Genomic DNA, 70,857 nt, shown 5'->3' on the forward strand with positions numbered 1-70,857 from the left:
CTACAGCTGTACAAAACTCCACAGTGTATCAGTGTTGAGACAATGAAGTTGAATGTACAGTATTTTGCATGTTAGTTCCAGAAGATGGCACTATTCACTATATGAAAGTGAGTGTGTGTGTGTGTGTGTGTGTGTGTGTGTGTGTGGCGGACACTCCATTGACCTACATTTTAATTAAACAGGACCTCTTCCGAGTTACAACCAGCTTTTTTGTATCACTACGATGTTGTAGTTTATGTGAATAAACAATATATTAACTTCTTTCCATTTCTTTCTTTCACTGGCAAAAATCTGCCAAATGACGTAAAACGCTTCATCTGGTGATTCTTTTGAGCAGGAGGGAATACCATAACCTTTTTTCTCTGTTTTCTGTGGTCATGTGGCACCAATTAAAAAAAAAATATTTGTATCTGTCTACAGCCCAGTTTTAAGCAGGGAAATAGACATTTTTTTGTCCCAATAATGTGATTAAAGATATATTGCAGCAACTTTCTCTCTTAAAGTTGGGAAGCACGAGTCTAAGATCTAAAAATGATGGCTCCTACAATTCCCATGATGCAACTCAATAGTTTTGTTCATTCCTTGTAAACAAACTAACTATTAAAGTGTGTTCACAGGTCTGGTGGAGTACAGCAGCATTTTGTAAAAAGTATTATAAAGCCTTTTGTGGCTCCAGTGGAAGCTGCATGTAATCTGATAAATGGCCTCCAGTGATGTCACTCAGTGGCTAAATGGCATCGTGGGTAATGTAGGAAATTTTTTGAAAATAAAGAAGAATGTGTGCTGTATCCATGTTGAACACTTGTGTTTTAAACAGTCCAAGATGAGTCCAACAGTGTTACAGGATTGTAATTAAAATCCTGGTGCAACTCATCCACTGAGAGACATCTGATCACATGCAGCTTTCTCTGGAGCCACAAAAGGCTTTACACTACTTTATTCCACACACGCATCAGAACTCCCCAAGACCTGTAAACACCCTTTAATGTGAAAAATAAAACTGAAAGCTGGCGGCAGGAATCTGTAACGTGATTGTCGTTGTGTGCAGTGCAAACAATCACTCCATGGTGCTCCTAGTGGTCAAAACCCCTGCAGCGTACCTTTAATGTCTGATGTTGTACTCAAACTTGTTGCTAGTTTGTGATCTATATATTTACATTAACAATGCACAGCATAGGGATGAGAAAACAATGTGACGACGTGACAGGTACTGATGAAGCAACAGAGAAGTGTTGCTCTAATCTGCAAACAGAGCTTCATATTGAGTTTCTGCTGGTTCACTCCGTCTGCTCAGCACCAGACAGCAGACAGACACAGGCAGCGTCCAGCTGGTGGACATCGAGGAGCATTTAGCAGCTAAAGAGTCAGATATCATATGTCACAGAGACCGAAGTTAATGCTGATGTTGCTCCGTAACTGCTGGATGTGTACAGAGCAAGTTTTTGCTGACACAGTTTTAATCAACACTTCATAAGGTGATAACATGCCAGTGTCAGGCTTGTTTCAGGGGCCCTCAGGTAGCCAAGAATCAGTTACTGCAAAGGTAAAAAAGGCTGTTTGTGGTAAAGTGCATAACATAGCACACCAGAGCAGCTAAAGCTACATCATCAGAATCTAAACTATCGCAATATTCATTTTCTAACCAGCCTCCCCCATCTTCTGATCATTTCTTCTATGCATAAGATTGTTTTTTCTTCTACTGCAGATGTGGTTGCATAACTGAAGGAAGTCAGAGATGCAGAAAATTCTAATTTCCATCATTATCTTTGCAGCACGGACTAAATTGGTGTCCGTGCTGTGTCTGATAGCACATTTACACATTCTGTGTTCGAGCCCTGACATCCTCATTATTACCTTCTCAGACTTTACACAGCTCTTAAGAGCCACAGAGGACATTATATAACTGTCTTCATGGGCTGAGTTTGTACTTTTTATGATGATTGAACTGATCTTCATGTGTAGAAGCGCCATTATGTCCTAATAACTGCGTGTTCTGCTCCAGCTTTTACATTTTGACCTATACAAACCACACATTGTCATTATTTGAAGACTCAGAAAGACACAAGGAGAGAAGTTTAGAGATTTGCAAGTGATTTTTAAAATAATCAAAATAAAGCACAAATAAGAGCTGGAGCCCGGCTTCTCCTGCACACAACCGCCAGATCAGACTCACAACACGCACTCTTGCACTTGCACTTGCACTTTGCACGCACGAGTCACATTGTTCACATTAAGTGCACATGTTAGAACAGCATCAACACACAAAGTTGAAGTGAGGAGGAAACGTCTCCTCGGATGATCACAGGGTTGGTTCACGGGGCGCGATGAAACATGACTCCTCCACAGTAAGAGGTGTTTTTAACGGAGGACAATCATTCGATACAAAAGCGGTGGCGTGAGCCCCAGAGACGTCAGCAGTCCCCGCCTTGAATTATAAGAATCAATTGTTGGAATTTTTTTTATTTTTTTTTATGATCCAAAATGAGAATAGATGGTTGGAGGCGCTCCGTGACTGTCGGGCACACACAGGACGCGCAGCTGTCGGAGGCACAACACATCTGGATAAGAGATCAATGAGTGAATCTGTGATTTATTAGCTAAACTGATCTTCTTTTTTTTTTTTTTTCACTGGAAACGGTCCAAGAGGGTTTTTTTTTTTTTTTTAAGAATGCGTCGCACCTCAGGCTGGATTGGCTGGGCGCTTTGTTTGTGCGCATCTTTGACCGTGAGCGCGCAGGATTACCCGGAGGACGACGAGATGATCCTGGATCTGATCCGAGGGGACGGGACTCGACCTGAGACCAGAGCCGAGCCCGCAGCAGACTTCCTCAGGTGCAACAAGGTAATAAAGAGGGGTGTCAGCGGCGGTGTGGAGGAAGTACAGTACTCTGATACTCTCGTAGAAATAGCAACACTATAGAGTACAAATACTCATTTTTTCTAAATTCAGAGTAAAAAAAAGTAACAGAAATAAAAGTACTCACAATACAGAATAACCCAGTTCAGATTTCTGCACATTACACAGTATTATAATCACATGCCACTTTATTTTAAATACTTTATTCACTGCTGTGTATGTTTATATATCAAAAATCACCATTTGTGTTGTTGATAACATTCTGTATGAGCTGTGGTTGAAAAGTAACCAGTAACTAATCCCATCAAATAAAAAGTAATGGAGTGATGAGGACATTTCCGTCCGAGTGGAAGTGTAACGTCGCACCAAATGGAATAACCAAGTCTCATTAAATACTTAGTTACTTCCCACCTCTGTCAGAGTGCCAACAGCCTGTTACCTGTCTGTGCTGTCTGAAGTCTTCATCATATGATTTTTGTACAATTGTAGATTTCACTATGTTATTATTATTATTATTATTATTATTATTATTATAATTTTGTTTTACCTTAAAATAAACCATCAAGTCTGTAGCTTAATTATAATTTTTTGTCTGAGTGCTTTGCAGCCTTTTACAAGATTTTTTGTCCATCATTCCACAGAGTAATCTTTGCTGGTTGGTTGATCTGGCTAGAAGATAATTATATTGACAGAGGACACAAATTAACCTTCATTTAAATGCGCGCTCACAGCCTGGACGCCCCAAATCCCTTTTTTTCTTTTTTCTTTTTCTAATCTATGCTGTATTATCATCAGATCAACAGAAAACACACACTTATCCATTACACATCTATTGAGTCACATTGTTAATAAACGTCTCGTGCGCTCTGCTCCAGGCGGCGTGGCGCGTGCCCGGTCAGTACCTGGTCATGCTGCGTCCGGGAGCGCGCGAGTCTCACGTGCAGAGGAGCGTCAGGAGGCTGAGAGCCCGAGCGGCCAGGAGAGGTCACCTGCTGGACGTCCTGCAGACATACACCGGAGCTCTGCACGGCTTCCTGGTCAAGATGAGCAGCGACGTCCTCGACCTGGTAACAGCTTCACCTGCTCCTGCTGAGCTTATCAGTGAAACCTGTGGGGGTGAATCAAATGCTAATATCAACACTTATTTGTGCCTTCACGCAGTGTGATACACAGTTGGCTTACAAATATTCTCTGTGGGAGTTTTCTTGTTTTCTTGTTTTATGCTGATTAACTGCGATGTCAAGGTTTTTTTTTGTTGTTGTTTTTTTACACTGATCAGCAACAAGGAATCTTTGGCATCAATGCAAAACAAACAAATAAACAAAAAAATATTCAACATTAAGTAAAGTAAGTTAGTAAGCAAGTAACATTTAACATTTAAATTAAATGACTTTATATTTTAAATACATGGTCTTTGTACAGCGACATGTTTTACAGTGAAACAAGAAAAACATTTTAATAGACCCGCTAAATAAAATAGACAACGTTGATAACATTCATATTATGAAACCTTAATTATGAGCAGCTATGAGGTCATCACGATGATCTCTTGGACATGTTTGGACATCCAGATAATGGAGGATGTGTCAGTCAGTGCCGCTGTGGTGGATAAAACAGGTGAGGGTGCCTCATAGGGTGCCCTTCCAGCGGACCAAACGTGATGAAGTGTCCTCTCTTCAGTATAAATGTATCACTGCATACAGCTGGTGACCTTTCCTTTTGCCCTTCCCTTTGAATCGATCTGATCAAAACAAAATCTACTTAGTCGCCGTTGTAAAAAGGACCCGAAAGCCATGCTTGAGAGAAAGTAAAGATATCATGGTCAAATTCTTAAAAGAGAAATACTGAAGAAAAGTACAAGTACTACTAAATGTAGTTAGTTAAATTCCATAACTGTGTACATTTGCATTCACCTTGATGATAATATACGTTTATATTGTGAGTGTGGATGGTACACATAACTGGTAGCATGTAGATGGAGAATAATAGGGGGCCGAGGATAGACCCCTGGGGTTCTCCTCAAAAAAGAAACTCACGTTAAAGGGGCAATTCTGTATATAAGATTTTTAAAAACATTCAACATCAACTAAAACTAACGACAGAATGTGAATTTAATAAAGATTTTAACATGATGATGTCTATGTGTTGATGATGTTAGCATGCTATTCAGCTAGTGCCACCCCTTCCTGGTCCAGTGGTGTAAACATTAACGCTCTCCTGGTCCCAGGATCACAGTTCGACAGCTTACTGCTCTGCTAACTCAGTTAACTAGCCGAGGGCAGCCACAGTTTTTCAAGTGATATGCTGCCCTCTGTTGTACGTGGCCAATTCTTAAGTATTGTACCTTTAAGGAGGAGGCATCACCTCAGAGAAAAAAACTGCATGATGGCCAAAATTAACCCTTCGTCCACTTTGATCACAATCCTAAATTCATCCAAGAAAAAAAATAATAAAACATGGAACAGTAAAAGGGGTTACAAAAGTAGATGGACAGTTTCACCCTCATCAACTTTCTGTGCAGGATTTATTTTATGCTTTTGAAGCTGATTGTGATCCTTTCAGGCGGTGAAGCTCCCTCACGTCCACTACGTAGAGGAGGACTCGTCCATCTTCGCTCAGAGCGCCCCCTGGAACCTGCAGAGGTTACTGCAGCCTCATGGTGGCATCTCTGAAAACGGAACATACAGTCCACCCAGTGAGTCCGTCCCTGTCACACAAACACCACAGACACACACACACCTGAAGTAATTTATATCTGATCCACACACCCTCTGTTCGGCGCAGATGATGGAGGGAAGGCGAAGGTGTATCTGATGGATGGCAGCGTTCAGCGTTCTCACAGAGAGGTTGAAGGACGAGTTCTCATCACAGACTTCAACAACGTCCCTGAGGAGGACGGAGTCAGAGTTCATAGACAGGTAACGCACATTAATCCAAAAACTCGCACATATTTGTCATTGTGGCTCAATTGCAAAGTGTTCACACGTCTCTCCTCTACAGGCCAGTCAGTGCGACAGTCACGGCACACACATGGCCGGGGTTGTGAGCGGGTCGGACTCTGGTGTAGCTCGAGGCGCTGGTGTCAACCTGGTCCGTGTGCTCAACTGTCAGGGGAAAGGCACCGTGTCAGGAGCTCTGGCAGGTAGGACCCACTGTTTCCCATTGGTTGTGTGGTATGTATGTATGCAACATACATACATGTAATACACAATACACAATTCCAGGAGCTTTGCATTTTGTTTTTACAGCATGTTAGATCACACTTTTACGATATAAGATATAATACATAATACATAAGAATAATGATTTAAAATGTCTAAAAACTATACCTTTGATATGGTTTTTCGTTGAGTGAGGAAGGGAACCTGTAAATGTTAAACTGTAAAACATTACCTCATCCACCAACATTTGTGCCTGCGTCACATCGAATAGATTTTCAGAGTTGGAGTGTTTATTCGCCCCAAACAACCAGATCACTTCAACGTACATTAGTCATAAGCTATCAGGCAATGACACTCAGAAGATGTGTATCACTGTCTGTGATTCAGGTCAATCACTAAACTCAGCACTCTCTCCGGTCAAAAGTCAGAAATTACAGAACACCTGACAGTGAAAGTTCAGCTCTGCCGATCACCGCTGCAGCCAGGTTGATAAATGGGAGGGAAGATAAATCCACTTTTTAATCCTAAAAGTAATCTCTGAGCTCTCCTCCCGTCGGTAAACAGCTTCCAGATCAGAGCAGGATCTGATGTGACTCCGGGTGTTTATTCCTCCAGAAGTTCCGGCTCTGCACCCGAGAGCTGGCCGGCTTTGATTAATCCTTAGAATGAGCCCATTCATGAAATTAAACCCCTCTCCTCTTCTGTCCTGTAAGGTATGGAGTACATCCGAGCAACGTTACTGGCCCGTCCAGTAGAGGCCGTGGTTGTTCTGCTGCCATTTGTCGGTGGTTTCAGTCGCTCATTAAACGCCGCCTGTCGGGACATGGTGGCTAATGGAGCTGTGGTCATCGCCGCTGCGGGGAACTACAGAGATGACGCCTGCCTCTACTCGCCTGCTTCAGAGTCTGAGGTTACAACACTTTGTTCCACAGAACCTAATGGATGTATTCTCACACACAACCCTGACCTTTACATCTTGTGCGTGTGCAGGTCATCACCGTGGGGGCGGTTAACTCAGCGGACCAGCTCATGTCACAGGGAGCCGGCGGCACCAACTTTGGCCGCTGTGTCGATCTGTTTGCGCCCGGTGACGACATCGTTAGTGCGAGTAGTGACTGCAGCACCTGTTTCACCTCCCGCAGTGGCACCTCGCAGGCTGCTGCACACGCTGCCGGTACGCAAACACACACACCTAAACATTAAGACGACACAGTAAAGCAATCTGTGTGTGCAGCTGCTTTAATTTCTTGGACCGTGCATGTGTAGGTATAGCGGCAGTGATCCTGTCGTCCGATCAGAGCATGGCACCGGTGCAGGTCCTGCAGACGATGCTGCGTTATTCCACCAGCAACACAATCAACTTCCTCTCTCTGTCTGACACACATCGGCTCGTTACTCCGAACCTGGTGGCGGCCATGCCACCTGGCAACCAGCAGAGTAAGTGACACACTTCTTATAAACACACAGCATCTGTAGTAGTAGTAGTTCACACTCTGTGCCTCTGTGTGGGTGTGCAGATGGGGAGCTTCTCTGTAGGTCAGTGTGGTCAGAGAGGTCAGGGGTCACGAGCACGGACAGGGCTGTCAGTCGCTGTCGTGCAGGGGAGGAAATGCTGAGCTGCAGCAGCTTCAGTCCTGACGGCGTCCACGCTGGAGAAACCATCACTGTGAGTTCAAGCTGTTGTTTCAAACCACCTCTGTCTCAGTCTACTGTCTGAAAACCCTTTAACTTGTGTTGACAGGTGCGAGACGGGCAGGTGGAGTGCGCTGCCCACAATGGTCCAGGAGGTAAAGGTGTGTATGCTGTGGCGAGGTGCTGTGTGACAAGCGGTCTGCGGTGCCAGATCCACGCCAGTCCAGAGTCTGGGCAGGATGTCGAGTGTGTCGACCCGCAGCACCACCTGACAGGTGAGTCTGCTGCAATATAAAGATTCACAGAGTGTGTAGTTTGGAATATTAGTTTGACATTTCTGCATGTAAATTCATTCACTTTCATGTCAGGCGTTGGATGAGAAGATCAATACCACTTTCTGTTCATGAAGTATGAAGTTATAGCCAGCAGCTGTTTAGGGACTGTATGATAATTATTGGGGGAGGAAGGATTTTGTGTGTGACTTTAGAAAAAGAAGACCCTCCATGCAGAGCTATGAATACTTGTTAAAAAAACCTAAAACACAACCCGTCATTTCTTAACTAACCTCCAACAGCACTGGTTCGTCTCTCTGATGTCGCCACGTTGTTGAACAAGCTGTTGTGACTTAATCAGTTGAGTTCAGAAGTCAGTTGGGCTTCTTGAGCGTATTATTGTGCTGTTAACACAAAGTTCAATTATTATTTTTTCAGTTATCAGTCGATGTTTTGTTCAGGCACCAAAAATACCAGGTTAGGTTTAGGAAAACATGTTAATTATGATGTTGCAGCATCAACACCAACACAGCGATATCACATTGTGCACGCTGGCACATTTGGACAGAACCACACTAGCACTTACTTCCAGTCCTTATGCTAATGTGAGAGTCGAGTAAGTCATCATGTAATATTTTCTAAGAAAGGGAATGACTGCTGAATCAACTCGGCGGCTGAGCTGTAAACCATCTTTTAAACGCCACACGAGGCTCTGATGTGGCTGCCTTGGGAACATCTTGGTCAATTATGCTCGTTGCCATGGCAGTCGCTGTGAAAAGAAAGTGTACTCCATAATTACCAGCATTATGTGCGGTGTAAAGAGCAGGTTTGTTAGTTTACATCATGTTTGTCGCTCATCACCTTCCTGGGGATGACTGCGTGGACGGTGCTCTCAGTGTTGAACCGCGTGTCTCATCTCCTTTCCAGGCTGCACGTCTTGGTCCTTGGCCAGGATCTTGTCTCGCTCCCGTCCACGTCACGGCGACCGGAGACGTTGCGTTGTGGAGGACGGGGTGACATCGCATGCTGTGTGCTGCCACGCTCCGTCTCTGGAGTGCCTCCTGTTGGAGAACATATCAGCGGGTGAAGATCAAGTGAGTATTTTTTTAGGAGATAGAAATGTCTTCAAACTTTCCCCTCAGACTTTTTAAACACCGCTGCCGTTCTCCTGCAGGTGGAGGTGTCCTGTCCCTCTGGCTGGACTCTGACAGACTGCAGTGCCGTCTCTCTGGGCTCTGCTGTCTTGGGGCCAGTTGCTCAGGGCAACAGCTGCCGTGTCCGCAGTGCCGCGGGAGGTGACGGGGCGGCGGGCGTCGCCGTCTGCTGTCGTGTTAGACCACCGGATCAGCCCGTCACGACTCCTCCTCACTGATCCAGTCTCACACCTTTTGGACGTCCAACACCTTGACATTAATGAAGATGTCTCCCATGTTGTCTCCTTTTGTCTTCAGTGACTGTAAGCGCTTCTGTAAAACTGCTTGTTTAAGTCGAGCTCACAAGTTGTATTAATGCCACAGACGTACATGTGTTGCATGTGTAGAACTGTCTCGTTAGCTCCTTTTAAACCCGTAGGCCGACAGTTTGTAAAATGTAACCAAATATTTTTGTATCTTTTACAAAAAAAATACAAATAAAAAAGAGCTTTCATGAACATAACGTTTGCATTTATCTGGCATGATAAACAGATGGGAACCTCATTAATTATATGTATCCGGTGACTTGGATGTGAGTATTTGACCCAATGAGGAGCTTTAGGCAACACAAAGTTCCTAACTAGAGTTGATCGAAGTAATCGGCCTGTTTCACAGCCAACATTAAAGGACAAGTTCACCCAAAAGTGAAAAAAAAGCTGTAAATGACGTCCTATCAAATCAATTTGGGATCTCGAGGCTTCTGAAGCTTTCAATTAATGGACATCCGCACCAAGAACAATAACAACTATAAATGGATCGTTTAAAATGTTTTTTTGCCCACACCACAACCATAACGACGACGACAGCGGGGAACAATATCGTTGGGATCACTTTCAGAGCGGCTTGCTGAGCGACAGAATCACAGACAACCGAGCAAAATCCATATCCAGGATTAAAGAACCTTTTCCTACGAATTAATGTTGCAGGAGAGATGATAATATTGGTTTCTAACTGCAGATGACCTCTATTACGTGAGCTAATTGATGGCAGTTAGAGGGCACTTTCTGCACGGTCTGATAACTCGGTGTTGGTTAATAATACAACAGTAAATGCTTATGTAACACAAATTAGGCTGCAAATCACACATAAACACATCAATGTACCTGAGGCATGCCGTCAAAGGATCAGTGGCGCTGATGTGGTCTTTGTAGGGTTTTGATGTCCTTTCCATTTTATGTTTGAGTCCACATCTACTTCAGTTGTTTGGTGGGAAACCTCACCCGGCTTTCCATCAGCATAATGACTGAATTTTCATTTTTTACGTGAACGTATCCTTTAACGAACCTTCTGTTCTATTCAAGCCTCCCCATAAGCCACGACAGCGAGCCAGTATGCACAATACTAGAGGCGCGCAGCGTAACCAGCTTAATCAGTTCAGCCATTGTTCATCTTATTATTTACATCTGTGATTCTCCGACTCAAATGTGAGAAAGACAGATGAAAAGACAGTCAGCACTTCGCTCAAATCCCTGCTTGATATGCTGAACTCCCCATCAGAGCGCCCGCAGCTCACAGCACGCTTATTATGAACCCGTCTGATGCAGAAGACTGTCTCCAGTTCAGGCTGTACAGCGCTGTGGTTTGTAATCAGCCTGATGAGCAGCTTGATTAATAAGCCAGTCACCCTCTTCTCACTTTGTCTGTTACTTTAGTCTGGAACATGTGGCAGCAGCTTTTAGGATTTCACACTTCAAGACAAAAAGAAGCAGAGTGAAAACAGCACAGGCACACTGACTGGACTGATTCTAGCGGATACGACTTTTGCAAGGACCATCCATCCAGCACTACCAGCTGTGGTGCATTGATGAGTGGCCACAGGAAGTCTGATATCATTACTGATAAATTGACAGAACCCTCCACGACAGATGGGTTTGTCAGTGAATGGGTCACGATAAGAGGCTGCCGGGGTTCTGTGTGAATAACTGGGGGGGAGCTAAGCTGATTAAACGCTCTCAGTCCAACAGGCAGTGGTCCAATAGCAGACAGTTTGATGTGCCATAGCAGGAGGAGCCCAGGTGTTACTAATGACATCAAAAAATTGGTTCTGTTCTATTTGAGTGACCCGCGACAGGGGGGCCAGATCCGGCTCAATACCAGGACCCTGAAACAAAGAGAGCTACATGAAAGTCAGCTATTGTGGTCGATTTCATCTGACGTCACACTCAGGGTGGGTGGACAAATTCTCATTTCACTACCGATTGATCAGCAACAACAAAAAATGATGGGACGTCGACCATATTTCAAACATAAAGATTATTTGATACCTTGTTAGTTTAGAGCGATGTGTGCCAATAGGTTAGAATAATTTACACCTTTCCTATGGTATCATGCATCACTTCCAAACAGTGACATTAGTGACATAAAGTGGTCAGTGGTAGCGTTAACTGTTCGCTGACATCTGACGAGTGATGAGTTATAACTTGAAATATGGACCAATGACCATCAGATTTTCACTCTCTGTTGTCTTTTCAACTGCTGATCACTCACGAAGTGGTGAAACAATTCTGTATGTGTATCTAACCTGGAATACAGCAGTATGACATCATCCTTTCCACCCTGGTCGTGATTGCTGTCATGTGAATAAGGTCTATTCATTTTACAGTTTACACCTGTGCGTTTCCTCCTGACATGTCTAAATATTGTCAGTGAAAAAAAGGCCAAAATCAGATGAGAACACACAAAAAATATAATAATAATAATAATAAAAACCTGCAGGAATCAAAATACAAAAAAGGTTCAAATAAAAATAATAGTGAAACAACATTTTGTTCTATGAAAACTTTTTCAGAGATCATAATGCAGAAAAAGATGCTTAATTCATGGTAATCTAATTCACATCCTAATTTGCATCCTGCCTCCATTAGGCTGCACATTTGAGAACCACATTTGCAGGACAACTGCAAAAAAATTGTCTGCAGTGTTTTATAAAGTACCAAAAAGTCACACTTGAGTTAAAGCAAGGATATTACTCACACACTGAGTTGACTGATGATCAGATCCGATATACATCACTTCTCTGATTATAAGAATCAGTGTGCTTATTTGTTCAACTGACGATAAAGTATTTCAATTCAAAATGTGCTACTCTGGCTATGATGCAGCATGTCATCTACAAAGGAACTAGTAACTACAGGTTTAACAGAGGTGTAGTGAATCAAAGGTGCAATATTTGCCTCTGAAGTGCAGTGGAAGTACAAAGTAGCAGGAAATGGAATTACTCAATTACAAGTACCTCAAAATTTTGGCATCAGCCCCAAAAATGTATGATCAGTTAAGCTCTTATTTTGGAAGGTCAGGACCTCCCTCCTGGAATAAAGTAGCAAATCATTTGACATTAAGTACACGTACATAAAAAAACAATGTTTACAAAAGGTTGTGCATTCCAGTTTATTTTATATCAAATTTTCCCCTTAATCAAACTCTGATGTACAAATTAAAACTGAGTTTTAACATGCATTACAGAATCCTGCGATGGCAGAAGTGAATTTTCAAAATGACAGTAAAAACCCGTACAGATGCCAATCCCAACCCACGCTCGTTACCCATCCCTCCCTGCATCCCAGGATTAAAACAAAAGATTGTTCTGATTTTTTTTCCTTTCTCTTTTTCTCTAGTAGTTGTGGTGATGTAGCAGTGGGGGCAAAACCTAGGAGAGGACTCTTGGCTGAATGCGACTCATGTTTCCAGGTTCATGTATCGCTTGGCACAGACTGCATGCAGCTCCATCAGACACCAGCCACAGAGAAGGGGGGCGGGGGGGCGTATGTTTGTGACAGTAAGTGCTAATGACCAAATTACACAGCAAACAACACAGGGGGCTGTTTTTCCTTTCCCCTCCGTCACACAGAAAAGACAAACTTCACCACCACTTACTGCCACACATGCAAACGTGCCGGAGGAGCACGACGTGACATTCACATCAAGTGAGAGAGAGGAAAATGGGCTGGGTGAGGGTGTGTGTGTGTGTGTGTGTGTATGAGTGTATGAGAGTGTGTGTGTGTGTGTGTGTGTGTGTGGAAGGGCTAAAACAGTGTCTTCCCTCCTCTCAGGCTTTGAAGGAGCCTCGGTGGATCGATCACGTGTCAACTCCCCGTCAGAAAAAAAAACGTTGTTGCATGATTGCTTCGTAGGTCCTCACACTGTAAACATTAACCTGTTAAAGCTGAGAGCTAATCTGCTTAAGCTAGTTGAGGCTCATGTCTTCAGAACGTCTGAGTGTTAAGTGTGACTCCCTTAAAACTATCTAGCATAAATCAGTATCTACAAAGTGTCTCCGCTTGAGTGCGGAGTGAAAAGAAGCAGCATTTTTTTTTGTTTTTATACCATGACCAAAACCCTGTCCTGTCCCCTACACCCTGTTTTATTAGGGTCAAAACTTACACCCCCACCCTCCCCCATACACACAGAATCAACAACCAACAGATACATTCCAACAATCCTTCGTCACAACACACAGAGGACATTTTTCCCTGTATTATCTGAAGTCTAATGGGGGGGGATGAAGAAGCCCTGTTGCACTCCTACAGCGAGACTATTTGACCACAGGAGACGCCGGTTTGGTGTCGCGGTCAGGAGAGGTGGAGCAAACCTTTAACGCACCCCTCAGAGATGTGAGCGTCTGAGGTGGGATGAAGTGGGGGGGGGGGGGGGGTGTTGGGGGAGGGGATCGGGAGGTTAAGGCACTTCAAGTCTCCCGATGATTGGGTTAGGGACGATGGATGTGCGCCGTTCTCGTATGAAACTAGAGCTACATTTGGGTTCAGCTCCTCTGTGTGTGTTTACAAAGTCAGACAAAAGCAAAAACAGAGAAAAAAACAAAACAAAAAAAACAAAATCAAACCTGATAAAGCAGAGGTAACAGGTAACTGCTCTTTGTGTTGATGAGCAAAGTGAATGAGTGTCACACGTTTGCATGTTCTTCACAAGTTCTATCATAGTGTATTATTCTTTGTATGTGTTTGTGTGTGTGTGTGTGTGTGTGTAACCTTGGCACCTAAAAATAAAACATGCTCCTGAGCTCCCCTTCAGTCGGCACTGCTGGCCCACCATGACTGATCGATGCGCTTCCAGATCAGCTTTTTTTTTTCTTGCATAAGGCTTTGAGTCCCTAAACATCCTCTCCATTAGTCAATCCATCCAGAGTCAAAGAAAAAGTGGCAAAGGAAATAAAAAGACAGCGATGAAAAGAATAAAAATCCAGCACGTGAGGCTGCCTGACAGCAAGAAGAAGAGGAAGAAGTAGAGGGAGATTGCTGACCATGGCACTGCTTGTTTCAGATTGGCTGAGGGCCGGGTCTTGTCCTGTTTCTAGGACAGGACCTGCCCTGTGCTGCGTCACCAGGGTGAAAAGGTTTAGTTACAGGCAGAGTGGCTTTGCTAATAGGGCTTCCATGTGTCTGCATGAGTGGCACTGAGAAATATAAGTTGTTAAAAGCAAAAGAAGACGAGGACACGCTCGCCAGGAGGCTCTAGAGGAACTGACCAGTGCTGCTGTACGTCACAATAGACTGGGCTAGACTATAAAGTGCATACTTAACCCCACCCCCTCCCAAGTGCTCGTGTGTGGAGGTGTTCCTGTACAAGTGCACCTGACGTCTGTAAGTTCCTCTAGAGCGAGCTAACGTGACCCTCTCGCAGTTTGCATGATGGCTGTGGAGAAGAGCACAGGAGACTTTAAAATATTATCTTACACTGGAAATTACATCTATGGAACAAATCTTTACAATATGAATGTAATTCATGTAGATACATTGGCAAACATGAGCAGAAAATTGTTAAAACACAACCCGAACCCATCCTCCACCTTGCTGTCATTCTGAGTGAATGAATGAATAAAAGGATAAACTGAAGTCATCCGTGATTGTGGAAGGTTTCTGCACTTCCCACTGTAATCAGCTCTGCCCTGCCCTTAATGATAATGCATCTCCATCATCGCCTTGGCTGCTCTGAAAGGAAGTAATTTATGATTTATTCATAGCTCCTTTGTTGCCGTAGCGACCAAGAGAATAAGTGTTCTGATTGGCTTGTTGTGGAGTCCTAAATGTCCGGACCAATCAGAGGCGAAAGTGCAGCCCTTTCAATTGGCTGCCCGGTGCTGTGCCGCCGCTCCTTCGGAGGGATCCTGCTGGTTGGAGGAGCTACGGGTCTACATCTTCTAGATCGCTCTTCGAATCGCCGAGCATCATGGGAGACTCCGACCCCTGGGAGAGAGACAAGGTGTACATTTAAGAAGAGATCAAAGAAACGTGGTGTCTTATGAGCGGTTATATATCAAGGAGCTATGCGGTGACAGCAGGATTTTAATTCCTTTACAACATATCGGAATCTATTTGTGTCCGACACCCCTGTGTTGTGTGGGAATCCTGTCAGCCGTAGCGGGAGTCAGAGAAGAATGAAGCAGCTTCAAATCCACCGCTAATAACAACCGTGGGAGGCAACAAACTGCCTTCGCAGCGTTTGACAGAAGCCAGTGAGATGTTCCATTTTTGTTCCATTCTTCTCTTTTTGGCTGGGTGAACCGAGCATGAGCAATGAGTCATGTAAGAAGCCCGTTGTGCAGAGCGGTTAGCGCTGCTGCCGCGGCTGATGGCTACCTGTCGGAGGCTGCGGTCGGCGTTTTCATTTGCTGGGCTTCCGTCAGAACCGTTACTGCTGCCAGACTGCTCCTTCTCGTTTAACAACGCTGTGGCGTAGGCCAAGGTGTCCTGCAGAGTTTGACACAGACAATGAAACACACGTGAGCCACTTAAGAGCAGAGAAGAAAAAATACACGTCAAGTACCGGTGACAGCAAGCGTTTGTGTTGTTGGTGCTGGAACATGTGTGTGTACCTGTGCAGAGATGGTGCGCTGGAAGGTTTTGTTGGTGGAGGTTTCATTGGAGACGTTGCTCTGGGGAGTCCAGTAATGTTCTGTCATCTGCGGGGAGAGAGAGGCGTGTGATGCACGAGCACAATAAGCACACAGGTATGACTTGTTTTCCTCTGGGTGTCCTGTTGGTCCTGGGAGGGATTTAAAACTAGAGGTACTTGTACGTAGGTGTGACCGTATATCAGCCCTTTTCTTATTATCAGCGCTGATATTCAACATTTTTCTGATGATCAGTATTGATGATTTTGCTGTCAGATTGCCAATAAAATAAAGTCATTTAAAAAATGTGCTATTTTGGCTCTGATGCAGTATCCTCTCACTGAATGGTAACACGTCACAATCAACAGCCTACAAACACGGAAAAATCTGAAACTGCAAGTATCTAGTTATTAAATGTATTAAATAAAAGGCAGCGAAGAGGAAGTATAAAGTAGCAATAAATGGAAAAACAGCACTGGAGTAAATTGTACTGTTTGAAATTTTGACACAAAGAGTTACATTTTTACTGCAAATGAATATCCAAAATATCAGTTTTCAGTCTCCTTGATTTCTAACAATTGGTATTAGCCCTGAAAAAGTCATATTGCAGGTTCTTGGGAGTATGTGAAAAGACTGTGGAGTAAGTCAACTAATTTTAAGAAAAAAGGCAGCGATGACACCTGAACACTGCCTTTTGTGACTAAGATGTCATGAAAGTATTGAGCTACATAAACTGTTGAAATTGTTAACTTGTCATGTATAAATGGTTAGCTTAAGGTCATGTGTGATTGGTTGAAAGAGCTAAAAGTCTGTAGAAATAATTAGCTAATAAGGGGCTGTGGAGGTACACTAGATAAGAAGGGTTTGGTCTCGAGATTTAAGGCACTGATGACAAAACTACAACATCTCTGGGGATGCTGTGAAACAAAGATCCTCGTTGGAATCAAACCAATCTCTCTCCCCCCTTGTATCCTGTCAGCTACCTACTGTGAATCTCTGATACAGTCAAAATAAACTTGCCTTCTTTTGTAGCCACTGTACTGCCCAGCTCCAGTGACCGGACAAGTCTTTGAAGTAATCCTTGGCTGGAGCACACCTGGTTAGAAAAATTCAAAAGATGCTTGTAATTATGTCGCCAAAAAAAATAAAATATTTTGAGGTACATATAGGAGAATTACTGCTCCTGGAATACTCTGACATCGGACTCTTAGATGTACTCACTTCTGGGCCAATGTGACCAGGAACTTCACACACTGGTAGCAGCGCCTGCTGTCCACGTTGTTGCTCTGATGCATCAAGGCTGAGAAAAGAAAGCACTCGTGTTTCTATACATTCAACAAATCCATTTTATAATAAAACACAAAAGGTGATAATGTTGCCAAGTGGCGTGGCAGTCAAGCAATGATAGATGGAAAGAGAAATTACAAAGTCATACCCAAAAGGCCTTTCTCTGACTCAAAAGCATACTTGAGTCTCTGGGCTTGCAGAGGATCTTCCATCACCTGATGTAAAAAGATTAAACTGCTGTTAGCAAGCTGATCATAATGGATCATAAGCTGAAGGTCACAGAGTTAACTGATGGCTGTCACTCACCAGGAGCTCCTGCAGCATCTGGAAAATGTTCTTCAGTTCATGAGGTGGAGCCGTCTCCAGCTGCGTCTACAAGACACAAAGTGTTCAGAACAGTTTAAAATCATTTACTGAATGACTCTGACAGCCCTGACAGCCGTCTCTCTGAGGTCATGGAGACTTTTCTTGTTCTTTTTCCTTTTTCTTTTTTTACCTTGAGCAGCTGCAGCACGCCCAGGGAGAAGGGCTCGTTACAGTACGAAGTGTAGGTCACCATCTCTATCAGGATAGACAGAGGACCTGACAACTCGCGCATGGCAAACATCACCTGGTGGAGATTCACAGGGACAAAGAGAGAACATCAGTCAGAGCGGCTCTGATAAACAGGCCATGGCTTAAAATAAATGACTGTCTGGTTTTGTATTCTTTATGATAAGATTGACTGAAATCCGTCATGCGAGTCGTGTCTTTGGATGTTACCTCTAGAAGGTAAGGCTGTCCCTCTGGAGTGAAGAGTGAAGCCAGGATGTCTGCGTGGAGGGGGAGGAGCGGGGTGGAGGACGGGACGCCGCTCACACGCAGCTTAAACACTCCTGGAGCTACACGTGAGAAATCAATGCATCATGAATTAGAGCTGGATCGTACAAAAACATCAGCGCTGCGAGCCTGTGGATTTGATTCAAGTGTCTCACCCTGCGTCCGCTGAGAGTTGAGGTCAGTGTGTAGAGTGATGAGGGCCAGGGTGCTGTGGAGGTGAAGGAACTCTCGCGCCTGAGCTGGACTCCACCGCCGGTTCTGTAGAGACACACAGAGAAACAGTTAGTACTGTTGTGGGCAGTAAAAGCTAAATGTTTGTCACTCTTGAGTCTTAAATGAACATTTGTCATTTTTAAATGCTGATAACATTCAAAACTTCTTCAAACAATGAACAATTCAAAAGGTGAAAGTGTTGTGAACCAATACATACTGTTCTGTTAAACACTGTATATTGTGCAGTTCTACCTGGTTGTTTTGCCTGTTGGGTCCTAACAGGAAGATGAGCATCCGGCGATAAGCTGAGTGTTTCAGCAACAACTGGCACGGACCGCAACCCTGTAAGAGAGAAGACAAAACACTGAGAAAACCATCTTTTTCTCATTTTGTTTCATGTTTGGGAGTTGAACACTAAACACTACTTGTTTGTTGACGGTTTATTACCCTCTGAGTGAAGTTGCTGAAGAGGCCGAAGTACTGGCCGCAGTTTTTCACATTCTCGGGAACGTCTTTGTCCAATAAGGACAGCAGGGCGTCCATCAGGTTGTCCAGTCCTGGGTCTCCAAAGTGAAGCGCGCTCTCCAGAGTCTTCTCGAGGATGGATGCGACCACCACCCTCACCTCCCTCACGCTGCACTCCAACAGACAAACTCTGAGGAGGACATACGGTCAAAATCAATATCAGTCTTTAAAATGATGAACAGAAGGAAAGTGTTTCAATTTAATGATGATGATAATGGTGTGAAAACATCCTGAAAACAGAAGAGCAGTTGAAAACACTGTTTGTGTGGGACACTAAACTTGTTCTGGTGTGTTTGGCCTCGAGACACACAGCTGAGTGCGACTGGATCTCTGTTTTGTGGGAAGGGGTGTGTGGTATGTGAAGGGGGCCGGCGTGTACTGATGTTCAACGACCAATCATTTCTGAGGAGGACACAATCACCCCATGCCTAACATTTCATAGTTGTGAAAGGCAACACCTTTCTGGAAAACACACACATACACTTTAGGAAAACCACCCTCTGGCTCCAGGAGTTCACAATCCATATTGATCTCAACATCCAGTCATTCAGTAACACGCACGCACGCACGCACGCACGCACGCACGCACGCACGCACGCACGCACGCACGCACGCACGCACAAATGTGCCAGTGCAGATGTCATTATTTGTTCAAGGGCACTGCAGTGGCTCAAATAGTGTGTTTTTATTAGGTTTCACCAGGTACTCATTAGTCTTTTAGGCCGACAAAAAAACCCCTCATGCTCCATTTGGGAGCTGGACCTTGTTGCTAGGGCCAGGACGTTAACCACTGGGAGTGCTGGTGTTTACACTGCAAGCACCAGTGCTTTGGACCGCCAGGAGGAGCTGGAAACGGAACTGGGAATACAGTAACTGTTCCCCCCTGATATACCGGTCCTACACGGAACCTCACTGTAGTATAGAAGGAAACGTGTGCTGATAACGGACGCCAGTCGAGCCAGACAGGAAGTAAGACAGCAGAATGACATGGTGCATCTGGCCAATTTTCAAAATAAAACATCCTGTGCAAACTCTGGATCAACATTACAACAATACACACTTAAAACAAACAAATTCCGAAGCCATTTAACTACACAGCCTACTCAACAGCAGCACAAAAGTCAAGGAGAAATGATGAAATAAACGCAATCTGAGCAACTCAACAACATCAGGCCGGCATGACGCTCCACTTCTGCAACACTCCCTTTGGGATATGAAGCCATGAGGAGGACTGAACAAAACAGTGCTGTACACGCCAGTTAACAGATGTGATTGGTTGAGTCAAGGGTTTAATTTGTAGAGAGAACTTTGTGATGATAAGAGTATTTGTTTTTTGAGAAGCTGGAAGTTATTTATTCCTACTTTTGAACAAATCCAATGTAATGTTTTATTCTGTTCAAATAAATTAACAAAATATTCAGTCTCCTTGCTGATTTTTCCAATAAATTCTAAATCATTAACATCTTGCTTTTTCTGTTGGCGATGTCATAAACAAGCGGCTCAATTCGTCCATTGCCCAAAAATTGTATATCTAAATAATTCGGTCAATATTAGAAATGCGTAGGTGTGTTCATCTGACAACTACAAGTCAATATGGAAAATCTTTTGTCTGGCGCAGGTTGACTGTAGAGATCTGCAAATCAATTATATACAAAGCTTGAGTATACAAAGTATAAAGAGTGTGAGTGACGCTTTAGTGGCTGCTGCAGCAGAACCAGGGTGGAATAACTTGACCCCGGTCACAGAGTTCAGTGTGCATTGATTGGAATGAGGGAGCAATGCTGCGAGCTGCCAAGTCTGTATCGCATATCACTAGGACAGCTACAAAAGTGCTGCAGTGATAAAACTCAGTCCAAGGCCCCTACAGACACACAGTATATCCATGCTTGATGTTTCAGGGCCTGCATAAAGTGATGTCATAGATAGATGTGTGTGTTAGTGAGAATGTAGTTCTCAGCGTGCTGTCTTTTGGAGAAGACTACGCTTTTTGAAAACACTTGTGGAGCAGGTGGACAGAGGTGTTGTACACATGTAACAGCCGGCAGGCGAGCCCTGACCTGGTCATCTCTCGTCCCTCCGGTCCAACCAGGTACTGCACCATCCACTGACATGCTTCACAGCTCTTCGTCAGCAACACCTCCACCGTGGCCATCCACTCCTCCGTGTCCACCCTGCAGCAGGTCACACATGAGTATAGGTAAACATGGATGCTTATAAGAGATGTTCATTATTCACAGGGTTGGATGTATGTGAGGACATACCTGAGTTTCTTTTTGGTGTGCAGGTAGGTATGTAGGAGGAAGTGAACAGCCAGCTGAAGGCTCTCTTTGGCCATTGGTTGGTAGTCGGGATGCTTCAGCTTTGTCTGTAACACACATGAATATCTTTGTCTGGAAGCCACAAAACTCATCACTGACATATGAACTGCATGTCTGTGTGATTTACCGGGGTTTTAATCACACATAATTTCCACCAGATTACACTGACAATGTTTGAGTGATGCACTTTTGTTATCAAAGTGAAGAAACAAAAAGGCATTCATGGCAGGAGAAAAAGAACCAAAGGAAACATTTCATACATAATTCAAGTAGAACAAATTCCCCAAATATTTGAGGATTATTAGCTCTTTTGAGTCTGAAAGGGTTTTATGATTTGTAGCAAAGCAGTACGAGTGAAAACTGTGATTCTGATTGCATCTACTTAAAAAGAAAGCACTGCGCAACAGGGAAGTAGATAAATAAATATTATGCAAATGTGGACAAGAATATTTGCTTCCTGAAAATTGAGAAATATAGAAGCACGTACTGCATTGACGGAGGCAAGCGAGAGGGTGAAGTTGAAGTAGTCGCTGTTGTAGACGTCTCTGTTCCTCATGAACTTGAGATTCTCATCTCTCACCATCTACACAAACACAAAACAGAGAGGCCAGATGAACCTGGTGCTTCCTCCATTACCGACAGAACGAATGTTAAGGTGGTGTAAACACAGACTTTATATCTTTGGACCTCTAGGTTACTTCCAGTCAGGCAGCTTGATGCCAACTTTACCTGATAAATGCTGGCAGGCATCTTCTCTACAAACAGGCCCTTCTTCTCTCCCTTGCGGACCAGACGGGTGAGGAGAGTGAGTCGGTCGTTGTTGGCCCTGGGAGGGCGGGGAGAGGACTGTGGCGAGACATCAGGAGAGGACGGGGCAGACCTGGGAAACAAAGACACAGGACAGATGATGATGGCTGTTCCTAAATGCTTTTCATGTATAAATAAATAACTACTTTCTCCATGAATATAATGATACATTATCAAAGACATAGAGAGAATGTGTATATAGTTGGAGGTTCACTCACAGTGTAAGGTCCTCAGCCTCTTGCCTCATGATGCTGACTCTGCTCTTTTTGGGCAGGACGGGTGAGTTCTGGTCGCTGATCTTCTGATAGAACAACATGTAGGCGTTCCAGTATCTCCTCCGCACATCGGGGTATGGGTTGGCTGCACGGACACGCACATTAAAGTTAACAACGTGTTCAGTGGTCGAGATTCACATACTTTTTAAGTTTAGCAATTGTGCGTCACTTACATTGGTCGTAAACTTTGGGGCGGTACTCTCCACCGAAGCACTCGTACTCCAGGGTTTCATCGTTCATGTCAAACTCCTCCACCACGTTGTCGTTGAACTTGTACCAACGTCCGCGGGCACTACCACTAAGAGACAGAGGATGGGAAAACACCCGATTAGATACAAAAACGGCATCCATAATAAAACATGTGCACACTGTTCCGACTCAGTTTAAGGCGCGGCTCAAGCAGAGTGAATGCTAACAAGATTTAGAAATTTTGTTTTACTAAATAGTTTAGAGTGGAACATATCATACTGGTCAACTCACTGTCTGACAGGTTTGTCACCACAACAGGATGAACCACTTGCACGCCGCCCAGCCTGACTTATCTACACATCAGATCACTGATCTCTTACTGACAGAGAAAAACTGACTTCACAGCAGCTCCAAAATTTCTCTCATTTCCTAGAGCAAGATCGACGTCCTGAAAACAAACTGTCTTTGTTGTAGTCTTCAGCGGGGATAGGAACAAGCGAGCGAGGGAGAAAATGGTGCCAGATATTAGCTCCTGTGGTCTCTTTACATTCCACTTCTTCAGTGAGCATTCCTGCCTTGCGGAGCCAGACATCTGGAGATGCTTACAAACGAAACCAGGACAGCCCACACAAAGTCTGATGCTGCATTCATGTGCCCCAAGGAGGTCATCTAAAATCTGCCAGGAAAGCTAAAGCAACAGCTTATCGTGCTCCACTAATCACTGGTTACGTGCTTCTTATGTAAAGTAGGAACCAGAGCTGGAAAATTCAATCAGAGAGCAGCACGTCGCTCTGGGAATAACATTAAAACATGAATGTATTTTCAGAGATTAGCCCTTTAAATGAGTGAGAGGAGGAGGGACTTACCGTCTATCTTTAATGAAGGAGTAATAGTGTCCAGCATGAGCCTGACCGCTGTGGACAACAACTCCTACGAGCTCATAGTTCTCAGAGATCGTGACTTTCTTCCTGGGCGACCCTCCTGAGGTTCCATCGGCTCGCCCCTCGCCGCCATCGCCGCTGCAGTCTTGGCGAGCCATTCCAGAGACGGTGTAGGGCTCCATGTTCAGCACCCAGGGGAACTGTGCAACAATAACACAGAATTCACATTCATCATATTACAAATCTGGGATTTGAGGTAATGTGAGACAGGAAAGTATATTCTTGTAAATGGAGATATTGACAACAGTGTATTGGGAACATTGAAGATGAAATAATAATAAATAAATTATAAAGCTCGGGGAGGGGGGGTAATAATCTGAGAGTGAAATCCGAAAGTTGTACATTTATGTGGATAATAATATTCGGAGAAAACTGTTGATATTCTGAGAGCAAAGTGGTAGAATTACAAGAAAAAACTGAAAGATCCTTTGAGATGATAAAGTTATACATACACATTTGAAATTAACGAGAGAAAAGCTAATAAACGGCAAGAGATGGTGTCTGCAGTGTTGGATCAATTTTCCAAGGTGAGGTGATATAAACCTCTTAACAAAAAAAATGAACAAAACTAAAAACTAAACCAAACCTTCTCAAAAATGATCCACATTTGTCAGGATTCAATAATCTTCAGATAATATCAGAACATTTTAGCTTTTTCTCTCGGAAATTACTCGCTGAAAATTATCTACTGTCTATTCATTTATACTTTTAACTGACAACGGCCCGAAAACACCTTTTCTTAGATTTTGTGATTTTGTGATTAGAAAGACTTCGTACCCGTATTTGTTCATCATATTTGATGGAGCGTCCGCTTTCCCAGTCGAAGCCGAAGCGCATGAGGTGGATACAGAGAACGCTGGGCAGGGATTTGATGCATGTCCTCTTCACTGTGGTTCTCTGTGCAGGTGAACACATGTAAACACTGTAAGTACACATGATATCAGTGTGATAGAATATAAGTAGGCGTAGTACTATACACACCTTCTCCTTGCATTTCTCACAGTAGTAGGCATTGCTGCCCTCTAGCACCTCTCCTCTCACAAACTGGTCCAATGAGATCTCTAAACTCTGACAAGATGTCACTCCCAGGTTCAGAGCCATGAATGTTTCTTCACGCTCGTACCTGTATGATGAAAGGTCAAATATCAAACATCATCTGTGACGTTTTCTGAAAATAAAAAAATAACTTGAAGTTCAAGGAAAAACATCTGGAGTTGCTTACCGGTGAGGACAGTCTTTACAAATCTTCTGGTCGGAAAAGATTCCCTGAAATGTGTTTTTGAAGATCTGTTCTCGACCCATTTTCTGGAAGAAAAGGAGTTTCATCATAAATCATATCATTACAACTAATGAGGTGTTATATTACTTAGCTGGGGCTGTTCTTTAAAAATGGTGTGTTATGGTGCATTTGAGTTTTACCTTGAGATGTTCATCGAGCTGGTCCACCAGGCTGGTGAAGAACTCATATGCATCCTGTTGTTCTCTTACATACAACTCTTTGTTCCACATCTTGAAGATCTGCAAGAGACACAAATTTGCATGTGTGAAATAGGTCATACGCTGAATTCAGCTAAAATATGAGGCAGAGCATACTGAATCATCAGCGCCCTTTCAATGAGATAAACGGTCTGTTACCTTCCAGAAGTTCTCAGGAATGTAGTACTGCAGCTTGCTCTCCATCAGGTGACCAAACAATGACTGGACCTGGTAGAAGACGCTCTCCTCCGGCTGATCGGTGTCATCCTCAATGGACAGGAAAGCCTTCAAACCAAACATAAATAATTAGTGTGTGAAACTCGGTCTGGACTCACAGAGCAGATGCCCTCTGGTGACTACCAAAGGTAAACAGCACACAGCAAACACGTGTTACCTCTGGCAGGCCGGGTTGCATGTAGAGCTGCTGAAACACAGCATTCATGTAACATGTGGCGCCACCGTTCTTCAACCCAACGAAACCTGAGACTGAGCGGCTTTCTACTGGAGGCAGATACTGAGAGAGACACAGAGAGTTAGCTTCAAGGTTAAAACATCATTATATTTAATTGTAAGAAGTGTTATTCAGCTTCTTACATCGAACTCCTTGCAGAGGGAGGGATCAGACTGGTGGTGCATGGACATGAGCTCTCTGGTGATGAGTCGGAGGTTTGACAGGGAGCTGTCTGCCAGCATCACCAGAACCTCGTAGGCTGCCAGCCTGCTGCTGGCTGTGCTGCACCTGACCGATAGAGACAACAAAAGATTAACATAGGGGTTTCAAGGCGGTTTGTTAAAAATTATTAAAAAGGATTAACATGCCGTACTTGGGGTGGAAGTCATGGCTCGGGGCTGGGGAGGGTGTGGGGTTTGAACTGTTGATGATGATGCGCGAGGCTCGAAACAGGAAGTCATCCAACAGCTGCTGGATCAGAGACGGACCTGAAGACAAGAGTTACACATCGTCAGATTACATATTATTGATCTTAACTTAACTTCGGTTTCAGTCACGTGTGCATGTTTCTTTGCTTGTGCTCACCGAGATGTTCCTTCTCACTGCCACACAGTGAGAGCAGGGTCTTGATGAGGCGGAGGTGTCCTGCCAGGAGGATGTTGTCTGCCTCACTGGTCTCCATCTCAGAGCTCCAACTGGGCTCAAAGTTGTCGAGCCAAGAGATCTCATCCTCAAGCATGGTGGCTGCGCTCACTTTTATCACTTCCATCTCTGAAGCTAAAGGAGGAGGACAGAGAATATAAGGCAGAGAGAAACAATAAGGTTTAATGGCTGAAACAAAAGTCTATAACCTCTCTTTTACACCAATTCACATCCAAGTACTGAGCAAAGTGACTGAAAATCTGCTTACTTGTTAAGTCATCCAGAAGCTGACATCTCAGGTCAAAGTACTCAGTGCATTGAGACAACAACCTGGGAGGAAAAAAGCAACATCAACAAAAGTGTCTACTTAAGCTTCAGTCATGTATATCTGCAGTGCTTCATGCTAAATTACCTCTGGTTGACCCCTCTCATGACAGATGTTGGACTCCACAGTGGCAGCTGAGCAGTAAGAACTACTTGGAGGAGGAACAAGTTGGGTTTCTGGATGTCAGGGAAGGCTGAAGTGTCCGACTGGCTCAGGGTGTAGAGCTGATCACAAGCTACACGGCGGATCTGAAAGAGGAAGGGACGGAGACCAGAATATAAACACACTCTGCCATGTTTGGGATACATTTCTCTGCTGCAGTCTATTAAACAACAAATAAAGGGTGTTGTTTACCTCTCCGCTGGGAGATCCCAGCAGAATATCAATGATAAAATCATTGACAGCGGGAAGGTTGTAAAAAGAACCTGGAGAGAGAAACAAAGAGGAGGATTTAGTTTCATGAGCTTTGTTTCCATCAAAATGTATTCTAAGTTTAACTGAAATTCAAGAAATTGGCTAAAGGAAATTAAAATGTAGGCTTGTTTCCATTCACTACTCGTATATTAGCATTTGGTTAATGGAGATGAGCAGTAGGTTGCCCTAATTCCCCAGTCGGAAAACATTAAACAATAGCTGAAGAGTAGGTCACATGACAAAAACAGCTTCAGTTGAATTTACAAAACAATAGGAAAAAATGAAAATATGACTTTCATTTGTTTCATGTATTAACATGTCAAAAGGTTACATGAGATCTGTGTGGATCGATGAGGAGACTGTTTAAATCTGATGTTTCACTACGAGCGTAAAGAGCTGATCAGTCACTCAGGCTAAAATGTCACAAGTTTATGTCAGAAGTTGTCCGTTTCCATCCCCAATTAAGCACATTGAGTCTTTTTGAAAAATGCAATAACCACCTCAAGTGAGTGTGAAAACTTTTTCCCAGAAGTTTTGGTCAGATTTGGCCGCTAATGGATCATAAAGGTCTGGCAAAAACTGCAGCTATGTAACCTACATACTGAAAAGCTTTGTCTGTTATATCATGCCACACATCCTCGTGTTTGTAAAGTCTTACATAGCTGCTGACAGCGTAGCTGCAGACAGGTCACCAGCAGCGACAGAGCCTCGCGGGCGATGATGGTATCTTTGATAGACACACTCTGCTGTCGGACACATATTCCTGCATGCAGCGCTGTTGGGGTCGTCTCGCCCTCGCTGCTGGAGCTGCAGTTACTTCCTGCAAACAAACACAAGACATTTGTCTTTCATTATTTCACTTTTGTTTCTGGCAAAGTAAATGCTTTGGCCATGAGCTGTTGAAAACAAATGGCAGGAATGAAGTTGAACAGAATAGTTACCACACCCAGTGACAGTTCTCAGCTTATATGTTAAGAACTTGTGGACAATAGGAAAGCACCTGTATGAAACGAAAGTGAATTTTCTGTGTTTCACCTGTGCTGCTGACTCTAGTGCGGACTCCCGGCGCCAAAATGGTGCAGTGGGTCTCTCTGATTGGCTGTGGGCTGCCAACCAGATCCAGACGGCCCGCTGCAGCTGCCCAGGTCAGACGCATGAAACAGGCCACAGTAGAGGTGAAGTCACCCACCTCCATGGTCTAGAAAGAAAAACAAAAGACATCACAAGATGAATCTATGTGCTGAATGAACACTATAATTGTTCTGCTCGATACAGGAAGGAAAGTGTATTTGATCTCATTACCTGAATAGCAACACGAGCAGCAGGTATGATCTCCTCGACTCTGATGGAGGAGCGCTCAGACAGAGACATCTGCCTGTAGGAGGACTTCTCTGGCGTCCCACAGAGAGACAGCTGTCGCCCGGCCCGTCCTGCGTTTCGAAAAGGACGAGATGACAGCGAGTCGCCATCCCTGATGACATCATCATCCAGCGCTGCAGGCATGCTCTGGCCAACCAGAAGAAACCTGAAAAAAGAAAAGAAAAAAATGATTGAGTATGAAGTCTAACATGGTCCGGAGCCCAGAGTGTGTGTGTGTGTGTGTGTGTGTGTGTGTGTGTGTGTGTGTGTGTGTGTGTGTGTGTGTGTGTGTGTCTGAGAGAGGCATTGTGCACCTGGCCAACTGGAGACAGATTGAGTAGACTCCTTGTCTGGTCTCATAGTCGACCTCTGATGGGATGGAGTCTCTCTGCATGACATTCACCACCAGACTGAGGAGGAAACACAGAGAAAGACAACTGTCAGGACAAACTGTGAGGCGATTTGTACAAAAGCATACACGAACGTGATGCAACTTGACAAGTTGAAGCAAACAGCAGACAATCAAGACTCTTTTCTTCAACAGGTTTGTTCTCTCCGTTACCTGAGGCCTCCTGCTTTAAGGAAGTTCTCGCAGAAGGACTTGCTGCTTGTTTTGGCCATTTCATCATCCGACGTGGGCATGAGCTTTGAACTTAAAACCTTAAAACGCACAGAAATAGCAGAAGGAAGAAAGCAGATGTCAAAGTGGTCAAGTTTAAAGTTTGAGAATAGGTGTTAGATATTGGATGATGATGTGCACGTGGACGTACCTCCAGGTTGTACAGCACTCTGAAGGTGGACATGCCTGGGGCCGAGGATCTGAAGAGGGACTCCAAGATGGACGCTGCACTGGGCTGGTGCTGCTGCTTTGAGGACATAGATGGAGAACGAGATCCTGTCCCCTGGAACAGTGTCTTCTACAGAAAAAAGACACAAAGAGATGCAGTAGAGGACAGATTTATTACAACATAGTTGCTTAGAGCAAAAGCATCGAATAAAAACAGAAAGATAGAGAACTGAAAGCTTTAACATTCAGCCTTGGTAGTCTGAGTGTACCTGGTGGCTCCACACGCTGGATTCTTTGGGAACAAAGTTGTCGAGAGCATCCTGCACCTCTGGATCTGTTGGAATGAGCAGCAGCAGCTTCCTCACACGAAGTGTGATCCTGGAGATGACAAGGAAAAAGTAAACGTGTTACAGTTAACCTTAACCAGTTGAAAAAGTATTATGAAGTATTTTTGTCAACACAAGGGCTGTGTTGCATGCATATGAACTGTTTATCTTATAGCATTCAGGTAGTTATAGCAGTTCCAGGAGAAAACCACTTGTCCCCAAACAAATGTCACAAGGTGAAGTAGAGCATTAGAAAAGGTTGATAAGAAGAGCAAAAATTTGAAAAAGCTGCCACAGTTGCAGTTTTTAAATACGCTTCTGCCTTTTTAGAAAACAAGTTAATGCATTTTGCTCTGAGAAAATTAGAAAAAGAAGAACAACAAGCGGTGTGTTATTCCGGATATTTCCATAAAACATTTCTGAAGACCTTTATCCATTTTCTCTCAAAGATAGTAAGGCGACTTATTTCGTTTCCTTCTACTTCTTTCGGGGTTAGACTATTGGTGTACATCATCAGCTCTGTTCTATCCAACTCTTCACAAAAGTCCTCTTTGTGAAGGTTAGTAGATACGTTTAAAAAAAGATGCTGGAAACAATTTGTATATTGTTTTTTGCATCATTTCAAAAGACTGCTGGACAATTAGATAGAAACACAACTTTCAACAGGACATTCGTTCTTACCTGGATTCGTCTAAGTTAGCCAGCTGATAAAGCATCTCAAACACATTACACACCAAAGCCATCACCACACCTGGCAAGGACTTCTCCTGGAAACAGAAAAACGTGAACACAGCCCGTCAGATTTGATCAAAGCTGGAGTGCGTCAACAGCTGTGTAAGTTTAAAGTCACGTGTCTGAGCTGTTACCTGCTCCAAGGCGTAGGCCGAGTTGAAGACAGCTGAGCTGGAACTGCTGGAGGCGGAGGCCGAGGACTCGGAGCTGCCAGACGGAGTGCCTGTGCCCGAGCTCTTCACAGTCAGGCTCTGCTCATCGTTGAAGCCAAGCTGGGACAGCAGCTTCTGGTCCCGATTCATGGTCAACTAACACACGGTGGAGGAGGAGTGAAGGGATGGTGTGAGAGAAAAACAGGGATTGAGGTTGTACGAGGCTGTGTTTCCCCTGCCGCACAATGGATGCGGCGAACCAAGCCACCAACAAAGAGGAGGTGGCGCCCGGCCCTGACTGATTTTTTTGTGCACTGATTTGCAGTTTGTAATGTGTACTGGCTTCAGGGGAAACACATGATTGGGAGAGGGGTAAAATACTTTGATGAGGGAATAAAAGGTACAATTCTGTTTTTAAAACAAAAGAGGAACACAAAGTCCCTGTTACTGACAGATTAACATGAAGACTCACCACACTGTCGTGGGCAAAGATCTGGACATTATCTACTGGGCAGCTCAAGTGCTCAGAGATCTTCCACCGGATGCTTCCTATTGTCTCATTACTGTGAGTCTGCAGGACACACACAAACACACAGAAGCACAGAAGCACACACAGAGCAGTTATTGTCTCTGCAGAATTACCTCTACACAACACCAGGAAAGGACTTACAGTACCTCTAAGGTGAAAGTGTCTTTGGTTGACTCATAGGTGATGTGAAGAGTAACAGGGTGTCCATTGTACGAAGCCCCATGAGGTAGAATAGTGCGAGGAACTGAGTACATATCCTACAGAGACACACACACAAAACAATGAAAATTCTCTTCCTTGTGGATTGTTTCGCATGAATTACTATAAAAGGTGAAGAAGACGGTGCTTACCTCTATAGTGATGACATAGCGTTCAGCCAATAGCAGCAGTCTTTCGATTATCACCAGCTTAGTTGATCTGGAGATGATTCAAAAAGAAAGGTCAACCAGAATGAAAAATGTTTTACTTGTGTGTCTTACACTAGAGCTGAAACAAGTTTAGTTAGTCTGTTAGTGGATTGAAAGAAATTTAAGTGCCCACTATTTTGATATTCGATTAATCACTAAATTGATTTTTGGAGCAAAAGTGCAAAGACAGTTGCTGGTTCCATCTTCTTAAATTTGAGGATTTGCTGATTTTCTTTGTCATTTATGACAATAAATGAAGAGTATTTGGGTTTTGTTTTCAATTGTGATGCTGTTTGTGACATTCTATTGACAGGAAGATTAATCAAGAAAATAGTCGGCAGATTAATCGATAATGAAAATAATCGTTAGTTTCAGCCCTATCCTGCGGTAGTTAACCTTTGCACTCCATTAGTAACGATTAGTAAGACGTCGGAGAAGGAACACTTCAATCAGACATGTTTTAATAGGTTAAGTAACCATGTTCTTACCCAAACCCCCCTCTGTACCTGGATGGAGATTGTACAGATGTGGCCACGGTCGGCATGGCAGTGGCCGTCAGCATCTTGGTTGCCCTAGTAACAGCATGTGTTAAAGTAGGCCCTCCAAGGGCCGAGCTGGCTGCCTGAGGAACAGAAATGACCTTTCAGGAGTTGATTTCTTTGAAACGGCACAATCACTCTTCACAGTAACATATTCCACCACTTACCTCCAGTCGCTTGTAACAATCAGCAATGAACTTCTTGTGCAAAGACACTGAATCCTGTAAGGAAGAGAAGTCATTCATATTTGTGGTTTCAAGTTATAAAGAAGGGACACTTGTACCCCTGTTTCATAATGACACTATCTGCAACATATACGCCACAAATGAGGGCAGACTGCTTGAGGACTGGGCCAGAGTCTGTGCGCATAGAAAATTATACTGACCTTCTTCATCTTGGGATTGAGGTTAGTGTAGCTATATGTAATAATGAGCTGAATTGCTTCGTTGGCTATCTCTTCATCAGGGGTTTCCATGGCGATGCGCCAGATAAAATCCATCCCTGCCAGGTCAAGGCGTTCCACGCACTGAAATCAGGCAACATAATACGTTTAATATAAATGTCAGATCTCAGTGACACAAAAAATAACACATCATCAAAAAGATGCGGAGAAACACTAAGTGAGGACTCACCAGCTGAGTTCCCTGGCGCTTGAGGCGATGGTCACACAGATTAACATTCTCAAAGAAGGTCTTAAACAAATTGAAACCTGAGAAACACAGAAAACATGTTGTCACATTCTTATTCATGAGTTAATCTTGACTTGTTGTGATGCTGTTGACTGTGAATCTCCCAGCAGAGTCTCTCACCATTCATGGTGATCTCGTAAGGCTCCAGTTTAAGGATCTTCTCCTTGAAGAGCTGCTGCTGAACATCACTCTCGAGGTCATGCTGTCCTTTGGTGAACCACTCAAAACACATCTGCACACATGGAAACATACCACATTTACTGCACCATACCACAGCACTGTCTAGTTTCTTTTGATTAACAAGGAGCAGCTGGTGCACTACTTTTGGTTAACACCACCTGACCAAGGTCAGTTAAAGACATTCAATCAGTCAGACTGTAAGTGTCATAATTTGATCAAAGTTTTCTTATTTAAGTCATCTGAATTTACAGCATGTACTTGTACCTGCCTTGGGCACTGTTATAAAAGATAAAAGAGCCTGAATGTCAACTGTTTGTAGTGCCTTTGTTCCTCCTGAGCAGTCATCCAGAGTAAGGTGATTGTAATCACACACACACACAAACAAACAGCCAAGGAAACAAGTTTCATTAGCAGAACAGATTTCATACCTCACGGTCAAGTTCACAGACATCTGGCCCCGACACCAGGCACTCCCAGAGCTCCTTGGCCCTGTTCCAGACCAGGTAGAGGCTGGCTTCCTGGAGGAAGAAGGCCAGGAAGCGCAGGTGGCTGTCCAGATACTAAACAGAAAACCACACTGAATTCAGCAACAACACACTGTCAATATGCTGTATAAAAGTGCTGCACAAGTCTGATTACTTCATGTGTGCTGTGTAAAACCTACTCCCAGCTCAGATAAAATTATGCTTCAAGTGACATTGCTCATAATGTAAAATGATTAATTGTGATAGTAATCATCAACAGTAAAGATAATGAATAAAATTACATGACAGAGAAGGGAAATAAAAAACAAGTCCAGACAACTGATAATCAACTTTAACTTGAGTGAAACTGGCAAAGACGAACCTCCTGGTAGGTGTATCGTCCGTCCACCAGAGTCGAGCCTGAGAGGCCGTTATTCCCTCCAGCCGTCACAGCCAGTCGATGGCAGCAAACTAGGGATCCTGTGATCAGCTTGACAATCTCAAAGTTCTTCTTCAAGTCCTGGATGATGCTCTGCAGGGAGGCAGGGATAGGTTACTGTAGCAACACTACACTGACTGTACGATGGATCATTATCGATGTGTTTGTTTACTTGCATGTGTGTGTTACCTTGTCTTGTTTCTGATAGGTCTGCTTGATGAAAGAACGGGTGATCTCGTGCAGCTGACGGAGAGCAGGAACAACCCACACAGCCTGTGGACTGCTCTGCTGAGAGGCCTGTGGAGACACACACATACACACACAGGCCGATACATTGGATAATGATTTCTACTAAGGCAGAACAAACTCACAAACAAATGCTACAAAATCAGAGGGCTGTGATGGATTTTGTTAATCAGATTTGTGTCATCACAGGCTCTCTATTATTGTAGCTGTGTGAACATGAGAAAGAAAATCAGAGCCAGGGATGTTACAAAATGTGCTCCAGTTTAAATTTGTTCTCTTACAATTGTATTTAAAGCCAAAAGTCAAATATCAAACATGTTCTTCTTTATATACCCAAGGCTCTGATTCGATCCCTCCTTGCATGAGTAAATGTGCGAGCACTTCCACCAAAGCTGACCACTGATCCAGCAGCTCAAATCACTCCCACCCAGGACAAGATAAACACCGCTGTGTAATCATTAGTCAGTGCCAAAGCCCTCTTAGTGAGGCAAGCAGAAGATTAACAAACACCTGGTTTAACTACCTCACGTTACAATCAAGTGTGAAATTATCAACCTGTGACCAATGAAACCCCTTTGTGGTCAAGCCCTCCTCCACGATTGGCTGGCAGGTGTGAAGCAGCGAGATTGGACACAGATCAATCAGTGGAGTTATAAGTTATATTGGCTTCTTCTCTTACTTTGGCCAAAGAGTTAGCTTTCTTCTTGCCCCAAGTGCCCGTAAGAAATGAGCTTTGGGTGTCGCTGGTTTTACTGTCCTCCTGAGTGTGAGTCTAGAAACATAAATTTTATTTGAGGTGGGACATCTGTACGCATAGGTAACAAGTGAGTTTTTGTCAGGCTGAGAAGTACATTTCAAAGTTAGAAAAGCATAGAAAACATTAATAGTTGCTCGGTTGTGGTTACTGTAGGTGCATCAGGGGGTGTTTTATTCACCTTTACCTATATTATGACACATATGATACCTATGAGTTGCAGTCAAGGGTCCTTTAGAGGTATTGATCTGCAGTTGGGATCTGCACAGTTATAGCTGCAGTGCAGGACGTTCACATATAAATGAATGTCTGTTACTTTGAAGCCCTCAACATGTGAGCTAACACAAGGGTAATTGAGCCTATCACTGCCAGATAAAATGCTCCGTAAGTTGCTGTATACCGGAGTTTTTATATCTGGAGTCTGTGGCGATTGCTACAACTGTGTTTAAGTCAATTGTTATTCATATGTTTTCTACATCAGCCTCCCAACAGGATGAATTATAGTTCTCGACAAATACTTTTAAAAACCCTTATCTTGACTTACAACTACATTATAATGTGTTAAAAACCATTTATTAAATGTTCATGTACTGTTTTTGAATGCTTAATGGGCGGGCAGGTGGGTGACTGTCGATAATAACCTTAATCAATAACAGTGAAAGGTTATCCTATTCAAAATTGACTGGTGTAATCATAAGATGTGTAGTGTTCATGTCAAGATGTTTTGACAGATGACATTTTTATGTAAACATTAATAAGAAGCGATTATGGATAATCTGTCAGTTGACTCAAGATACTGAGGCAGTGGAACAGGACGATGAAGAGTTATTGGGTGACAATGGCCAAGTGTTTCTGGCACAGTCTGAGGGGCTGATCAACCAAGAGAAAAACCATCAGACCTTTGCCTTGACTTTCATAAAAAAGCTTTAAAATTAATAATGAACTCATGACAGACACACATTGTTTGGTCCCATCTCAGTTACCCTGGATGACAGACTGGGACGCACTCAGATGGAAGAGATGCAGACAAACAAAAGTTGAAGGGTAATATGCAGCAGTGACAAGGACGTGCTAACTTTAGAACAAAACTGTCACAGCAGGGAGAAAAATGTAGGGGCCCAATGAGGTTTTTCCTTTAAACATGTTGAGCAAGGAACAGCCTTGTTATTCTAATATGAACAGTAATATTCACTCTTAGAGCCACTAAACTGCAGTTTAAACTGCAATTAACGCCGGCCTCCACAAGCACAGAGACACCGCTCAGCATCTGGAGAATGTCTGTCTCACCTTTTTAATGTCCTCAATACATTTAATGATGTAACTGCGTTTGACGGTCTCCTTGACAGCGTAGGCATCGCTCAGAATCCCCAGATGCTCCTCCAACGCCTGCTGAACTAGACTGGTAGGCAGGGTGGGGAGGTGAGCCAACTCCCACAGCACCTCCAGCACCTAAACAGAAACAGAAACACACACACACACACACACACACACACACACACACACACACACACACACACACACACACACACACACACACACACACACACACATTAGATGATTCACACTTCACTGTAATAATGAAACATACTGACTCATCTGTTTTATGGCGGTTATATCAACACACCTTTCCAGCTGTGGTTTCAGAGCGAGCCTCCCTGCCGATCCTCCCGATCAGACTGAGCAGCTTCTGCCTCACACGGTCACTCTCAATCTCCCAGCTCTAATCAACATGCAAAAAAAAGATTATTAATAATACCACACACAGACTTCCAATTCAGTTTTCATGAAGATAATTAATTCCCAAAATGTCACAGGGACAGCACTGACCTTCTGTATGAGGACAAAGAGGTGGGTGAGTTGATCGAAGCTGAACTTCACAGCAGCAGCAGCAATGATTGTATGAATGTTTTCTATCACAGTTGATGACTGGCCCGCCTGAAACGTCCACACAAGAGGCATTTGTCACACTCTCTGAAACTCAGTTCAGTCTAGCAGTTACATGTTTAATGACTATGTAACAACGCAGATGTGACTGTGTTGTTACTGCTGTGATGTGTGCTCTGGTGCTGACCTGTATCCTCCAGATCTTGGAGAGTTCGTCCAGCGACAGTTTACTTCCCAGTAACTCAATGATTCCTTTAATTCTCTCACAGTACTGAGCCTGGTCAATGTTTCCTGGAACACAGAAATATCCAATAACCACCGAGAAAACATTCAACCTCAGGCTAAAGCCTCGTCATTTCTGTCTTGTTTGAGTGTTTTGCAAAGCACTTTGTGGCATGCTTCACTTTAATGTGTTTATGGCAGGATGTGGTGTATTTTCTCACCCTCCAACGCTATTGATAGGACTGAGTTCTCCACCAGCCAGTCCAGAAGTTTATCTGTGTCAATGGCATTTTTCACCGTCTTAGACACTGTACTCTCCTCTATCAACTTTGTCACCTTGGGAGAAGAAGATAAACAAAACGACATTAACATGAGATTAAAAACTGATTAAAAACCAAAGAAAAAAAGGTTATTTTGTCTAATTAAGACTTGACAGTTCAGATCCTTTAATAGCTGACCTCTTTGAGGGAGTTCATCTTGGTGGAGAAGTGAGGGGTTTTGAGCATGCGCAGCAGAGTGTCCAGCCGCAGGTCATCCACCACAGTGACCAGCTCCCTCTGGAACCTCATACACAGCAGCTTGATGGCTGACAGCAGGTCTGGGATGCTGACCAGACGCTACGATTAAAAGACAAATGAGGAACAGCTTAGTTACAACATCTTCGTTAAGTGACAATCAACATACACAAGTACATACACATACGATACGGTAACATTAACAGTAAAGGTTAAATATTGTGTCCCACATGTCTGCAACACTATAGTACTTCATTATAATGCTGTTTTGTCACACATTTACCCTGAAATAATTTAATCACACTGCCCTACTTTGTTTACATTTTCAAAAGAGCTGATTGTGCTATTATTTCCTCCTTGTTAATCTCCTCCTAGTCTAAAAATACAGGTGTGGCAGACCCAACAGTTCTCCACAGCTCCTTTGCATTTCCTCGACCACGCCCACTATTGAACGATCCAATCAAATCCAAGTTAAATCCCTCTTGTAAGTAAACTGCGCCCACATATTTATTTAAACAATGGAAGATTCATCCATCACTGGCTTCCCAACCCTAATGTAAAAACAAGGTGCCTTTTCTCTGAAGCAAAACTCATAAAGAGGGTGACAAATATAAGAACTCTACCTTGTCTTTAAGGTCTTTTTCCTCCAGGTTCTGTACATATTTGATCATCTTATGGATGACTGGATCGAGCATTGGCTAGGAAAAACAATACGAGAACTGGTTAGTCCCTGTGGGGAAAAACTGGCTGATGCAGCAGCAAAACAGTAAGAGGATACAGCAAATGAAAACAGCTTAGACATCATGTAAACAAAAGCAAGTGATCATTTCAACACTGGGAAAAAAGTTAGACAGTAAACAAGCTGACAAGTCTTGAATTACATTACAAGGAGAAATAGAGAAAGTGCTAACATTCACATGCACAGTAGAAGCAGTTGAACCGAATACAAATGACCAGACTGAGGTCAGTATACTATCATCTACTGTGTATGTGTGTGTATTAGGGGTGGTGAAAAAAATCGATTATTGATTAATCACGATTATAATATTGACGATTATGATTCGATTATTAAATTTCCAAAACTCGATTAAAAATAATAATAATAATAATATTTTTTTTTTTTTTTTTTTTTTTAAATAGTAATACAAACCGGAGTCCTCTTACTGGCTTCCGCTACATGGTCCACAGTCTGGAGCCAAGATATGTTATTCCATCCCGGAGCTTTTTCACACTTAAATCGATTCCAAATCTTTACAAGGAGACAAACCTTTCCGTGCAAGTGTCCCTCAACTCTGCTCACAGGGTAGCAATAACCTGCGATGCCTGGACATCCAGAGCTACAGTCTCATATGTGACCGTTACAGCTCATTATGTCAGCAGTTCATGGAAGCTAATGTCCTACGTACTTCAGACAAAAGCCATGGATGATAGCCACACAAGCGCAAATATGTGTGAGTTTTTCAAAGCAATGGCAGACGAGTGGGGAATAGAGAAACACGCCCTGGTTCTCGTCACCAACAATGCTTCTAACATGAGTCCGGCTGCTGAGCTTGGCAGCTTTCTTTTAACAGTGAAACACTACATTTAAAACAAATTAAAAAATTATCATTTGGATATTACAGTTACACTATACAATATTGAAGGTGCTGTGAGGTGTTACTCAAAAGATAAGTAAAATAATTCAGTAGTTGACTGATGTTAAATGGAAGATCAATAATCGAAAATCGAATCGATAATCGCTAATAATCGAAAATCGATTTGTAATCAAATCGAGACTTCAATAATCGGAATCGAATCGGGAAATTGGGCCGATTAACCACCCCTAGTGTGTATACGGTAAGGCTTACCTGTACAAGGCTGGAGTTCAGGTATTCTGCACCAACTCCAAGAGGCTGGACCAGAGCTGACACACTCTGTGCAGGGAAACAGAAAGAGACAGAAGAACTCAGCCATGATACAAACCACATCAGAAATCAGCTTATCAATACCAGATGAGTATGACTAACATAAGAATAGCCCACTGTAGACGCTTCAATAAAATCTGTCTTGTGACACCCGCACAGATGTGTCAATTCTGATGGCTTATCAAAGCAAACAGACAACAATGGCATCCAACCACTCCTCTCATACTGAAGAGTTTAGGTCAAAGGTCAAACTGTGTTTAAACTGATACTATGTTTTCACTGCTGCATGAGAGGGAGCAGGAGTGAGCGTAAACAGATGTGAGGCTGAGTTTCCAATCCCGGAGCCCAGCTGTCATTTGTCATTCAGTGCTAAATCACAGGAGCTCAATGAATGGTTCCCGTGTTCCTGTCTTTTTTTCTCTGGCTATCTTCCATCTCTGCTTCTGGGCTCCTCCACCTTCCTCCTCCATTCACTCATTCAATTCCCCCCCTTGCACTTGACTTCCTGCTCAAAGCAGACAAATGAATGAGTCACCCCTGGGAGTCGGTAAAGGAAGGAGCACTCCTCCATTATCTTTCCTCCTTTCACTTTCAGTCTCTCTTGTGCTTAGAGTACGTTAGGTGGCTGATAGCTTACACACTCTGCTGCGCTCCCACTGCCGCTGAAGAGTGCAACAGTGGTCCGCAACCAGTCCCTGCCTTATTAATATGCTAATGGCTAGAGGGAGTGTGCATGCATGTGTGCGAATCAATGGCTATGCACTGCTGTGGTTCCGGCCAGGTTCCCAGAAGGAAGCATCAGTACAAGGATGCCTCAGAACACATAACACAACAGAGCATTTCAACCATCACACAGCGGGAGGATGAGAGAGTGTGTTTGTGTGTAAGTGAGTATTAGTGAGAAGGGGAGAAGAGAGAGACATTCAGCACCCTGCAGCTGAGAGCCGTGGGGGTAAACACGGTGACCTTTTGCCTGTATAGGCTGTCTCGAGCGCCCCTCTTCATCCGTCAACTATTTCATCACTCCGGAGCTACGTCAGAACATTTGTAAGGAAGGCAAAAAGATGAAAGGAGGGACGGGTCTGCTTACAGCGATCTCGATTTCATCAGCGTTGAGCTTAGTCTGGATGGCAGTGAATCCTCCCAACTCTCCGAACTTGACAAAAAAAGAGGAGAAGAGAGGGGACAGATGAGGTAAAACTGTGAAACAACTTCGTCAGCTGTATATGGAGAGATAATATAAAAAGGATGACTGCTCGTTACTCACTCGATTCACTAAATCCACCAGCCAACCGTGAGGCTCCTGAAAGAGATAATTATGTTTTCACTTTATTCAACAATGTCATTGAAACCTACTGCAGCACACACACACACACACAAGCACATTAAGTTTTCTGACAGCTGTTGAGTGTCAGTCACACATGTTCTGCTGATCCCTGTGGCTCAGTTACACAACAGCGGGGATGAAGAACTCGTTGGCTGCCTCTACACACAGCTATGAACCATAAACAAAGGCTAATAAGGAAGTGTGTATATCAATACTAGCACAGCTTTACATATTTCAAAGTGCATCTGGATTTAACAAGCACTCATTAGACCTTACAAAAGAAACAGTGCAGGAAACGTACAGACAAACAGGGGTTCCCTTACTTTCTGGTAGGTGTTGCTAGGGGAGACAGCGAACATGTTGGCCTCTTCTCCAAAAACTTCAGCCCAGTTCCTCTGACAGGCCTTCATGCGGTTTTTAAAATGGTACTCATTGTCAGGGTTGAAGGCCTGAACATGAAATTAAAGACAAAGAACATAAATATGTACATTACTACTGACATATTTATACATTATCATGTCACATGCCTGAATTCTTAAAAACTGAACGAGCATTTCTTGTTAAAAGTAGACAAATACTTGTAAACAAATGTACAGATTCCCTAATTATACACAGATATGGATTAACTTAAAGACAGCGATGTAATGTAAGTAGGTACATCAACTCAAGTACTGCACTCGTACTTTACCAGTGTCTAATTTTCTCCACTCATCCTCCTTCATAATTCCACTCCACTACATTTTAGAGACAAATATTGTACTTTTACTTCACTACATTTATTTGATAACTTTCGTTACTAGTTACTTTACAAATTTTCAACACAATATCTTAACTTTTACTCAAGTAATGTAAAAAAAACGTGTCTGTTGATTCAGAGCACGCTTTATTGTCACCGTTTATAATAAAATTTTACCATTGCAATAAGAATGCACATATAAAGCAATTATCAAAGCTGATCATCCGGCATGTAATATCGACTGATTCAATATTTCAATTTAAACTTGGCTGTGATTACTTGGAGATTTGTTATGCCTTGAACACACTGCCAGCATGAGCAATGTGGCTTCATCACTGAACTGCTTGTGCTCACATGCGTGTCCACACGGATCGCCTCGCTTCTGTAGCGCAGCCACTGCCAGCCCCATCTTTCTTCAAGGATTTTGCCTTTTATGTATTTTTTTTCCATGTCTTTGACACATTATACAGATATAGACATTGAGACTGTAGGGAAACACTGCTATAACGTCCATAGGACTATAAAAAGATAATCTGCACTCTCTAGTTTTTCTGGGAACTGCTTGCAATGCAGAAGAAAACGGCGAGAAGCTGGAATGGAAAGTAAGAGGGTCCGCTGTGAGAGTGCTGCTAACGCAGGCAATGTGTCCTTGGCATTAATTATAGGTTTTCCGCTTATCGATTTCAGACGATTTCAGGGGTCATTTATTTACTTCAAAGTTAAAATATATTTCAAGAAATAATTCAAAAATCAAGAGGCAAATATTAACAGTGAGAACAGAGAGAAAACACACCATAGTCAGGACTCCCATCAGGTTTATAGGTACGGGGTCCTGCTTGACTCTCTCTGCAACCAGCTCCACCAGCAGCATGAGCATGTTGTAGATCCCCTCGTGAATCTCTGTGCCCCATTTGTGCACGGCACTGCTGGTCAGCAACTGGTGACAATGAACAAAACAGACACAAAGGAGGAAAGTTGGCACAGCGTATGTTAACTAATAAAGTGCTACACAGTCACTTATATGTCTGGGTCTTCACTGCTCACCTTTTTAAAGGCCTCTGGCATGCAGCGGTCTATGAACCGCTTGCAGTTCTCATCAGCATCAGCAAGACCTGGCAGAGAGGGAAATGTTGGATTCACAAATTCATGCAATGTCTAAAAATGGAGAGAAATTGGCTGTGACATCAGAGCTACAGATTGAGCCATGTGATATAAGTGTCCAAAATAACAACATGTGAATAACACCCATCGGTCCAAACGAAACAGGCTGCCTACACAATTACGCAGATTGAGAGCATTTAGTTTAAAGCAGACAAAAACAAAATTCCTCCCATACAAACATGGTCTTACCGTGCCGGGCGAGGCAGGTGGATGCGATAAGACACTTGCCCAGGGACTCCTCCCTCTTGTAAGGTATCGACCAGTGGTCCGTGAAGACTCGACTCTCCAGCTCGTACAAGTTGGTGGTGGGAAACTCCATGCTGCCCCCGGAGCAGTTCCCATTCTCATCGTTGCTCCTCTGTAAAACACACATAAATGACTAAATTACATCCTAATGCAATGAGTGACAAATCTCACACAGCTGGTCCCTGCTTCGACCATTGTTTTGTGACACCACTGTCCTCTGCGCAAGGATAATGCAAATGTCCTCAGGCAATGCGAAAGTCAGACAGGATGATGCTCGATTCGTTTCCTCCCTCTGGGAGAAGAGCGATAGCAGCCGGCATTAGGAAAGTGTGTCCTCTCCTCAGCGATCTGCCCTTCATCTCTTCATCTTTTTGTCCATCTCTTTCCTCGAAGAAGCTCTCCAAACAAGTCCAGACAGGCACTTGTTTTCAAATGCTTCACCATGCGAAAGGGTTGTCATGTGTAAGACAGGGTGTGAGAGCTAAAGTCAAATCTAATGAAAACCCTGCCACATGACACGACACTTTCATGTTAACAGGATGATGCTAAGATTTTTTTCTGCAGTCATATCTAAACAGATGAAATGCAAGTTCAAATTCAACTCAAAGACAACGTTTTACCTCCTGCATCTATGGTCCAAAACGCCTTGCTTAGGCAAAGCCTTTGACTGCTAACGGCAGTAAAGTCTGTGAGTCCGTGTGGTGAAAGCAACAGCAGACAAAGGATTTTTGAATTATTTACATTATAAAGTTGTTTACATATTCATGAAGTTATGTGAATATTTATGATCAAACTGCAGAACTCCCTGCTCTGAAAGATCAGTGGAACATACTTACAAAGCAACACTACAGTACTCCACTTATATTGCTCTCTTTGGAGGCTTGGCCGGCAGAGAAGCAGCTCTCACTACATTGTAAGTGACCAAAACTATTAGCCTACAGCTCATTTGTCCATTCTGTTAGCGGGGCACAGCAAAGTATAAATAGTTAGATCAAGTCTTACCATTTTGAATACATCAATATGAATGTGTCTAGCGCATGTTTTACTGCTCAGCATACTGATACATATATCGTGATTGATTGGACATAAAGAAGAGGAGAACAGGATGGAAGGAATGGAAGCAGAAAGCAGAGAAGCATCATATTTCATCCCTTCCCTTTCAAAGAAAATTAGAAATGACAGACAGATGGATGAGAGGAAGGAAAGCGAGGGAGAGAGAGAGGCTAACCTAACACCGGGCTTAGAGAGCACTAGGTTCAAAGACTAGAAGAGCCATTTCATTGCTGGCAGGATTTCCAGAACCAACTGAAAATCTGGGTATAAAATCTGATTACAGCATACAGATCCTCCGACAAATAATCAACAAGCAGGAGGATAAACATGCAAATAAGCTGCACAGCGCTCAACTGTTTCAAGCCTTGTGGGGCAATGTTTCGGGTCTCAAAGGCACAGTATGCATCTGTTTGGTTGTGCAGGGCGATGAGGTAACTCAGCGCCACTCTGTTACTATGCACCCTGCAACCCTCCTGGGACCCCCTGCAAAAAAACTGCAATGTGTTTGTGTGTGTCAGGGAGACTAGGGGGGCTATATTTAGGAGCATAACATGAGGCCAAAGACCTATGACACGCCTCTGAAGCACAAACAAGCCAGACAGAGGAAGAAAAGAAAGCAAACAAAGCACTTTCATCTTCGGGGCTTATTCCACTGACTGCATGTGTCAGGACTGTCAGTAGTTAATGTCGCTATAATATAAATGAGCATACAGAGCAAAAACTACTCTAAGATGCATCAATCACACATTAGACAAGTTGGGACAGATGGAAATATAGGTTCAAATTACACAACTTGGCATGTGTCACATACTGTATGTCTGCACATATAGGAAAGATAATGTTGGCAGCTGTTGGAGAGATTTAAAGAACTGAGGGAACGAGTCCCTTTGGTCTGAATTGCTATGTGACAACACCATTATTGGCACATTTAGAAACAAATAGGCTAGTTATTTACAGTGAACTGCAGGTGTGTGCTATTTTCTGCACGCTGTAAATGTCAATTGCCATTTAAACTACACTCACTGTTACGGCCTACATCTACAATTGTGAGGAAGTTAGAGGAGCAGGAAGACGTGAAGGAATTGGCCTGTAGATATTAAGACCAGAGCAGAGATTTGTTCTTATTCAGCTGACCCATAATCACAGCAGCTCAAACAGCATTGCCATCAAATGAAAACAACAAGTGGTTGGGAAAAAAAAAACCCTGGATAAACAATCTTACAGATCAAATGATTTGTGGCTTTCTAGGAAAGCACTGATCACTGCACCATTTTAGAGGATCTGGGAAAGCAACAGGTTTGAGGTCAAGTTGCTGAAGAGAAGAGAATCAGCCTCGAGGTGTCAGTCAAAGCCATCCTGCCATGACTTGTACTGTATGTACAGCTGGCTACATGTAGTTTACTGTTATTACACCACATATGCACGGGAATTAGTGCCAAATGATAAAGACCTGCAGGTAAATTACTGACAACTGTCATATGGCTGAAGGGGAGCCAATGGCAAGCCTTACAGCATCAAATGCCACTGGGCCTTACTGACATGCTTTGCGAAGAATTTCAGACATGTAGACATGAATACGGTTTTTTTTAAGCTGAGAATGTTAACAAAAGAATAATCAAAATGGCCACGTATGTCAAAGACATTGCGAAACCTCTTCTGAGTCCGGTTCGAGTGGACTGCAATCTCGGTAGGAGCTGTGCACGGTTGACGCTGTCATCCAACCGGCCAGCTAACTCTGGCTAACCTCTGCAAAGCACACCGAATAGATCCAGCCAGCTGTCGGCATGCTAGCTGACAGAACCGCTGACCCACAACCAGAGTACCTCCTGATTAAATATCAGAGTGCATTCCCCCACAGTGATGCCCCTGTGCACACCTTGTCCAGTCACTGGCGCGTTCAACTCACAACTACCGTTAGCTAGCCAGCTACTATCGGTAGCTAGCTCTGTTAGCTTGTAAGTTTAGAATAGCTTTTTCTCCTCCATAATTTGAGCAGCTTAGCTTCACGTTAGCAGACAATTCTCTGGTCACTATGAGCCAGTGACATACACAGTCCCGGAGGAGTGGAGAGTGATTTCAGCTCCTGCTCTGACAGCTCACGTTGGGCTCGGTGCATGTAGCATGGAGCCGCTAAGTTTAGCTAGTTAAATGGGCGAGCCCACTCTCTCCCCCAGTAACTTACAATGTGTTCACTCCCTCGCTCCCGCAGTTGATGTTCGGTCAAACGCAAAGTTGTTCTTACCTCGCTGTCCACTACATCGTGGTATGCAGGCGGGGGGTCGAATCCTCCAGTCCCGGTGCGCCCGCTAGTTTCCCCGTCTCCACTCGTGCCCAAGCCGGGTGAAGGCCCGCTCTCCATCGGCTCGTATCCATACCCGAGTCCGGGGCTTTCGTTTGTCAGGAGCGCCACTGCCTCGTTGATATCGTTCTTTGCCAGCCGGAGCGCTTTCCGTATCACGTCGGGGTCCGGGAAACCCATGCAGAGGAGCGTGGTTATATGCTGCTCCTCTTCGGTCTCCATTTTCGGGGTGTCTCCGTCTCGCAGGCTAATAGTAACGGGGTGTTCGGCACAGCCCTGTAGCTGTGCACGCCGCCATGTTTACAGTCGACTGCTGCTAGCCTGTCACGATCTGGCTTCCCCCACAACAGCGCCGACACAGGTGTTATGGCGACTTCTGTCCGCCGAGAAACTGCATGCTCCTCGCGGGAGCGCGCGCGATGAAAATTCCTAGACATTTAATGATTTCTAGGGTTAATGACTAATTAACATTTGTACTATCGAGTCTGTCATTTATCTACGGAAGCCCATTGATGCCAGGATCAAAAAATAAAATAGAAAACCAGCGTATTTTTTTTTAGATGAGATTGTGACCAAACAGGGATTTTTGCATAATTTATGAAGAAATATCTTTAATGTCCCTGGCAGAAATTTGCTTCACAGTGATGATGGTGTAACCTTGTTAAAAAATGCATAAGTGAAAAAAAATCTACCAGTAAAGGCTATTTCAGCTAAGATTTCTGAAAATAGCACAAACTTGTAGGGCCAAGTGTGACAGAGAAACTCTAGCTGCTGAGAAAAGGATCACCTATTATTTCAGATGAGATGAGAAACTGTCATAAATACACATGAAATTATGTTACAAAACAATCACATTTTTTTGTCTTTATTGGGGAACAAAACATAAACCTAAGCATGGGATGAAGGTTGACCTCTTGTAGTTACATATTGTGATGAAAATACTAGGAAACAATAATGTAATTTTGGGGTCCAATATAGGATCCATGATGATCAAAACTAAAGTTTGTAAGGAACATGTGGCTTTTGTGTCAGGATATCATTAGATCATAGACAGTAAAGTAACTTAATGCATATACTTCAACTCAGAACACACATTTTGTTGAGTTTTATTGGACAAAAGACCGTACATTGTAAATAGCGTTGATTTATCATCGCTCACAAATGCCCTGTCAACTTTAGACGCATCTTTTCTTGAATAATATCACTAAAAGGTAACTTTCATTACCGTATCTGTGATCATTCATGCATTTTGTACCATCAGCATTAGAAAAAGAGGAATAAATAAATAATAATTATCGTAGTGTTACTCTGGAGCACCACTTTTACAGTATGACAGACAGCAAATGTTAGAAAATGTGACTTTTTTGATGGATTATGACTTGCAGACACATTACTGGAACAACACATTTATATTCTAAAGTTTCTGTAAAACATCGGAAAATCAATTGAATAAACTGGAAAGTTAAATTATCTTTTTATTTTATATGTATTTATTGTACTTTGAGACTAAATAAACACTCTGTAATTATTCCGCTGGCACACCGCAGCCTCCATAACACCTACATACAGAAGAGCAATGCCAATCAAGACCTTTTCCTCAGAACAAGTGTACTTTTGTATTTCTAGTTTTATTTTCTAGTGGACAATTATTTACTATTTTGAAGAACCCACTAGTGATCAATCAACAACCAAACAACGGAGTACAAATTTAAACACACACTTATAAATCAGTAGTTTGGTAATAGCATAAACATTTATTAAAACAAGTTGTTTTAAACACGTCTGACTGTAATTATCCATTAAATCCTCGCAGTCGCACAACATAAGGGCGTGGCAGTGCGCGCGAGTAGGGGTGGTGGTTGTGGCGGCGGGCGGACGTCACGTGATCACTCAGCTCATGTGACAAAGGAGAAAGTCAAAACAGGAACAAAATGGCTGCAACTGGCGACGACGCTGCAGCAATGGACAGCATCTCCAGGGCACCAGCGGCCCACCTGGCGGCTCTGAACCCGGTCATGAGCAGCAGCCCCGCCGCTCAGGGAGAAGGACCGGAGGTTGTGGCGGAAACCCCGGCGGTCGTTCCCAAAAAGCCCAGTACAAACAGTGAGAGATGGCTCCTCGCAGCTTCCGTAGCCCGCTAATGCTAACGTAGCATTCATCAACAAATTGATGCTTTCTAGTTTAAACTTGACTGTTATACAGCATTTTTCTGTATTTTCCAATACTTGACTTTACTGTTTTTCACCGTGGGAATGTTTAGTGTTTAAACTGGATGTCAAATCTTTGTTACGTGTTGTGTTCATCCTGCTCTTAATGCCTGTGGTCAGGTGATGGTGGTGTGGAAACAGCAGAGGAGGCTGTGGAGCCTGCAGAGCCTGATATCAATGAGCTGTGCACTGACATGTTTGATAAGATGTCCGTCTTCCTGCAGGGAGAACTGACAGGTCAGTTAACATAATGCTCTCTTCATCCTTTTTCTCATATTTTTTTCCCTGTTCTCCATTATTCTCAGTCAGAGCAGTGATTTGCTGCTTTTTTCATGTTTACCTCTCTATCCCTATTTTCGTTTATCTCATGCATATTCTCCCCCTTCACGTCGTTGCATGTTCAGCTACTTGTGAGGATTACCGGCTGCTGGAGAACATGAACAAGCTTACCAGTCTGAAGTACATGGAGATGAAGGACATCAGCATCAACATCAGCCGTAACCTGCAGGATCTCAACAACAAGTGTGAGTGTGTGATGCAATATCTGCAAGAAAACCCTGTGTCATTATATCTTTTCTGTGTTTCTTGTTCATACATTATTTATAGCGCTGCAGTATGGACATCTGACTAGTAAGTGTGTTTCCTACAGATGCGAGCCTACAGCCCTACTTGGACCAGATAAATCAGATCGAGGAGCAAGTGTCTTCACTTGAACAGGCTGCTTACAAACTGGACGCGTACTCCAAGAAACTAGGTAAGACAATTAGTCTACAGATAGATGCATGTTTTATGCAGGGATACATGATACTGATAACCAATATTTTAAGAAAGGCTAAGATGTAGTGGATGATTTAATATTCCAGAGCTCTAATAAAATCTGTTGTGTTTGAACTTGGAGACTTTCCCCCTTCTACTGGAACTTGTATTTCAAGTTACAATCATATTGTCTTCCTCTGAAACTGTAGAAAAAACACTAAAAGTCACTGATTCAATTACCCACAATTTCGGACTGATACATTAAAAATAACTTATTATAAATATGTCAAATAATTATTAAAACGTTTCTTGAATCATGAAAGCCAGAAATGATAGATGTATAGATGGTAGAGCGGTAATCAAATGCAGTGATTATTGAAGTCTTTAGGCCTGTCCATCAGCGGCTGTCTTAATGTCTCGCAGACTTCAGGTGTTGACAGTAAACGCATCACAGTGCGTATGGCGACATTTGGATTCAGTCTTCTTATTTATTAGTAGATTGCAAACCAACTTTAAAGGTGCATGTCGCCACCTTCTGTATGAAGAGTTTCTGAATGGTGAGCTTTTTTAGTCTCTTTTGTCTCGTATGTGGGGCACAGACTAATGATAGCACAGCTGCGTGTGTCAGGTCATATTGCACAGCACCATGAAGTCCACCAGCAGATGGTGCTCTGACACCACAGACAGTCCCCTGCTTCCGTTTATCTTCATTGCCACTTTCAGAGAGACGTTATCTGATTATGTTGCATTTTATCTGTGGAGTGATCAAGTTCTTGTCTTTAATTATCTTTACAGAGGCCAGATTCAAAAAACTGGAGAAGCGATGAGGGGAAATAAGAGGCAGACTGACGGTTGGGGTGCCTTCTCACCTTCTTTAACCCAACTCGGCCGTGCCTTCCTCTCCCCCTGCCAGCAGGGCCGGGAGCTGCGGGGAGGATGTGAACTGAGACTGAAACAACAAACAGTCAGAGCCACTTAGACACCAAGAAACGACCACGGAGGAAGCAGCTGAAGGCACATGAATTAGTACTGCAGTGCTTGGCTTAGATTTAACTCCTGTATCACTGGTTTTGGCAGCAGTTGCGTAGCCATGAGTGTGTATGGTTGTACACCCACGTTCTTTTTCAGATGCACTTGCTAATTACTGGCATATCCTAACTGAATGATGGAATCAGAATATACTAATTTGCTACTAAACAAAAAGAAACGTCAAGCAGATTGACGTGGACGTATACCACAGGAGTATATAACAACACCTTTGTCACATGAAGATACTTTAATGATGAAGCATGCTCATAGATCTGTTTGTAAAAATGTCCCAGCACTCTTTAATACTGAGCTTTTCAGGCCACCGACAGACAGAAATAGAAATGGTAACCTGACATCTATGTTGGGCTTTGTTGTTACAAATGTATATTTTGGGCAAACCGTTCCACAAACAGCTTAAATTATAACATGTGTTATGATTAAAAACTACTGTGTAGAGAGCAGCTGGAAATCGCACTACAATCTTTGTAGATTGGGTTTAAAGTGTGCACATTCAAAAGAAAGTTATTTGAACTGAATTATTGTGTATTACGTCTATCCTGAGATATTGACACTGACAACTGGAGTTTTTCTGTAAATAAACCATGATGTGCATATCACTGCATGACTATTTACTTAAATTGAAACTACTACTGACAGCAGATGGCAGACCTGCACCGTGAAAGGGACTTGAATAGATCGACAGTGGATGTAACAAATAGTGTATAACTCTGGAAAAACTGATCCACTGTTGAACGATGTCTGAGTTTCAACCATATCAGAAGTGGAAGAGTGAGACCAGCAGAAAGGAACAGATGAGACATACTTGTCAATTCAAAGGAAAGGGTTAATGTGCAACTAAAGATGTGTGTGATGCCCTCTGCCTCCTTTGTTTCCTCCTTTTTATATTAGCTGTCCAAGAGCAGAACCCAGAGCTGTTTTTGCCGTGGGCAAGGGATTATCCAAACTGACAGGACCTCCCTCCTGAGCGTACGTGGATTTGTGTGTTTCGGGTCATGCACATGTGTTCGTGTGTGTTTGTGCAAGACCTAATCTAAAACAGGTCTCTGTCATTAGTCCGGTTGAGGCCCCGGCACAGAGGGAGCTCATTATTCATACTGTAACATTATTTACTGTTAAACTGATCCTTCCATCTCTGCCTTTTTCCAGGACCCTGGGGCATAAATCCAGCTCCCTTCCCAAAGGCTCTCAAATCAGGTCTATTAAATGATTTGGGGGTTGTTTTCTGAAAGCTACATGTGAGTGCCAAGAGGCACTAACACACAGCAGAGAAGGTAACATAGTAATCATAGGTAAACCTTGCTTATATTATTCTGTTTGGGAAGTGATGCAAAACCAGCACATACTGCAGCAATATACTTTGGGTGTGGAGACTTATTAAATTCTGTATGTGAGTGTGTATTAGTGGTTTTAAGACCGGGTGGATGGAAAGTACAGATGCAAGAATTGCTAATGATTTGAAGTCAGGCCTACACACAAAGTAGAAGTCAACGGGTTAATCAAGTTGTGATGCATGGTATTAGAAGATGTGGTCGACACATTTCCACATCCCACCATCTCCTCTCCATCATGAAGAATTCATATTTTCCAAAGAAAGGGCTGTTATTCTAAGGAGTCGCCTATACAGAAAAGGAAGCAGTATAACAAAAGAAATATACGTCAAAAATGACGTAGCCACTTGAGTTGATTTAGTCATTAGTAAACTATAGAGGGATGATCGTCATCACGGCGGCTTTCCTTTATCTTTTCCATATATTTTCAGTCAAGACGTAATAAGGAAAGTGTTCCCACGTGCTGCCATGCATGCGTGTGGAGACTTTACTTTGAAGCATCATCCAGCAGGCACGCCCGCGTTGAGAGCAAATGATTGAATGTGTAACGATTTCATGGTTTTGATAATTGGAAATGTTTTCTGATTAGGAGTATTCCCTTATGTTTGTTTGTGTGTGTGTGTGCTGTATCTATGCAGTTGGTCTAGTTTAATGCAGTTTGAGCAGCTTAACTCGGTCATGAGTCACAGTGACGACAAGATTTCAGGAAGTCATCGCTCCGAGACAAGAAAAACTCTTCGTAACCCCCCAACATGTCATTTCTGTTCCTTTGTTTTTTCTGTATGGCTTAAAAAAACAAGATATGAAGAGTGATGTGAGTTTAAGAAGAGCAGGCAGGCAGATTTTCTTTGGACTAGTCTCGCATAGCCAGATCTCCAGAGTGCTGCATCAACACTGAAGAAAGGTCTGTACTTATATCATTATGGTAAAAAAGGGAAAAATGCACTGGCTCATATGCATTTCTTTAAAGCTGCAATGCAAAGAATTGGTGTCTCATCAAATTCGTAATCAGAACAAGCTGATTGTTGGGAGCTCAGAGCAACCGGAGGAGTGTTGGTGTTTGCACTGTTAGCACAGGAGCTTTAGACCAAGACAAGCTAGTTAGCTGGCTAGTTAACACGCTATCTTCGGTAGGTGTTAGCAACGCAACACACAGACATCGTAAGGTTAAAACTGTTGTTACTCCATTTTCTGTTCATAATTCTTAATTTTCGAATTTACGACTAAAATTCTCACAAATTGTACCTTCAAACCAATCATGATCGTCTTGAGTGGAGTTAAACCCAGGATGCAGCAATGGTGGCCCTGCAAAATAGTTACAGGGAGTCACCAGTCACCAGCAAGACCAGCATATGTTGTGTTTTGTTGCTGGTGTATGCTGTTTTTTCCAGCAGGGAGCTAGCTTGGATAGGCGTCCAACAGCAGGTTTACACCCACAGTCTACATATGGGGAGTCAGACCACCTCTGTATAGGACCAGGCTAGCTATTTCCTGTCTTTGTGCTAAGCAAGCTAATCACTTCCTGGCCGCGGCTTCATATTTAATGTACAGACATGAGACTGGTATCAATCCTTTCATCTAACTCTAGGAAAGCGGTCCATTTCTAAACTACTACTTAGCTACTTTTTCTCTCTGCAGCGATTTATTATAGACGGAAACATTGTTACATTTACATTGGATCAGCCAGCATCGGCTTCGCACATGCGCAATTTGCATTATGGACGAGGAGAGGTGAACATCTCCTCCAGCTCTGACTACAGCTGGGAGGAACTGCTGCGCGAGGACTGGGTCGCCTGTGAGTGCTTTGGGATGGGAGAGGGGCTAGGCAGCACCCGCTGCTCGCCGAGAAGAGCAGGAACGATACGTGCTTTCACGTCAGTGTCACCAAAAAAAGTCGCTAGATTTGTCACTAGTTGCTTTTCTGAAAAAGAGTCGCTAGAGGGGTCTGAAAACTTGCTAAATATACCGGCAAGTCAGTAAGTTGGCAACACTGGTGGAGACAGGCAGTGTTCTCAAGGCACTTGAGAACATGCATAAAGTTTGGACCTTTGGACTGTTGCAGAAAATCTGATGAGTCCAAAAACTCATCCAAAAGAAATCCGCAGTCCAGTAGCATTAAAAAATTCATCCACAGGCTTGTACAGGCAACGGAAAGAGATGGAGAAGATCAAATTTTTCATGTCATGTTACAATTTGCTCACGTATGGGCCAGAAAAACACAATACATGTAAATTGCTACAAATTCTTACATAGTGCATTTCCAATGATTGCTTGTAGACATAGAAAATCACCTTTAAGTCTCATCCATCAGAGATTGTTACTGTCAAAGTGAAATCCAACCTCTGTTAATCAAGGTTGAGTGACAGAAAAGTGGAGCATTCAAGCGAAAAAGTTTTATCAGACCTTGCAGAGTCATTACCTAACACCTGGTTCATCACTTTGGTCTTTATAGTGTTTCTCCATCCTCAGTAATGTAACACAAGCATGTTTGACCCGATTTAAGTTCAGACTAAGGATCTTTCATCCACACTCAGTGACCAGCGAGCCATTTTTTCAGCTGATTTCTGTAATAACCCAAAAAGTTATGCCACTGTTTCTCAGAAACGACGGCTCTCTTTTCACTGCCCATTGTCATTTAAGATCCAGATCCACAATGTGAATGTGGATTCCTACAGTTGAAATAGACCACAAACAGCAGGGGACTTCGTGCAGACAATGAGCCCTCTGCAAATACGCTCTATAAATGATCTTGTGAACCTCATCCCCTTTCCAGCACGACTGAAACACATGCAAGGCTTAGACAATGCATAAATATATCTTAACACATGTCACACACGATCCCAGTTTATGTATCAGTTACATAGGAGTGGGTTTGACTGGCTTCGATGTAAAGACATAATCAACTTAAAGTCCACATTACGCAAGATGGACAAAATAGACCAAACTCAACAAAGAAATTATTCCAATTCTGATCTTTTCAAAATGATAAAGGCCTCACATTGATTTGGCCTGACAGCCCTCAGGAGCTTCCAGGAAATGTGACTGAGAAAGTATCGAACACATGTCCGTCAGCAGCTGCAGCAAAGGAGCTGTTTTCTCCATAAGTCAGAAGTGGAGACTGGGCCAGTTAACAATAACAGGGCAGCTTGCCACACCGCAGTGTTGTGTAACCTACAAGCAAGCACGAAGTTTGGGAAATTTCTGCTCGCTTGTGTTCATGAATGGGAGCGAACAAGGACCCTCAAAAAGTCATTTTCTAACCACATTTGTTCTGTGTTTTTCGGATTTACTCGCAGTTAGCATTTCACTTAATTGTGTAATGTCAACACACTTGGTAGTATTGAGCAATCTCACTCCATCCCTTTGTCTTTCACTCACTTTCACACACTCTGTCGGTGATGGGATAAACAGGCCTCCATAACTGCACCCCGAGACAAGTTAAACACCCTCTTATGCCCCTGTAAAGCAGTGACACTATAAAGACAGCCAAATGGCCTGAGATAAATGGCAAAGAGGTTCATGTTTACATCCATTTCAAAGCAGCCAATAGATCTGGGAGGTATTTCGGTGCAAATATAAGCCACATGTGAGATCTGAGGGTCTGAGTCAAACTTCAAATACCTTCTCAGTGAAGGGCATGAGAAGCCACATGAGGTCAACGTTTGGCACCGCGATCATTCACTTCCCTCCGCTGCTCACACCTTCATCATATGCACACATGTGAGGACGCAGGAACACGCACAAACCCGACATGTGACATGTGACTCCTTTTGAAACTCGAACCCGAAGGCCAGCGTCAGCCAGGTATGTAGTTCTTGGAACACTTTGACCGACGCTAGATGATCAATTTTGATTATACCAACACTCCATTATTAAAAATCTAAAATGAGTCCAGATGAGATGGTGGGACAAAACCGTGGGTGCCGTGTCATTCTGGATGGGAGACGGAGCCCAGTCGGTCTCAGCAGGTGGGAGAATCAGGGTGCCAGACTATGGCTCCAGCCTCAGATCCAGCTCTGCTTCCTGGGGCTGAGAAGTGGACTGAGGATCCTGTCTCTGCAGGAAGTCATAACCAGCAACACCTGAGAACTGTCCTGCTTCATTCCGGTTAAAATGTGATATTGGTTTAGTCCTGGTGTGTCTCCCTGCGTGCTGCCTCTTGTCTGTGTTGCCATTTTAACTTTCTGTGAAGAGTCTAGCTTTCATGTGCAGCACCATGTCTAAACGGACTCAGCATCATCTCAGGCCCATTACAACCCCTCTCAGACTCTGTGGCACCAGAGCCATCAGTGTGTCTGTCTGTGAGTGTGTTTTGTAGTACGCACATTGACACTGACAACACATGGCAGTTCATACACAATACGCCTCAAATATCTGTCATAATGATGGAAGTGCTGGACACTTCAGGAGTTGAGGACTTCTTGTTATTATATAATAATGTTATTTGAAAAACATGTCAGTGGGCTAAGATTGGAGAATAAGATTTACACATAAGCTGTTTTGTAATGCTATATAACACATGCATACTTGAAGAAACACATTTTGAGCGGCATCATTTCATTACCTTTAACATTTGTAAAAGATGGACAGAATTCAAAGGTAGCTCTAAAATTATAGGGGGCAGCATAGCCGTGAACAGCTCCTTTTACAGAACATTTTAAAGAACTCACTGCTTTTACATCTTCTAGCTGAAACTATGGGGGGCTGTCAGATCACCTCTTGCAGTACAAAGTTCATAACACAGGATAGCTGGGGCTAGCTGGTTAGCATGCTTACTTGTGCAGATATTTCTGCAACACAGTACACAGAAGACTTCGACATAACGTCAGCACTGTTAAGTCTTCAAACTCTGTTGATAATGTGAGTTAATTGTTTGAGTGTTTTAAGCTAAAGGCCATATATTTTAAAATTAAGTATTAAGTATTTTTATATCAACAATGAAGACGAATACATGTTCCGTTAAAGATGTTGTTATGTTGTGTTGATTAACCCAACTAGAACCATCACTCGACTCCGTTTCCTTCAGCTCTACAGAGTGTTTTAGGTTATGTTTTGATTTTTTATGCCCCAGAACTTGAACACAACTGGAGCCTTTTTCCAGGAACAAAGCTCTGATAAACCAACCTTACCAGCACCAGATGACAGACAAACATTTATAGTGGTGCATTTCATCGATAAACAGCCAGATCATTTTTTTTTTTGGTGGTGGAGACCAAAACCGAGCAAATAAGTGAGTGAATATTGGACTCACTTCCAGTCACAAGGTCACCAGAAAAATGACTCCAAATGAAAGATGTTTAATGGGGAATTTGTTCACTGGCATGTTTACCATAGCTACAAGTTGTCAGTGGTCTGTTGACAGGTTGTTGCCCTTCCTCAAGTGGCCAATATCCAACATTTCTACTTTAAAAGTCATCATTTGTGTGAGATCTGTAACACTTATTTTAAATTCTGTCTGATAAGAATGCCAAAGAATCTAAAATGAATTCCATTATGTTCAGGGTGTCAGCCATTATCTCTTTATTTTCTTTGGTTGTGGTATCTAAGACCACCATGTTTGAGACCGTGAAGGGAATTTATGGCGAGGACAGTGGCTTATTTAACAAGTCACATCCTGTTTATCGAGAATGAAATGTCAATAGTTCACAGTTAACTCGCAATTCAGAAAGTTTCTCCGAAAGGGCTTTTGTGCAAAGGTCTCTCTGTGTGTGTGCATGTGTGTTTGTGCTTTTCCTTTCAGCATGTGTGCATTAGCTCATCCAAATGAGTAATAAGTAGCCGGAAGCCATAAAAGTACAGAGTTGACTCATCTTGGTCTGACGGCCACAAAGGCTGTCCCGAAGACGAGAGTTCAGAAACAGAAAATCACTCAAACTGCACAACACCATCTTAGCTCAGCTCTCGACGTGACACATGCGAAGATTCCCCATTCTTTCTGTCATGCAGACAATACAATGGACCAACTGTATACGCTTGTTTTTAGATTTACTGCCAACCTCTGTATGGCTGTTGAGCCTTCCATGGTTGTCGCTCTCCATGGATAACAAATGGAATTTGTGCTGTAGACTGTAGACTGTAGTTTAGACTGATGACTCCTGACTGCAGAAAGTCCCACTTCCAGAAAACTAAAGTTAATCACAGATATTTCTCACAGAGCTCCTGGCTGTACAACCACAGTTGAGGAGCCAATTATTTATTTTCACTCATCTCTGACTACAAGAAATAGGTTTCTTTTTGAGTCTGCTGAACCACACTAGCTTACTTTCAGTTGTTAACAGCACTCATGTTACACCGTCAGACAAAAAACAACTATTTAAATCCCTCACTTCTTCACAGATCTACCTTCGATCCCCTATCCAAAACTGATGATCTATTTTTGCTTAATTCCAATAAGGAGTCCCCCAACTGCACTTAACGGTGCAATGTTTAAGAATTGGCCACCTGTTGAACCCATACTCCCGCAAACAAAGGCAGCATATCACTCGAGTAGGTAAGTGCTGCTAACTATAAAGCTTAAGTAGCTGTGCAGCTAGCTGGAGAATTAGTGTTAACACCACTAGCACGGGTCCTCTAGTCCTTCACGGTTTTTTGTGTGTGTGTGTGTGTGTGTGTGTGTGTGTGTGTGTGTGTGTTTTTTTTGTTTTTTTTTACACAATTTCAGAGATGTGGGCAGCACTTCAGATGTCTGGATTGAAGTTTAATCAGGAATTACACATACATGATATAATTCGTACAGAAAGAGCATAACATCAGTCCACCAATCAGAACAGAGGAACACTCTAAAAGATCAGTGACATCACGATGACATCATTTATGACATCATCATTTTATATTTTAGAATGTTGCCGGACACTCCAAAAGATCAAAGCCTTTTGAGGCTTTGAAATCATCATGAAACATTGATAGGCTTTGTTTAATTTACATTTCTTTAACGTTTCATTTACTGAACAAGGAAGTGATACAAAGAGCACCGACTTTAACAAACGCGGAGACATGAACAGAGAGGAGAACGACCAGGTGTCCAGCCAAGCTAGCACCAGCCAGGGCCAAACCAGCCAGGAGGAGAACCTTTTGCAAGAAAATAGCGACTTGCACCAAGGAAGTGATACACAGAGCACAGGCTCAGAAATCAGTGAGTCATCTCACTTAACAAGAATGTCATCGACAGAGAAGACAGAAGTCCCAACGGAATCCTTAGATGATCCGGGGGAGCAAATCGACACCCTGGGTATGATGCCCTGGGAGGAAGAGAGAGAGTCCTGTCTGCAACGTATAGTGCTTTTGTGCAAAGAAATTAAGAAGCTCAAATTGGAGATCAAGTGCACAAGTGAGTGCAAAACCCCACTGCCAAAATCATTTCCTGTTGTTTGGAAGGAATGTAGGAAGGCCCTAAAGGACAATCTGCAGATAGAAGACAAATGCGAGGAACTGAATGTCCTCATGAAAATAAATATTGAACTAAAGGTGGCCCTTGAAAAACAGGTGCAGCACTTAGAGGAGATACAGACCAATCACAAGAGATTACAGGCTCAGAGGTCAGAGATCTTGCTTGCACATGCAGAATGGACAGTAACACCTAAACCATCATTATGGAGAAGATTCATTCTGTCTTTCAAAAGGAAATGAACAAAAGATGCTTGTGCGAGTGAGGTTTGAGTGTGGATGTCCGAATGGAGTCGTGCGTCTGGCTGCCTGATACATGTGGGTCTGACTGGGTCTCCTGAGTGGAGTGACCCTGTTCTCTGGGTTGTTGTACGGGTTTTCTAGGGCACCTTGTTTGTGGTGGAACGAACTCCCCACCAATGTCCGGACAACGGAATCACTCGCCATCTTCCGCAAAAGACTCAAGACTCGTTTTTTCAGGCTATCGACGGTGATATGCTGTAGCTTCTTTCTTGTGACAAATGTACTTAATGTACTCAAAAAAATTCCCCTTAAGATGTCCTGGAAGCTGGGGAGCCGTTTAGCACAGCTGGTAGTAAAGATGGCCCGTTTGCGAACGAATCAGTTCAAAGGGACGACTCTTAGACGCGAACGAACTGACCTGATTCCACGTTTCACTTCTCTCTCATCCGTTCTTTCGTTCTCACACACTAGTTGCTGTGTTGTTTGCTGTTTAGTTATTAAAGTGGCGAAGAGGACTGAGAGCCAGCCAATTGTATGCGGAGTCTAGGACACTGTCGTCAAATTTTAGCCGTTGAGAAACAGGAAAGCATAGCAACCGCTTCCATGAAAAAAACCCATTTCATTTCGTTCGTAGCTCATCATTCTCGTTTAGTCAGTCAGTCACCCTTGGCTTACCTTTAATGCATGTCAATTGAATGTCAAGGTGAATGTTCACATTATCCACTGTTGTGTTGTCTAAAAGTACACATAATCATTTAGCTGCAGCAATGTGTTTGTACTACAGTGTTATGTTGACCTTGAGCACGATCGTTTGAGAACGAGGATCTGAGAACTGTGCATTACATGATTCACCGCTAAACGACGTTGTCCCGGAAACGCGACTGACCGAACAATGAGCTAACAATATGAACTTTCTTCCCGCCGAACTGACCGATTGAACTGAATCTCAACATCAATCAATGAAATCCAGAGCGGGCGTCCCATGTGCAGAGGCTTTGTTCTCACTGCGGCCATGTTCGAGTCCTGGCCTGGGTGCCCTTTGCCGCGTGTCGACCCCCTCTCTCTTACCCTGTTTCCTATCAGCTGCTCTATCAATAAAAGCTATTATAAAAGTTATCTGATAATGTATGGAGAATCAATATATAGGGTAGAAATATTTAAAAAAGGGTAGAAATGTGAAAAAATAATTGCCTGAAATGTCATAAAACTATAAAGCAAAGTGCTTTGATATACAGTACAAATCATAAATACCAAAAATTAAAGTGATGGTGCTTTTGCCATCGTTGCTGCTTGTCGCCAAACCAACGCACAGTTTTTGTTAATCACGTTGTTTTTCTTGTATTTCTTGACTGATAGTGTTGTATTTGCATGTTGGTATGCGCCCATTTTCTCTTAATTCCACTCTTTTCTTACCTTGTGACCTTTTTCCTTTAAAGTAGAACAGAGCGTTTATGTATATGCTTGCATGGCAACAAGTTCAAAGCTGTCTCACTGAGGACATGAACATGTTCTGCTTCGTGTTACCCGCGAGTTCATGTGAGCAGTGTGTGAGAGAAATTCAACATAACATTGGATTAGACATGCTTTTATTTCCCTCTCCTTATGGGCAATATGAGCAGTGAGGGTGGGAGAAAGCCAAGGGACAAACTGTACAAAGACACAGAGACCTGGGGAGGTGCTTTTTAAATATATATCTTAGATTGAATAATCAAATCAGTTGAGCAGTACATTGAACGTTTTGTCCTGCTCTGTACAACAACATTGTTTAGATGATCTGGACCAAATCATCTGGTGCCGCTGGGATCTCGCTCTTTTTTCCCAACCGGTCCCACTCTGTGTGAATGAGCTTTGGCCATTTGTCCAAGCTAAGCGGCACCAGCAAAAGCACAGTGCAATAACAGCAGGCTGCAATAATATTTGCCATAATTACCCAGAGAACATAAACATATCCGCACCTGGCTCAGCTGGGCTACCTGGTCAGTCTGAAGCTGGTGGTGCTGCAGTAACCCCATGCTCAGGTCATGATGCGGTCTGCCAAAAACATCAGGGGGTTCTCTCCTGTCTTTTCGGGCTCCCACACAAACTTTCTCAATGTATTTTTAATGATTTGGAAACATTTTTCATGTCGAAGAGTCAACACCGCGTACCGGTGGGTGTCTTTGGGTGTGCATGACCCAAAAAACAAAACAGTCTTCCTGTATGTGAGTCATCGTCATTCTACGCGTGAACCCACATTGAGTCATCCTAACTTTGACCCTAGATGAGTTCTGGTGTGGATTCAAAATGTAATATTTTCAAAGCAGTCATCAATAGGCTGCTCATGTGCCAAAATGTGTGGGTGTATGTTCCCAGGGAGGGCGTGAATTAAATCAAGACATCCTGAGCTCTTTGACGGGTGACAATATACTTGACACAATAGATGCTAACGTCTGCTTTAACCTATGAAAACATATCATCCCTGCTGCTCTTTATAAGCTACGGCTTACCTACATCAGCTGTTCCTATTGGCTTCTCTCTTCTGAATGTCTTGCTTATCTGGTTCCACTATTCCAGTGTTGGTCGACCCTGGTCCTCCCCACCTCCTGCATGCTCGAGAGCTTTCCCTGCCACAACACACCTGATTCAATTTATCAGCTCAAAATCAAGCTGGAGCCCTTTTACAACCCATTCAGTTGGATCAGGTGTGCTGGGGCTGGGAAACATCTAAAACTTTATGCGCAAGGGTTCGAGGATTGGGATTGAAGAACACTGGACTAGTTTTACGTACTATTTATATCATTTCCACACATCTTTTTTGGGTCCAACAAAGCCAAGAACCCCCCGCCCACTCACCTTTTACCTGTACCACCACACTTAACACGCACACTGATTAAGTAACACTTGAAAAGAAAATGTCCAAACAAAGATGGTTGCATTTGTAAACGCTCTGTTTCTGACCTCCGTTCAGATTAAAATTGTTACAAAGCCCAAAATGAGATTTTTTCCTAAAATGGTGTATAAATCTTACAACACCAGCTTTGTGTTTCGCTCTGTATAGTCTGGTTAAGCAGGCTGAGTGGGGCTGACAGGGTGACATGAAAAGTCTGTGTGACGAAGCTCGTCACACACACGAGGCCTCTCCCTGCAGTCGTCATAGCACCATCGAACAATGGCGAGGGTGGACTGCCAACATCAGCAAGCACATGTAGCGACATGAGGAGTGCTTTACTGAATACTGTATGTCAAACAAGGACTGAATATTAAAGAAGATGTGGGTTTGCCATGACTAAGCGCCCGTCGTGAAGTGATCCTGGGTTTGAATCCAAGAGTGACCAGCTGTGATGTCCATCGAGGAGTGATCACACGTATGGATCCTCGTTTTTACTCTCTGCTGTGGTGTGTAGCTGTTTATTACATTTTACACCCTCCCTCCTCCCCTTCTGTAAACCCTCATTATCCTATCAAAGCTGAGTCTACCGTTACATAGAGGACCGGTCCACATATTGAGTTAGGACTAGCATGACCTTACATCGGGATCAATGAGAAAATGTTATTAGCTCTGCACCGCTGAAACACATGCGACATACTTTTGCAAGTGTGTGAGTGAGTTACAGCAGCTATGTGTTTCCCCCAGAAGCAGTTATATGGCCCTTTGCGAATCTCATGTAACTGAATCTCCTTATTTACCCCTCGGACTAGAATCCAGCTTACCCTGATTACCCGGAGTTACTGTGTTGACTTGGACAGTCCCTCGCTGTGATTTAAAACTCTGTGTACGACCTACCAGCATGCAGCTCCCCTGTTTGTTCTATTTTGAGTTGAAACAGGAAAAAAAAGGCTTCGGCTTTACCTTTAATGTTACAGTAAACACAAATAATGTGCTTCCCCTTGTTGCCTCAAGCGTCATAAAGAGAGCAGGGGAGGCATGATTGATGGCTTTACCCCCTCTGGTTTTTGAGATTCATACACTCTGCAAGAGATCTAACGTGCACCAGATGTGAGGTGAGTGTGTGTGTGTGTGTGTGTGTGTGTGTGTGTGTGTGATTTTTTGTGAGACAAAGGCCGGCCTCCAAAACCCCCCATCACTCTCTTAAGAATGATCAATAGTCATCAATAGTTCTCTCTCAATACATTTCAGCGCTGTAGGCGGTGATTGAGTTTCCTATTGAACTGTGTGTGGGTGTGTTGAGCTTGAAGTCACTAACATATCTGTGCAAATCGCTAATATTGTCGACGGCAGCGTCAGCAAAGTAGTAATCACAGACAGTCCAGTGTTCTGTTCTGTGCTATTATTGTCCATTAGTGTTGTCCTGAGCTATGTTTAGATGCAAAGGAAGTGGGTCGGTTGTGCGGTAAACACTTCCTGTAAACACAACAGTGTCCAATTTGGAGTGGAACATGTTGCAGTGAGTGTGCATCTCATTTCAGCAACCAGATGACAAGAACCGAGGACATTATAATCATTCCCAGGTTAAAGGGGCAATACGTAACAAGTGGCCACCTTGAATTCATCCTGCCAACAAATAGGGGTTGTTAGCTGTGCAACTATCCGGCCTACTGGGGAAGTCTTGGTGTTCACACTGCTGGTACAGGAGCTTTGGACCGCTGGGACAGAAAGTGGTTTTCAGGCCTGGGGCTAGCTGGTTAGCATGCTAACATCAGTAGATATCGCTATAACACAGTGCAGTCGTCTTTGTCGTAACATCAACACTGTTATTTCTTCACATTCTGTTGATAATCTTAGCTCAGTTTGGAATGTTTTCAACCAAAATTCTTACATATTGCCCCTTTAATATCTGCCAATAATAAAAGCAGAATCAGCACATTATTCGACTTTGTCTGGCTAGTCTGCGGAGTGGGAACCCGCATGATCTTCCCTCCGTGTTACATCTCAGGTTTATCGCGGGTTCGCAGGTGGATCAGGACGGAAAATCAAAACATCCCACGACAAAACGCAGTGGATTCCTTGTGGAGAGCGTGGATACAGAACATCCTTATGATTCTAATATCAGCAAATATGTAGGGAGACGAGGAAGCGGCTATTTTTGAGAGCGGTGCAAAAGGACCTTGGCTGTGTTTATAGAATGTGTGTGTGTGTGTGTGTGTGTGTGTGTGTGTGTATGCGAAATGAGCATGTGAATGTGTGAGACTGTTCCATAGGCGTGTCCGTCACGCCACCGGTGACCCTCAGATTCCCTCCTGTGCGACGTCATGTCACTTCCCCCCTTTGTTTCCCCGCTCAAGAGGACCTTTCTAAAAATGTCTTTTTGTTTAAAGGTTCTCAACAGCCCTCCTTCCTCCTTTGCTTGGCAGTGCTGTGTGAGTGTGCGTGTGTGTGTGTGTGTGTTCTTACATTAGTGATACCTTATATATTGCTGCCAAAAACAGGAACTGTTGAGATGCAGATGAGGATGCTGATGGGTGTGTATTCTCCCCTCCGGTTTGTATCCTATACACAGTCAAGGATCCTGTTTCATAACACACTCTGGATGTGGTGAGGTGCAACGGTGTGGACCTGCATGTTACCACACACGTTATTTGAAGTGTGACACAAAGTCTCTAACATGATGTACCTCCCACACTGTAGCATTCACCTCTGCACACAGTAACCCCTGGTCCCGACCACATCGGCGTTGGGACACAAAGCGTCTCCCGAGGCTCTTTAGGAACTGGCAGTGATATTCTGACAGGCATGATGTAACCCTCTCTCTGGGTCACCACGACAATGTCGAGGTGTTGCAGCAAGGACACAGTGAAACAGTGTTTTAACGTTACGGGATTTCATCAATTTCAATGCGGTTCAGTGATGCTCAGAAAACTGGCCTCCGCGTGCACAAACCTACACTTACTCCAGTCCAAGGGAAGCACACATGCTTCTTTCCTCAGTGGAAAGTGGCTTTTGTCCAGGTAAATAAGTCACTTCCAGATTTCCAACACTTCCAAAAGTTTCCTCACTGTCGCGGAACAACAATAAAAACTGGCACTGCTCCATTCAGAGGCAGAGGTGTAGGCGGGAGAGCTGATAAGCTGGCCTCAGGGGACCAGCCGAGACCAAACCCTGCCTTGCCTTTGTGACAGCGACTGTACGGACTGTCCATATGTGTGGGCTGTGTGTGTGTAGACTGTATAGTTTAGTATTAGTCATAATCTAAGAGTTCCTAGATCGGCTTCCAAAAAAACAACTGGCATGAGTGTTTTCTGATTATTAAGACTTTGTCTGGGTGACTAAAACTACTTGGTACAGAAGACTGTGGCGATGGTCAACCAACCTCCGCACCAGACAATAACATCAACATTGTACCAGTCTGAGAACTGAATGAATCACATTCATTTTTCATGCAGCTACTTCAAAAGAATCACAAAATCGATCACACTCAGTAGAGCGCATACCTCCGCCAAGGCCCAATGATCTCCTATTGTATTCACTCATTGAAACCAGCCACCTAAATGTGCCTCAGTGCCTTAGTATCAATGCAGTATTCCCTTAGAAATGAACAAAAATGCTGAAAAAAGCAACATTAAAGAAAGTCAGAACGTATTCTTGGATGCGTCCTTTTATCTGGATCCGCCCCAAAAGTTAATGGGGTCTATTCTGTGCTGAGACCCATCCTCCATCCAGGTTTCACGGAAATCCCTTCGGTTGTTTATGTGTAATCCTGCTGACAAACCAACCAAACAAACAACAAACGGACGGAAAACATTACCTCCTTGGCTGAGGTAATAGTTCCTCACAATACAGGGATGTTGACCGGAGGCCATGTGACTTACTGTCACCGATTACAACACGACTACAGGAGGTCGCTTGTAAGGAAAACACAAGTGGTTTTGCTTTTGAACACTTGACCATTGTCGCTGTTCTTCTGGGTGAGGACACTCTCTCCTAACCTGTGGCCTCAGTTTTGGTATCATCAAAAGTTAAAAGTGCATTTTAGCTGCTTGTGTTTGTGAGACGTGCAACATACAGAATAAAACAATAGAGATCTGGTGGAACTGTGACTCCACTGTCGTCGTCTCCTGTCATCTCTCGTCCTCTCTTCATCCCCTTTGACTCACTTCCATGCACTCAACAGGGGATCCTAACTTCGTATCTTCCTCGTCTGGCATGCCACCCCGAAACTCAATCCCAACCGAGCAGCTTCCCACCCTGCTTTCTTAAAGGCCATCATAGTCCATTGCTCTATTTACAGGCCAGTGAGTTGTGTGTGTGTGTGTGTGTGTGTGTGTGTGTGTGTGTGTGTGTGTTTTCCGGTGTGACAGCTCTGAAATAGCTCTGTCAAAGAGAGCGCCAGGAGCCAGGGAGGCACCAGACTCCACTCTCACGCGGATATGCACCTCAACACGGGGGGTGGGGGGGGACGGTCCCACAAACAACCATCACACAGAATGAGATTTCCATATGCTCAGAAGTTTTGGAGGATGAGAGGGAGGAAGGAGGCACGGAGACAGTAGGAGAGGATGAGGAGAAGGAAACTGAAGATGAAGGGAAGTGAACACCTGAATAAAGCTCTGTGGAGTCTTTGTGAGGTGGTACGAGCAGAAGTCTCAGGCCTGTTTGAGACTTCCTCTCGGGTTTGGGGCGCAGATGAAGAGAGGACGTGTTGGAGGAGGAAATGAGTGTGTTTGTTGTTTGAAAGATCCGATATGGAAAGACGGTTTTTACACGTCGCTGAGGCCGTGCTGCACTTGGCGTTCGAATCAAACTCAGGATCTCACAGTCAGAGCCCCGAGGAGCTCCGACCAGCAAACTGACCTCCTTGATCAAACCATTAGTACCACCCACTGAACTCAGATCAGTTACTTCAGACCCCCGCTGGGCCTCTTCGAGCCAGATAGCACTGTTTCGTTCCCTGGCAAACTGCTTGCTTTGCCCCTCGGTCCAAACTAAACACATTTCAAAAGCAGGAGCCTGAACATGTACACGCACCGTCGCACACACCGGCTTGTTTGTGTGGCTGGCTGCGGATCAGAGGACATCAGCTCAGCAGCTCTAACACAAACCTTCGGAAAAAAACAGCATCCTGTGGGAGCGTCGAGTCGAGTCCATCCATCCTCGGCAGTGTGATATCGCCGGGCTTGAGCCCAGATGCACACAAAAAAGACACACACAACATACTAGCACATAAACACACGCGCACATAAAGCTCGCAACTGGCTACCATACTCGCAACCAGCAGAAATACACGGGGCCCCTGGGCTTTGATCGTTCCTGGCCAACAAAAGACTGACTAATGACTTAACAACAGAAACATGCGTTAACGACTCTTTCTCGCTCTTTTATGATGTTTGCCAGGTTCTTGCGAGCCATTGTGCAGCACACTCCTTCTGCAAGGAGCTCTGCGTCCACAGTTTGTGCCGCACTCAGTCATGTCAGGAAATAGGACTGAATGAACAGTAATCTTTCAGTATTTCAGTGAGCTTCTTTGAACAGCTGTGCGGGAAGAATCTTTGGAAACTGTGTAATTTCCAAAGAGACAGTTTGGAAAGGGAAGATTCGCGAGGTCAGGAACATTAAAGCGTTAATGCGTCATCTTGGGGTATGTGTGTGTTCACTTGTCTGGAATCTGACTAATTCTCGTGTGGTCAGTTCACCCAAATCACCCAAAATGCTGATGGTATGAGGCCGCACAAGTAGCTTTTCTGCTATGAACCCAGGTTTTGAGCGATCCGCTGTTTTGTTTCATTTGTGCAGTTCAAGACAAAAAAAAAGTCTGCAACAATGTGCAGCATCGTACCAGAAAAAATGTCCCAGTCACTTTGGATTAAAGGGGCTCTGTGTATCAGTTTGGAGCAATTTACATGTATTAATCACCTTTTATTGGCCACATGTGAGATGATCATAACATGATGTAAAAAATTAGACTTTCCCTCTTACTCTCGGCTGTCTATAAGGCTGTGGATGGTTTGTTTGAGTTGTTCAAATCTGCTGGACTGTGGATTTCTTTGTGAAATTAGTGTGAATTTATGCACATTCTCAGGTGCCCTAGAGACCAACAGCAACTAACGTTGACTTTAAAACGGAGTCCACTAACATTAACTAACAACCAGAGAGCCACTTTGACTGGTGAACATGACACCTGCTACATGTGCGCATGTTGGAGTCGCCAATGTCCCTTTTGATGCCTCCATATTGGATAAAACAATTCTAAAGTTCACTCCATTCGTTGCAGAACCCAAAAACTCCTCCTCCTCAAGCCTGACCGAGTTTTCACAGTGGCCCCAGACTTTGATTCTGAGGACGGAGAAGAGAAGGCAGGGAGAGGAGGGGCGTGAAGTGGGAGAGGAGCGAGTTTGTAGCAAGTAAAGTTCATCCACCAAGTTCCTGAGTATTTGTTCTTGTGAAAATGAGAGTTACTTCTCAATATGTTTCAACAACGAGACTTGTAATATAAAATAAATGCATGTTCAAATGAATTACAACAAATGTTTCATGTACTGGAAACATAAATGTTACCGCTTTGTCTTTATGCTTTGACATTAACAAACGTCATGCGTCATCCGTAACCCCCAAAATTGTGTGTGTGTGTGTGTGTGTGTTTCATAGGCTGGTTGGGTGGAGGGGGAATCTGCTGACTCTGGGGTCAGGACTCTGACGTCACTGTCTTGCTGGTGTTTGATGGTCAGGATTTCCTGTCAGCAGGTTGTTTACCTGGTGCCCTGCGTGTCCGAGGGCGGGTCAGACCAGCACCTGACCCTTGATCTTGATCCCCTGCGCAGGCCACCTGACCTCTGTTTGTCCTTCCTCCAGAGCCACCAGGATAGGATCTAATGGGATGATGAACAATCTCTAGTCTTTACTCTAAACACCATCCATGCCGTCTCTGCTACTGTACTTCCCTGCATGCACCTAGCATTGTCCTCTTCTTACCGTTCAGGATTTTAAACTCATGGACAGGCGTGAGATCCTGCTGGGGCAGCAGGAAGAGAGAAGAGAAATCCAGTAAAGGGACTCCCCTCCCTCTCTTCGCACCTCTCATTCAGCCTTGTGGTACCAGGAAAAGTTCAGACCTGTCACTCAGCGTAGGCAGGGGTCCTCCATGCACACAAACACATCCATGCCGCCCCCCCCGCACTCACACCACACACACCTGGTTTAGCTTTGTTGGGTCGGAGGTGAGGCGCAGATGGATCATCATCATAGGTCGTACGTGAGGCGGGCGCAGAGCGGGGATGACCGATAATCAACAGAAACACGCACAGTGGATCTCACAGCAGTTATTTTAGGCTTCGGGTGAGGCCGCTCTTTTGATTGACACTGCTCATTTGGCCGAGCCTCAGCATGTAGTTAATACTTATCCTTTCCAATCATCAGCTGATAAGCGATCTCCCGCTGAGGTGCAACGCTGGTTCCTGGAAATATTGCAACACAGTGCGTAGACCCGTCCCCTCCCTGGTGACCAGAGGTTAAACTGGGCTGGGGCTCCGCCTTGTAAACACAGAAATCTATACGCCAATGGCCATGAATGTTTCTATTTCTCTCTTATTTTCCTATTACTTTCTTGTTCATTCACTACAGCATTTTTTTTTTAAATAGGATGCTAAAATGACGGCCGAAATGCTGCTCAAATATGATTTAAGTACATTTATAAAGAAGAAATAATGGGACATAACAAACTTATGGAGTAACATTAAGAACCATGTTAAGATGACCGTAATTGATTGTATCTGAGATTGTACTGCTTAATGATTTGTGAAAAGAAAAAGGTGAACAGGAGAGGGTTGGCCTTCTGTGTCTGCGGTGCCTTTTGTTATTAACAACCTCTGCTGGTGACACAACTGTTGGCTACGAGTTTTCCACTGTTTTAGTGTGAAACAATGTCCCCAGTTGGCATTATTCACATTACGACATGTTCTGGCAGTTTGCACATGTGCGCACGTACCCATGTGGATCACATATATGAGAGTCGGCACCCGTTGTCTTTTTGCTTTTGTCATGTTGCGTTTGTTAAAAACTTTCTTGACTGATTAAAACACACTGTAGCTGCAGGCCTCTTCTGCGTCTTTGTTGTCTGGCTGGGCCTTTTCCATTCCCAGATTACAGCGGGATGTTTCAGGTTACTCACATCAGGCTGAGTAGATTAGCTCTGGTCAGCGTGACCTCATAAAGAAAGCACCATTTCACATTTTCTGTGTTTATTAGGTTATGTAACTGCTATTGTTTTAGTCCGACTCCCTCTCCAGGCACACACACGTGTGCGATACTTCGTCTGTGTATTATTACAAACGTAATTCAGCTCTCCTCGGCAGGGCTGAGGGATCAATCCCCAGGTCTATTCAAATTCATCATTTCTTGTGTAAGAGCTAATGACGGCACTGCGGCGCTTCATCAGTGACTTGGCTCGCTCAGGGGGTTGTCATTAGGGCAGAGAGCTTTCTCAAGTTATTGTTATGCTAATGATAAGTCTGTTTGTACAGAATCACATGGGGCCACACACACTTTGCACACATGTATACAGCAGTCAGAAACAAGTCCTGTTTTTAAGTAACGCAGTCAGATGCAGCCAAACTACCTCCAGACTTGTAAAAGCACTGATGTGGGAGGATTCACTAACATGTGCATCCACATCAAGACATTTACTTTTTATTTAAGTGTCTGTATGTATGCATGTTACAGAGGGGGCTGTTGTAAGGCAGCATCCAAGTATCTGGAAGAATTTAAAAATTACACTCATGTTGTCTTAAATCACTTAATCATTCTATGAGACCAAATCAGTTTGTCCGAGTGGTACTTGTACAAGTGATTGATTCCATTTCCGAGAAGCTTTCCCAACACTGTACGGCTGCGACAGATGAAATACATCAGACGGAAGAACATACACACGACCGTCCTGACACACTGACCCAGTAACCTTTGACCTCCAGCTGGATCCAGTCTCCGGTCCAGATTACCCTGACCTCATCCCAACCTCATCCCCGGCGTTTCCATCCAGCCGTCGTGCTGACCTCAGGCCTTCCCCGCGGCGGAGCGTCTTATCTCGTGTTTGTAGACTCTCTTCATCCTACATTTATCAGGCGCCCGCAGGCGTGATTACATGACGGGGTTAAGTTTCCGAGACCACTATGGAGGAACAGCAGTGTGTATTTATGTGTGTGCCCAGTGGATGGATGGATACATGGGAGATGAGTGTAAAAGTAAATGAACAGCAGATGTGAGCTTTGTGTGACAGCAGGGGGTTATACACACACACACACACACACAGGAACACACACATAAACATGCATGTATGAAAGAACCTCACTTACGACACATATCCTTCACGATTTACATTCTGAGCTCTACATCTGAAAGTGTTCATCTTCGAAAAGCTCTCATTTCTAAA

The 70,857-nt window shown here is 43.6% G+C and overlaps 4 protein-coding genes across 6 annotated transcripts in view; 3 read left to right on the plus strand and 1 right to left on the minus strand.

Moving 5' to 3' along the window:
• bsnd (barttin CLCNK type accessory subunit beta) overlaps positions 1-262 on the plus strand; it is a 1,829-nt gene extending 1,567 nt beyond the window's left edge. Inside the window, exon 3 of the mRNA XM_030432233.1 lies at positions 1-262. This exon is cut by the window's left edge and continues 217 nt beyond it. The gene's annotated coding sequence lies outside the window, so the exon portion shown is untranslated.
• A 2,015-nt stretch (positions 263-2,277) lies between these two features.
• pcsk9 (proprotein convertase subtilisin/kexin type 9) lies at positions 2,278-9,578 on the plus strand. The gene is made up of 12 exons (XM_030432376.1): positions 2,278-2,842; positions 3,733-3,924; positions 5,420-5,552; positions 5,642-5,775; positions 5,858-5,999; positions 6,732-6,928; positions 7,009-7,192; positions 7,285-7,455; positions 7,536-7,684; positions 7,760-7,925; positions 8,850-9,016; positions 9,097-9,578. The coding sequence occupies exons 1-12, from the start codon at positions 2,669-2,671 to the stop codon at positions 9,292-9,294; spliced, it is 2,007 nt and encodes a 668-aa protein (XP_030288236.1). The 5' UTR covers positions 2,278-2,668; the 3' UTR covers positions 9,295-9,578.
• A 2,905-nt stretch (positions 9,579-12,483) lies between these two features.
• Positions 12,484-45,966, minus strand: usp24 (ubiquitin specific peptidase 24). Of its 3 annotated transcripts, none has more exons than XM_030432957.1 (67): positions 45,538-45,966; positions 42,186-42,354; positions 41,880-41,947; positions 41,629-41,772; positions 40,423-40,548; positions 40,040-40,075; positions 39,863-39,928; positions 38,716-38,781; positions 37,492-37,566; positions 36,812-36,970; positions 36,575-36,689; positions 36,319-36,422; positions 36,075-36,182; positions 35,872-35,967; positions 35,535-35,696; positions 34,173-34,265; positions 33,437-33,544; positions 33,191-33,340; positions 32,773-32,904; positions 32,285-32,396; positions 32,108-32,184; positions 31,861-32,001; positions 31,643-31,696; positions 31,443-31,558; positions 30,880-30,946; positions 30,676-30,786; positions 30,473-30,571; positions 29,983-30,156; positions 29,798-29,883; positions 29,060-29,168; positions 28,774-28,920; positions 28,566-28,663; positions 28,318-28,413; positions 27,947-28,169; positions 27,680-27,842; positions 27,303-27,464; positions 26,585-26,655; positions 26,318-26,478; positions 26,174-26,235; positions 25,849-26,040; positions 25,637-25,751; positions 25,407-25,551; positions 25,207-25,326; positions 24,972-25,097; positions 24,756-24,854; positions 24,559-24,641; positions 24,318-24,459; positions 24,114-24,233; positions 23,262-23,476; positions 22,380-22,504; positions 22,150-22,291; positions 21,854-22,004; positions 21,612-21,707; positions 21,068-21,171; positions 20,864-20,977; positions 18,729-18,936; positions 18,534-18,623; positions 18,224-18,326; positions 18,012-18,130; positions 17,746-17,859; positions 17,556-17,621; positions 17,398-17,464; positions 17,184-17,262; positions 16,983-17,058; positions 15,945-16,031; positions 15,709-15,819; positions 12,484-15,315 (listed from the first exon to the last, which is right to left on the minus strand). In XM_030432957.1, the coding sequence occupies exons 1-67, from the start codon at positions 45,814-45,816 to the stop codon at positions 15,253-15,255; spliced, it is 7,857 nt and encodes a 2,618-aa protein (XP_030288817.1). In that variant the 5' UTR covers positions 45,817-45,966; the 3' UTR covers positions 12,484-15,252. The 3 variants fall into 3 exon arrangements, with proteins under 3 accessions (XP_030288817.1, XP_030288816.1, XP_030288818.1); XM_030432956.1 differs by having other exon boundaries at positions 31,425-31,558; XM_030432958.1 differs by lacking the exon at positions 34,173-34,265 and having other exon boundaries at positions 31,425-31,558; positions 45,538-45,965.
• A 1,505-nt stretch (positions 45,967-47,471) lies between these two features.
• bloc1s2 (biogenesis of lysosomal organelles complex-1, subunit 2) lies at positions 47,472-50,203 on the plus strand. Its single transcript, XM_030432232.1, has 5 exons — positions 47,472-47,697; positions 47,922-48,038; positions 48,206-48,325; positions 48,451-48,555; positions 49,353-50,203. Exons 1-5 carry the CDS (start codon positions 47,526-47,528, stop codon positions 49,382-49,384), a joined length of 546 nt encoding a protein of 181 aa, XP_030288092.1. The 5' UTR covers positions 47,472-47,525; the 3' UTR covers positions 49,385-50,203.
• Positions 50,204-70,857: the final 20,654 nt, after the last annotated feature.

This window comes from Sparus aurata, chromosome 11, assembly GCF_900880675.1.
Source record: "Sparus aurata chromosome 11, fSpaAur1.1, whole genome shotgun sequence".
In the NCBI taxonomy this organism is placed as follows: domain Eukaryota; kingdom Metazoa; phylum Chordata; class Actinopteri; order Spariformes; family Sparidae; genus Sparus; species Sparus aurata.

Coding starts and splice junctions, on each gene's coding strand:
- pcsk9 (XM_030432376.1), top strand. CDS start 2,669: ATGCGTCGCACCTCAGGCTGGATTGGCTGGGCGCTTTGTTTGTGCGCA. Junction 2,843..3,732: donor ACTTCCTCAGGTGCAACAAG/GTAATAAAGAGG, acceptor GCTCTGCTCCAG/GCGGCGTGGCGCGTGCCCGG. Junction 5,553..5,641: donor CGGAACATACAGTCCACCCA/GTGAGTCCGTCC, acceptor TGTTCGGCGCAG/ATGATGGAGGGAAGGCGAAG.
- usp24 (XM_030432956.1), bottom strand. CDS start 45,816: ATGGAGACCGAAGAGGAGCAGCATATAACCACGCTCCTCTGCATGGGT. Junction 33,545..34,172: donor AAGCTAACTCTTTGGCCAAA/GTAAGAGAAGAA, acceptor GTGTCTCCACAG/GCCTCTCAGCAGAGCAGTCC. Junction 28,170..28,317: donor ATCTGTCTCCAGTTGGCCAG/GTGCACAATGCC, acceptor TTCTTTTTTCAG/GTTTCTTCTGGTTGGCCAGA.
- bloc1s2 (XM_030432232.1), top strand. CDS start 47,526: ATGGCTGCAACTGGCGACGACGCTGCAGCAATGGACAGCATCTCCAGG. Junction 47,698..47,921: donor CAAAAAGCCCAGTACAAACA/GTGAGAGATGGC, acceptor GCCTGTGGTCAG/GTGATGGTGGTGTGGAAACA. Junction 48,039..48,205: donor CCTGCAGGGAGAACTGACAG/GTCAGTTAACAT, acceptor TTGCATGTTCAG/CTACTTGTGAGGATTACCGG.